The 64,072-nt window shown below is 42.4% G+C and overlaps 1 protein-coding gene across 1 annotated transcript; it reads left to right on the top strand.

Annotated features, from left to right (window-relative positions):
- The first annotated feature begins 16,302 nt into the window (after window positions 1-16,302).
- Window positions 16,303-47,143, top strand: LOC140351014 (rho-related GTP-binding protein RhoQ). The gene is made up of 5 exons (XM_072436648.1): window positions 16,303-16,822; window positions 17,097-17,155; window positions 37,347-37,511; window positions 43,593-43,688; window positions 46,906-47,143. Exons 1-5 carry the CDS (start codon window positions 16,681-16,683, stop codon window positions 47,065-47,067), a joined length of 624 nt encoding a protein of 207 aa, XP_072292749.1. The 5' UTR covers window positions 16,303-16,680; the 3' UTR covers window positions 47,068-47,143.
- The last annotated feature ends 16,929 nt before the right edge of the window (window positions 47,144-64,072 follow it).

Below are 64,072 nucleotides of genomic sequence, written 5' to 3'. Positions count from 1 at the left end.
GTGCGTCTGTCCCTCATGCGTCTGTCCCTCATGCGTCTGTCCCTCGTGCGTCTGTCCCTCGTGCGTCTGTCCCTCGTGCGTCTGTCCCTCGTGCGTCTGTCCCTCGTGCGTCTGTCCCTCGTGCGTCTGTCCCTCGTGCGTCTGTCCCTCATGCGTCTGTCCCTCGTGCGTCTGTCCCTCGTGCGTCTGTCCCTCGTGCGTCTGTCCCTCATGCGTCTGTCCCTCATGCGTCTGTCCCTCGTGCGTCTGTCCCTCGTGCGTCTGTCCCTCATGCGTCTGTCCCTCGTGCGTCTGTCCCTCATGCGTCTGTCCCTCGTGCGTCTGTCCCTCGTGCGTCTGTCCCTCGTGCGTCTGTCCCTCGTGCGTCTGTCCCTCGTGCGTCTGTCCCTCATGCGTCTGTCCCTCGTGCGTCTGTCCCTCATGCGTCTGTCCCTCGTGCGTCTGTCCCTCGTGCGTCTGTCCCTCGTGCGTCTGTCCCTCGTGCGTCTGTCCCTCGTGCGTCTGTCCCTCGTGCGTCTGTCCCTCATGCGTCTGTCCCTCGTGCGTCTGTCCCTCATGCGTCTGTCCCTCGTGCGTCTGTCCCTCATGCGTCTGTCCCTCGTGCGTCTGTCCCTCATGCGTCTGTCCCTCATGCGTCTGTCCCTCATGCGTCTGTCCCTCATGCGTCTGTCCCTCGTGCGTCTGTCCCTCATGCGTCTGTCCCTCATGCGTCTGTCCCTCGTGCGTCTGTCCCTCATGCGTCTGTCCCTCGTGCGTCTGTCCCTCATGCGTCTGTCCCTCGTGCGTCTGTCCCTCGTGCGTCTGTCCCTCGTGCGTCTGTCCCTCATGCGTCTGTCCCTCGTGCGTCTGTCCCTCGTGCGTCTGTCCCTTGTGCGTCTGTCCCTCATGCGTCTGTCCCTCATGCGTCTGTCCCTCGTGCGTCTGTCCCTCATGCGTCTGTCCCTCGTGCGTCTGTCCCTCATGCGTCTGTCCCTCGTGCGTCTGTCCCTCGTGCGTCTGTCCCTCGTGCGTCTGTCCCTCGTGCGTCTGTCCCTCGTGCGTCTGTCCCTCGTGCGTCTGTCCCTCATGCGTCTGTCCCTCGTGCGTCTGTCCCTCATGCGTCTGTCCCTCGTGCGTCTGTCCCTCATGCGTCTGTCCCTCATGCGTCTGTCCCTCATGCGTCTGTCCCTCGTGCGTCTGTCCCTCATGCGTCTGTCCCTCGTGCGTCTGTCCCTCGTGCGTCTGTCCCTCGTGCGTCTGTCCCTCATGCGTCTGTCCCTCGTGCGTCTGTCCCTCGTGCGTCTGTCCCTCGTGCGTCTGTCCCTCATGCGTCTGTCCCTCATGCGTCTGTCCCTCGTGCGTCTGTCCCTCATGCGTCTGTCCCTCGTGCGTCTGTCCCTCATGCGTCTGTCCCTCGTGCGTCTGTCCCTCGTGCGTCTGTCCCTCGTGCGTCTGTCCCTCGTGCGTCTGTCCCTCGTGCGTCTCTCAGCTGCTTCCCCTCAGCACGACTCACTCTCCTGTTTACCGTGACGACCAGAGGAAGGGTGTCGTCCTCCACAAACACAAGGAGAAAGAGAAGTGCTCTGGGCAGGTCACAAAGATGGCCCAGAGAGGATGAAATGACAGTTACTATGACGTATACTGCACGCACCTTACTTTTGTAATACAGCACAGTAATAGTTAAGGCTGTGAATGTTCTCGTCCTCTTATTCCATGTCTGAATAACAGAATATAGTCATAAAGATCATGTCCTCGTCTCTGCAGACTTTATAACTAAAAGCACAGGTCGCACGGAGCAGGAGGAATATGAACGCTGTGTTTAATAATCTGTCTTAATGATCCAAACTGACCAGAGAGTTTCTTTAGTCCTGATCTAAACCATCACATATTAGAGATCGTTTCTAATCATGTTTGTAAGAGATGTATGTGAGGAAGAGCCTGGTTCAGACCATTTGACTCTTTCTTGTGTTAAATGCAAAGACTTAAAACAGCCCAGATAAGTTAGTTTTGTTGTTGAAGTTTAAGAAGAATAAAACATTAACATTAACACGACAGCACACGACCAAATGTTAAGAAAGACTCATTTTCATCACAGTTTCACTCTTCTGTCTTCTTTTATTATCGATGCATCTGCAAATACAACACTTTTTACACCATGTTTTTGATACATTTTAAAACTTATCGCTCATTTGAGGAAGACGGAAAGACAAGCGGACATTAAACATTAAATGATCCTGATAAAACACAAAACCTGTTGTTCTGATATTCAGGAAATTAACACTGATAACCATTGTATCTGTGTTTTGAATGGCAAAATAAAGAAATATAAAAATTAGGGGTGCACAGAAAAAGGGATTGTACATTATTCTCACTTTAAACTAAAGTCACGTTTCGACTGGTTCACTTTGGTTCGGACGTGGTTTGATGACAGTGTGAAATCGCCGTGGATACGACGCTTTCCTGGTGCGACACGTATATAACAAAGACTGAAATTATCTAAGAATCATAACGTCATTTTCCTTGCAAATAACAAAATATCCTTTCAAGTTATGTCAAAAAAACCAACTCACTTGTGTCCTCCAGACCTGTGGCATTTCTGTTGTTTCTCTGATGTTTACAGTCGTGGGCGTGTCTTAACTTTAAAGTGCGCTCTGAAGGCGGGATCGCTCAGTTAAGCCCCTCCCCCTTCAATCCAACTTGATCTCCTTAGAAACAGCGCAAACTTCACGGAACGCGGTGAAAGATTTTAGCTTTTTTTTTGCTTTTTTGACCTGGTTTAACATCGATTGCAGATTAACCGAATGATCTTCACGTCCATAATTGGTGATATTTCTAAAACACAATCTTTCTAAAACAATTGTGTTAAACGTTTGGGAATAACGGCTTCGAACTTCAAAGAAAATAAAACGATCTGTCGCAATCCACGTTGAAGCTCTTTCGATTTACGCTGCGTGGCCGAAGATCAAAAGCGTAAAATGAAAATATGAGGCGTCTTTTTGTTCTTCGGATGAAAAACAGATCCAGGTGAAAAACAAGTCTGAATTTGAGGATGGTTTCCAGTCATCTTCGCCTCACGTTGAACATCTTTGAGTCTTTCCAGAGCGAAACGAGATTGAACGGAGCCAGTCCACAGTTCTACGGCTGGAGTCTGTTCGTCCGCGGCGCGAGCGATGTTCCTCAAACGCTTCCAGATGTGTGAAAATAGAAAACGCCTGTCACAACGTAACTGTGGACGTTTGACGAAGGGGTGGAGTCACTTTCCTGCCGACCATTGGTAAAAGGGAGACTCTGCGTGGGGAATTCTGGAGCTTTCTTCCTATAACCGTTAGCATTAGCATGAAATAATAACGAATCATTGATAGTCGAGAAGGTTTCGGCCGGTCCCAATCAATCGACCACATCTACGTGACGTCTCGATAAACGACATGGTTTAGGGTCTCACGGGGTTTTTTCGATCGCTTTGACGCTTTAATGTCTAAATTTCAGGCACAAATTCCAAAACTTTCCTTGTTTGTTTGTCCCATGGGCTCAGCATGAGAGGGGGATGAGGGATAAAGGAGTGGAGAGTCTTTCCTGGTGTTTAAACCTCTGCAGAACCAACGCTGCAGACTCAGACTCACCCAGCTCTAATTCAGGACCTCACCTCTCTCTCTCTCTCTCTCTCTCTCTCTCTCTCTCGCTCTCTCTCTCACACCCTCTCTCTCTCTCTCTCTCTCTCGCTCACACCCTCTCTCTCTCTCTCTCTCTCTCGCTCTCTCGCTCACACCCTCTCTCTCTCTCTCTCTCTCTCTCTCTCTCTCTCGCTCTCTCGCTCACACCCTCTCTCTCTCTCTCTCTCTCTCTCTCTCTCGCTCACACCCTCTCTCTCTCTCTCTCTCTCTCGCTCACACCCTCTCTCTCTCTCTCTCTCGCTCACACCCTCTCTCTCTCTCTCTCGCTCACACCCTCTCTCTCTCTCTCTCTCTCTCTCTCTCGCTCACACCCTCTCTCTCTCTCTCTCTCTCTCGCTCACACCCTCTCTCTCTCTCTCTCGCTCACACCCTCTCTCTCTCTCTCTCTCTCTCTCGCTCACACCCTCTCTCTCTCTCTCTCGCTCACACCCTCTCTCTCTCTCTCTCTCTCTCTCGCTCACACCCTCTCTCTCTCTCTCTCGCTCACACCCTCTCTCTCTCTCTCTCTCTCTCGCTCACACCCTCTCTCTCTCTCTCTCTCGCTCACACCCTCTCTCTCTCTCTCTCTCTCTCTCTCTCTCTCTCGCTCACACCCTCTCTCTCTCTCTCGCTCACACCCTCTCTCTCTCTCTCTCTCGCTCACACCCTCTCTCTCTCTCTCTCTCTCTCGCTCACACCCTCTCTCTCTCTCTCTCTCGCTCACACCCTCTCTCTCTCTCTCTCTCTCTCTCTCGCTCACACCCTCTCTCTCTCTCTCGCTCACACCCTCTCTCTCTCTCTCTCTCGCTCACACCCTCTCTCTATTATCCTATTATCCCTTCTTGTGATATTGATATATAGGGAATAGAGACTCCTCTTATGCCTTCTCTCTCCCCCCTCTCTTTCTTTCTCTCTCTTTCTCTCTCTGTCTTCTCTTCCTCTCTTTTCTCTCTCTCACACCTCTCTCTCTTCTGTCCTTCTCTCCCCCTCTCTCTCTCTCTCTCTCTCTCTCTCTCTCTTTGTTCCTTCTTCCTTTAACCCTTCCCCTCCCTTCACGTCTCTCCCTCACACGTTCCCTTTGTAATTGACTAAATATGTGAGTGATTAGGATTATTGTCCGTTAGCGTGACGATCTTCTGATGATATTACGAGAAAGACACTGATGTTTGTGAAGCTGTTCCAGATGTTTGAGGGTCAGGTCCAGATGTTTGAGGGTCAGGTCCAGATGTTTGAGGGTCAGGTCCAGATGTTTGAGGGTCAGGTCCAGATGTTTGAGGGTCAGGTCCAGATGTTTGAGGGTCAGGTCCAGATGTTTGAGGGTCAGGTCTAGATGCTGTTTGAGGGTCAGGTCCAGATGTTTGAGGGTCAGGTCCAGATGCTGTTTGAGGGTCAGGTCCAGATGCTCTTTGAGGGTCAGGTCCAGATGTTTGAGGGTCAGGTCCAGATGCTGTTTGAGGGTCAGGTCCAGATGCTGTTTGAGGGTCAGGTCCAGATGTTTGAGGGTCAGGTCCAGATGTTTGAGGGTCAGGTCCAGATGCTGTTTGAGGGTCAGGTCCAGATGCTGTTTGAGGGCCAGGTCCAGATGTTTGTGGGTCAGGTCCAGATGTTTGAGGGTCAGGTCCAGATGTTTGAGGGTCAGGTCCAGATGCCGTTTGAGGGCCAGGTCCAGATGTTTGAGGGTCAGGTCCAGATGTTTGAGGGTCAGGTCCAGATGTTTGAGGGTCAGGTCTAGATGCTGTTTGAGGGTCAGGTCCAGATGTTTGAGGGTCAGGTCCAGATGTTTGAGGGTCAGGTCCAGATGTTTGAGGGTCAGGTCTAGATGCTGTTTGAGGGTCAGGTCCAGATGTTTGAGGGTCAGGTCCAGATGTTTGAGGGTCAGGTCTAGATGCTGTTTGAGGGTCAGGTCCAGATGCAGTTTGAGGGTCAGGTCCAGATGCTGTTTGAGGGTCAGGTCCAGATGTTTGTGGGTCAGGTCCAGATGCTTGAGGGTCAGGTCCAGATGCTGTTTGAGGGTCAGGTCCAGATGCAGTTTGAGGGTCAGGTCCAGATGTTTGAGGGTCAGGTCCAGATGCTGTTTGAGGGTCAGGTCCAGATGTTTGAGGGTCAGGTCCAGATGTTTGAGGGTCAGGTCCAGATGCTGTTTGAGGGTCAGGTCCAGATGTTTGAGGGTCAGGTCCAGATGTTTGAGGGTCAGGTCCAGATGTTTGAGGGTCAGTTCCAGATGCTGTTTGAGGGTCAGGTCCAGATGCTGTTTGAGGGTCAGGTCCAGATGCAGTTTGAAAACATAACAACATGTGGAAACATAATGACTATGGCACTTGAGGGGTCCGAGGGGCTTAGGGTCTGAGGGTCTCAGTCTGAGGGTCTGAGTCTGAGGGGCTGAAAGTCTAAGGGGCTGAAATTCTGAGGGTTTAAGGAGCTGGGGGTCTTAGGGTCTGAGGGTCTGATTCTGGGGGTCTGAGGGTCTTTGGGTCTTCGGGTCTGAGTCCGGGGGTCTGAGGGTCTGAGTCTGAGGGTCAGAGGGGTTGGGGGTCTTAGGGTCTGAGGGTCTGAGGGGTTGGGGGTCAGAGGGGTTGGGGGTCTTAGGGTCTGAGTCTGGGGGTCTTAGGGTCTGAGGGGCCGGGGGACTGGACGTGCTTGTACATTTGTTTGTCTTTCTTGAAATAGTGGGGGTGGACACATGCCGCTCGGACTGTAAATAGACGAGGTAACGCTACACTGTGGATACGTCTCCAACATTTCCACACAGATGAATTTAGAGTCTGAGCCGGAGCTGTGAAGAGCAAGACTCGAGATGTAACACATTAATGTCTAATAGTCTGATAATGACGCTCCTGTCGAAGTGTCGGGAACGTCACCGTGGAAAAGTCATTAGAATGATTTGTCTCCCTGCGTCCAATAGAACAGGCTGGTTTCAGGGACATTTTTGTGTGGATTCCTGGGCACAAAAGTATTGTTGGTGATGAAATGGCAAATAAATTAGTAAAAGACGACCTTCTCCAGAATGAGGTTGTATGCAAAGCTTGATTCCAGCATACAGCCTGCTGGAATGTATTCAAAAAAGAAGAAGAAGCTAAGGGTCTTTATTCTGCAACGTGTAAGAAATACGGATACAGGAAAACACAGAAAGATCGGAATACCTTTATGCAATTGGACACTAACGGCTGTATTTTAGTTTTAGAGTATTCACTACAGCGTATTGGGCCCTCATTGTTGATTGATTTTCGTTTCGGTTTCATTTGGTCTTTCCAAAAATGGCTTTGGGATTGATTTTATGACTGATTCAAAACCCTACACAAATAATTGACTATTTCACGTCGACCATGGCCCAACCTCGTCATTCTAAAACTGAATGTTAGTCAAGTCTCTGTTAAACACAGATCATGGTTCTAGAGCACAGTTTTGTGTTCTAATCACCATCAGCACCCTTTATTTTACAAAAAAAATTACCTGAAATTTGCCGAGAACTATTGACTTTCAAAGCGACATAAAACAGAGGTTCAGAGATTATTCACTATTAAATTGCATAAAATAAATCCCAAAACATCAGTTTGAGATTATATTTCAATCAAATACTCTTTGCAGGCTGAAGAGTGTTGTTTACAGTGATAACACAAGTGTCAGATTGTGTGTTGTTTTGGGCGTCACGTGTTCAGTGTCGTGTTTACTGCGGTGTAATGACCGGAGGCGCCGCCAGACGTATTTCATATTTAGACGTGGTGGCGAATACACAGAGACAGAAGAGACTCCATCGACAGTTTGTTCTGTTGGGGTCGGATCGCTTTACTGGTGAAAATCAGACGCAAAAACACTGTATACTTCCAAGGTCGCGGAGTGGAAAGATTAGAAGTGCCAATCTGCACCATCGGCCAACTTTATTATCCCAATTATGCCTGAAATCCAACGCATCGCTCACCATGGCTTTGATGTTTTACGTTCAGGACGAATACAGAACTTTAGATTAAAAAAATGTGCAGGTTTCAACGACACTGCAGCAGCAACATTACTTTGATAATTAGGACCCTCAGAATCAGCCTGGATCCTCTCCTTCATGATTCCCTGGGTGTGTTGTTAGATATATGTTAGAGTTGACAGTTTTACTTTCTTTGTGCGGCACGTTCAGTCTGATTTACAGCTTGGGTTCATATGTAACGCTTTTAAACACTGGTTTAATCGCTCTCAGGCGACGACTTGCAGCAGGCATTTCACCCCATTTCACTTCTCACTCTCATTACAGTTTGTGGCTAGTCATAGTACTGTAGAAACTTTGATCTATTTGAAGTTACACATTCTCACGAGGCTTATTCTACTCTGTTGTTTTCCTTAATTAATTTTTTTTTTTAATTTAAGACAGTACAAGCACACAGTTCAGTCATAACACCATTAGATCATTATTCTTTACTGTTCCCACGGACTACAGAAATCTATTTCAGTGGCGCCATAATCTAACATATTGCAATTAAGTAATTACACAGCAATTACTATTATTTTAGTTATTTTAAGTGTATCTAATTGTATCTAATTGTATTTATTTGTATTTGATTATATTTATTTAATGTATTTAATGTATTTATTTTATTTATTTCATGTATTTGATTTTATTGATCTATTTCATGTATTGAATTTATTTTTTAATTTCATTTAGTATTTTTTTTAATTTATGTTATCAATTTCGAGCAAGTCAGTAGATACAAAGAAGTACAAATAAGTACACGTCACCCAAAAAATACAAAAAAAACAACAATTCTATAAATGGGGTTTATTATTCAAGCTCGAAAAATACTATCCCTCGTATCTTTTTGTTACTACAACTATCAAATGTGTGTGTACTCCATAGAACTGTGTCCAAAAACACTTGAGAAGTTATAAACAGAAATAGGTTGAATAACAGGAAGTTTCATTGGCGGGACGACTTCCTCTTTTTTATAAGAAGCATGTTTATCTTATTTATTTAGTAACTTATAATCGTAACAATATTTACCTCCTTTTAGAAGGTTTAACGTAGCTTAGCTTGACAGTAAACACACAATCATAAGTCCGGTCGTATCTCCTCCACACAGACACCGCAGAGTCCATTAGCCGGAGCTGACCTTATTTCCCGTGTGCGCGACATTTAATATCAACCGTCTATTTCTGCTGCGGCTAAAGACGGAGGCGCTAATGAAATACACACGTTTGGTCACAGTCTGCGTACGGCCCTGGCAAAACGTAAAATGCAATCGCCGTATATTTTTGACCTCTCCTGTAATCGCAAACGTCCAGTACTTCCAGGGGCCCGACGGTAGCGCTGTGTTTTATTCACAGTCGATTCAAATGCACACAGTTTGATTACCGCTGCTGCACCTTAACGATGTCTTTGACAATAGCGTTTGAATTAGTTTACTCGTGTACTTGTTGTGTTTATTCGATGAGCGGGAAGTCGTGGATGATTTGGGCGCAATTTAGAGTCACTGTTTTGCTTTGAATGTTCATTTTAGGTCTGTGTCACAATGCAATTCTTGTTATTGTTGTTTTGGTGTTAGAATTGTTTGGACAATCCTGCGTTAGAACGGCTGAAAGTAACAAATATGTTTTACAGAGTACAGTAAAGTATGCAGGAGTTCTATTTGGATGTGACAAATGTTGTTAGAAATAATTGTTTGGGAAAAAATGTTAAGAAATGTAGGTTCTTTAAAGGGAATTGAAAAAGCTATTACAGAAAACATATACTGTATTTTCCGGGCTATAAGTCACACCTTTTTTCACAGTTTTGGCCGGGGTGCGACTTATACTCTAGAGCGACTTATATGTGATATTATTTGTCACTTGTTGATTATTTTCACACTGACAACCACAAGAGGGCGCTCTAGGCTCTAAGCGACGCAGAAGAAGAATCGTCACTTCCTCTACCTCTGGAGTTTGTGGAGTTGTTTAGAAGTGACACAGAGGAAGAAGAATTCAATGGATTTAGTGATTTGGGGTAAAACTGATGCTTTGGTAAACTTGTTAGCATGTTCTTTATGCTATAGTTATCTGAATAACTGTTCATATGTTACGTTAACATACCAGACACTTACCACAGTTCTGTCTGTGCCTCATGTAGCTGAAGGTGTTAGCGTTAGCATACGTACAACTATTCACCATGTTCTCTCATCTGTTATTATTTTAAACTGCATTTCAAGAGAAAATGTCTGTTGTTGTTTTGGATTTTATCAAATACATTTCCCCCCAAAATTCCCCCCATATTTTTTTGGGCTAGTGTGACTTATACTCCGGAAAATACGGTAACCTATGAAAGAATTGTTGTTCTGAATTCTTGCATCGTCTCACAATAGCATGAACTTATCTTTAAATAATAATAAATGAACCGTACAGCGCTGCCCGGGTCCTGATGACGGTGCTTCCTGTTCACCTCCGGATCGAATACACCCACCACAGTCTGCACGGTGAGGCCCCCACTGACCTCACAGGACTGCACACACCTCAGCCAGGACTCGGTCAGGCCCCGCCCCGGGCATGGCTCAAGACCATGGGGGCCTCACAGGGCCTTTGAGGCTGTGGACCACCTCAGAGCTCCACAGACAGTTTACAGGAGGAGGATTAAAGACCTTCATTTAGTAAAGCTTACACCTTATTATTTGTTTTTATTTGTTTTTGCTTAGTGGCACTTTGGGATTTGGGATGAAATGTAAAGTGCAAATTTTGTATTATTATTTTAGGCTTAGTATTAAATGTATGCAGCATATACCTTCTTTTTAATTATTTTGTTTAACAGCTTTTTCTTAGCTGCAGAGAGACTAATTAAAATACACCACATTACTAACTAATATCATGTTTCATTGTGCTGCTGCTGCTGCTGCTGCTGTTGCTATATGTATTTATTCATTGCAGCTTTTTTTTCATTACAATACGGTTCATTTGGAAAAGAGTAAACTGGGATTATCCTGCATTGAGGTTATTGCGTCAGAAGCACAGGTGTTATTCATGTTATTGTCAATCATAACATTTTCTGTAGTAATATATTGAACTCAAACTTTGCTATCGTGGCAAAAGTACACATACGTGCACAGGAGGAGCCCCCATACGTGCACAGGAGGAGCCCCCATACGTGCACAGGAGGAGCCCCCATACGTGCACAGGAGCAGCCCCCATACGTGCACAGGAGGAGCCCCCATACGTGCACAGGAGCAGCCCCCATACGTGCACAGGAGGAGCCCCCATACGTGCACAGGAGCAGCCCCCATACGTGCACAGGAGGAGCCCCCATACGTGCACAGGAGCAGCCCCCATACGTGCACAGGAGGAGCCCCAATACGTGCACAGGAGCAGCCCCCTATACGTGCACAGGAGGAGCCCCCATACGTGCACAGGAGGAGCCCCCATACTTGCACAGGAGGAGCCCCCATACGTGCACAGGAGGAGCCCCCATACGTGCACAGGAGGAGCCCCCATACTTGCACAGGAGGAGCCCCCATACGTGCACAGGAGGAGCCCCCATACGTGCACAGGAGGAGCCCCCATACTTGCACAGGAGGAGCCCCCATACTTGCACAGGAGGAGCCCCCATACGTGCACAGGAGGAGCCCCCATACTTGCACAGGAGGAGCCCCCATACTTGCACAGGAGGAGCCCCCCATACGTGCACAGGAGGAGCCCCCATACGTGCACCTCAGGAGTACTACATGTATGAGGTAATTGTTGTTTGGTGACGTGAACCGCTGCAGCAGCTGTCAACTGTGATGAGAGCAGGAGAATCCTCGGCCCGCCCCTCGCAGCCGATTGGACGACGCGCGCAGAAGCAAGGGACCGTCAGCAAAGAGCACGTCCTTTAGGAACCGGAGTGGCATTTGCAGTACAGTATTGCATACCGCTTTAGGAAAACTGCACTTTTGATAGCCTTAATAAAGCATGAAGAACGATTACTACATGAACTACATAATTAATACTCTAAATCTAATTTCTAAACCCCTATTTAAGTATTTCTCAATGCTTTATTAAGGCAAAATAAGGTGTAGGTTCAATAAAGTTGTATCGTAGATGTAATATTTACATTAACATATAGCTAGAGTGGACATATTTTGGATTTTTGTGGCTTTAATTGTCTTTTAAACCTGCTTTTGGTCCACTTGGGATTTCACATTTTCCAACTTTTGACAAACACACTTGCCTCTGGAGCGTACTTTCCTGTCAGCAGTGGGAAAAAACAAAAGCTAATTTAGCCCTTAGGCAACGTGAACGCTGCGCCAAACGAGTCTTTACTTGCAAACTGCACAGGAGAAGTCCGTAGTTTGACACGTGATGCAACAAACCCGGGGGGGAATTGAAACTGAGTGACTTTTGAGGATTAAACACATGAGAACAAAGCAAAATACAACTCCAGAAATGTTTTTGTTGAAGGGACGTGGTTAAAAGTTAAGCATTTTGCATAGTATTGGCCTTTAAAGGTGCACTTTTCTATTATATCTTGCTCTTCTTAAAGGGGATGTTATTGCTTTGCCTTGGATGCTCACACACAAGCCAGACACAAGGGTTAAATGTCTTGCTTAAGGACACAACACAACAACCCAGTGCTTGTTCTGCCAACCGTTCCTGTTACTGCAAATTATTCTACCCACTGAAATTCAAAATGGCAGTTATGTGAATACGTTGAGTGTAAAGAGGAACAAGGGCTGTTTATTCTTTTATCTTTGAACCCTAAACAATATGTGCCCATCTTTAAAGATATATGTGTGATTAAAAGGTCAAATTAGCTCGCTCTGGTGAAAGAAAACATTTCAAATACAGGGAGATATCGACACATGTCACAATTGACTGTAAAATATGTCAGAAGGGGAACGGAAACTCAACACAGTCAATAAACAATGGCATTAACAGCTCTTATTCTTACGTCTTACCGTATTTTCCGGACTATAAGCACCTTTTTTCATAGTTTTGGTCTTATATGCGTCTTATACTTATATTTATACTCATATACTTATACTCCGGAGCGACTTATATGTGATATTATTTGTTATTTTCACACTTGCAACCGCATTTCATACTCCAGTGCGACTTATATATGTTTTTTTCTTCTAATTTTTTTGGCTGGTGCGCCTTATACTCCGGAAAATACAGTATATCTAATCTAGAGGTTTAAATAAAGTGGTCTGGGCCTTGAATGACTGCGGTGTGTGAGTTTTGGAGGACGGGTTAGGGTCTGGGCCTTGAATGACTGCAGTGTGTGAGTTTTGGAGGACGGGTTAGGGTGCGAAAGGCGCCAACTAAAGTCCCTGCACGCTCACCGCTCGTATCAGCCCCTGAAAAAGATGCAACTTAACTCAGGCCCAGTTTAGAAACCTGAAGATGACTCTCGACGGTCTCATGTCGCATACGTTTACACTTTAACTGCTTAATACCAGTTGTTCCCGGTGGCGTCTTTGAATTCCCAGCCCGCTCTTCAAGAAACATTTGTCCAGCGAGAGCCAGGGACAGTAAAGTGATCTGCAGTTGCGGGTCGTACAGTCCATTCCCGTCCAGTCTGCAGTCGATGGTTATAGCTCGGACACTGCGCAGCTGCTCGTCTCGCTGCAGAGGTCAAGAGCGCCGTGTCGTGCTGCGGCGCAAATGTTCATCTATTACTCACAAACTCAGACGGGCTGCGTCCTCTGCTCCGAACACGGATTTAGACTGTGTAATTAGAGCAGAGACATAGTTGTGAGGGTTGGGCAGAACTGAAATGAATATCTCAATATAGTTTGCATTATCTTGATAACAATATTCATATGATGTTTTCTATGTTGATGTTGGGCTCTAGAACAAAAACCCGACTTAGCCACGAGAGTCTTTACATAATGTTCATTAATATGTGTTGTTCCTTTACAAATCAATGAATAAGAAATAAGAAACAAAATGTGAATGTGGACCAGAAAATTCATCACAACAGGGCAGAAATATGACTTGTTTAATACACGCTTGTCTCTTTTTGAGGTCATTTTTAATAGTTTTCATTATGGACAAATATACAAATATGCAGCTAAGCCTTATCTTAAGCCTAAAAATAAAGCACTACTTTTTTACAACTGATTTGAGTCTTCATATTTTTTTGGAACTGACATAAAAGTAACATAGTGCATACTTAATTCATTAATTCATCTTCTACTAGTCTTCATCCTTAACATTTTGTCAATTTAATCATTTTGTTTCAGTCAACATAATGCCGAGACGTTAGTTAATTAAGTGTAAAAATGAATACCAACTTGAAGGCAGGGCGTGTAACTACAATCACATCTGAACCTGTGCTGACTGTAAACTAATCGTTATCTGAAATATTTACAGATGGGTTGTGCTGAGTGAAGCGGTTTTACGGATCACAAAAGCAAGAATCACCTCCGCCGGGTCGAGGAGCTGAACATGTCGCGTTTTGTCTTTGCACAAACTCCACCAGAATCTCCTCAAGCGGCTTCACTTTAGCTTTTTTTTGGGCCAAACCGAGTCAAAATCTCATACACGCAAACCTTTTACGATCTATACAACTAATCCATAATTGCCAGATTAATTGATTCGCAAAGTAGTCGTTAGCTGCAGCCCTGACTCACCGAAGGGCAGAGATTTGGCGCTAGGTCGGGGAAATGTCGAGCTCAGCGACACAACTGCAGTGGCCGGTGTTGGGATTGCACCTCCAAACTAAACAACACAATATATTCCTCGCCTTTCAGCTTTGGGCCTGAACTGAAGAAGAACTGTTGTCATTGTATTCACACGGATGTTCTACAAAGCTGAAGACCTTCCCTCTTCATCAGTCAAAACTTACATAAATCATAAAAACATAAATCATAAAAACATATTCGTGCAGACTTTGAAGTGTGTGAAACCCTCGGCCCCGTTTTGTTTTCTCTTCCGCCGCCACAAACACATCAAACCCGTAGTTTCGACAAGCCACATAAAGGTCGTTGCCCAAGGTTTCGTAGTGAAAGCAGAAGTGCGTTTCGTCAGCTGGCTCTTGTTTCCGGCCCCTCGGTCTCGATATGACACAACTGCACCGTCGATGAACGTGAACCCGCCGACCCGGAGGCTGCACGCTGAGGGTCGCATGCTGAGGGCCGCACCGAGCTGACTGCACCTTTGTCTTGGTTGTGGTTCTCCTTCCTTAGCGCCACAACAAACGATATTGAACTCGTGCTAGTGATGTTTATTTCAAAATGACCTATGTGTGGACTCAAAGAAAGCCGTCCACACTTCAGATGTCCACCCATAAAAGAGTTTGTCTGTTGGTTATTATCTATATGCGATAATGTCGTTGAAACCAATTACAACCTTTACATTCATGACCTGAAACCGAATGTGCTATGCTGATTCATGAAGATTAATGAATATTCAATGGATCATGAGGAAAAAGTGAATATTAATGTGAATAATTACGCCGAAGCGATTGCTTTTATTAGAAACAGTCGTACCGCATTTTCCGCACTACAAGGCACACTTAAAGCCTTTAATTTACTCAAAAAACGACGCGCGCCTTATACTCCAGTGCGCCTTATACACGGATTAAATATGGTTTTGCTTACCGACCTCGAAGCGATTTTAGGTGGTACATGTTTTGTGTGCCTCCTCGTCCGGTGCGCCTTGAAAAATTATCTAAAATAGTGCGCCTTATAGTGTGGAAAATACTGTAGTTGGACATGTCAAAATGCAAAAGTGTTAACTTCAGTCCCACTACCACATCTGAATTATTGCTATTGGATTATTAATGTACTCATAATAATCAATCATAATGTAAAAACAAAGGTTAGTTGTCTAAAAATGAGTATCATCTTCAAAATCATGTGTAATACTGTCATATTCATGTGCAATACGGTCATATTCTTGTGCAATATACTGTCATATTCATGTGCAATACTGTCATATTCATGTGCAATACTGTCATATTATTGTGCAATACTGTCATATTCATGTGCAATACTGTCATATTCATGTGCAATACTGTCATATTCATGTGCAATGCTGTCATATTCTTGTGCAATACTGTCATATTCATGTGCAATACTGTCATATTCATGTGCAATACTGTCATATTCATGTGCAATACTGTCATATTCATGTGCAATACTGTCATATTCATGTGCAATGCTGTCATATTCTTGTGCAATACTGTCATATTCATGTGCAATACTGTCATATTCATGTGCAATACTGTCATATTCATGTGCAATACTGTCATATAAATGTGCAATACTGTCATATTCATGTGCAATACTGTCATATTCATGTGCAATACTGTGACATAATGTAGATCATCCTGGTGCAATATTCTCTGTCCATACAACAGCTGTAAATAAGAGTGTTACTATTGTTATTATTATTTTATTTGAGTTTCTACAAGAGTGTTTTTTAATAAGTTATATGCTTTTTTATTATTTACTTCTGTACATACTCTGTGTTGCATCACTGGAATTTCCCCATCGTGGGACAAATAAAGGCTTATCTTATCTTATCTTCAGAAAAGACCCCTGAGTGCGGTCCTCTCAGCGCGGTCCTCTCAGTGCAGATCCGCGCCTCGCCCCCCCCCCGCCCTCTCCCTTCTGCACACGCAGCGCGGGCGGAGTGCACTTTATCCGGAGCCCCTTGCTCTTCAGACCGTGGCCCCTCCTTCCAGCCTCGCTCGCCGCCTATGTGTGGAGCAGCGGCGGCGGAGTGCGCCAGAGAGAAGCACCGACAGGCGTGGAGCGCACCGGGCGAGGGGGAAACACACAACACGGAGCGCGGACGGACGGACGGACGGACGGACGCACGGGGCTCAAACTAACGAAGAAGAAGAAGAAGAAGAAGAAGAAGAAGAAGAAGAAGAAGTCTCGGGACAACATTTTGAAACTGTAACCGGTGTCAAAGGGAGGAGTACAAATTAAAAAAGGAAAGAAAAATGCGGTCGCTCCAGCCCGACTCCGCGCGCGCCGCTGCCCGCCTCCGACGCCGCTGATGCCCGCTGCGAAGAGGACGAGGAGCCGGCGGGATCACAGCGCGTCCGGGGGCGGGTGATGCGGACGGTAACATCATCCTTCTCATCCTCATCCTCATCCTCAGCATCATCCTCATCACCATGGCAAACGGAGCCGGCACGATCATGTTGAAGTGCGTCGTGGTGGGAGACGGCGCGGTGGGCAAGACGTGTCTGCTCATGAGCTATGCCAACGACGCCTTCCCGGAGGAGTACGTGCCCACGGTGTTTGACCATTACGCAGGTAGGCACGGCACTATGTCCTATTGTTCCTCCTTTTTTTGTTTTAAAGAATCAATAGCGTCTGCAGTTCCAAACGCGCAGTGCTCATAATAAACTTGCGTGCGCTGATCTCTAAGTTGCGCGCAATAGTTGTTCCTCTGCGCGCTGTGCATCTGTTGCCATAATGAAAACCACTTGTTTGCCTGGCTCAGGTTGGGGACCCCTGTGCACCCCTCCCTTCTCCTCCCTTGTTCCTCCACTAAAACAAAACCCCGCTCTTTGTCATGTCGTTGCAGTGAGCGTCAACGTGGAAGGGAAGCAGTATTTATTGGGGCTTTACGACACGGCTGGTCAGGTACGGAGCTGGGTTTTTTTCCTTCTTGATTTTTGGCCTTGGTTCAAGCATGTCAAGGACTCTCTCTGTGTGTCTCTTCCACGGGCCCCTTGCCTTATGGGGCCAATATGTGTCCAGGGGCTAACACACCCACATATAGAATAGGCTGCACATTATCCAGGCTAAGCTGCAACAGGTGATGGTTTCCCCAATAGGGACCAGAAATATGTAGGCGTGGATCGCATCGAAATCTCACTTTGAAATCATGTGCAGTGTTTTAATGGATCTAAAAAATGTCTTGTTTTTATAGAGCACTTTTTAGTTTAAAGAAAAAGTAAAAAAATCACCCCTACACTCTGAATTTGGTAATGAGATTCTTGGAGTTGTCAGTTCATATTTCAGCTCCTGGAGTAGATTACGGTCGCACGTTAAGCAGCAGAATCCTACAGCCGAAGCTTTCAAATTACACATCTCCTCCTACCGTGACGCTCTCCAAGCCGCCAAATCTGCCCACCTCTCCACCCTCATCAACAGCTCCCACCGGAGCCCTCGCACCCTGTTCTCCACCGTCAACAAGCTGCTCCAGCCACCGGACATCACTCCACCCTCCTCCCCTGACCTCTGCAACTCTTTCCTCCTTGCCTTCAATGACAAAATTTCCAAAATCAACAGCTCCATGACTGCCGTCTCCATTAACTCCATCACCACCCCCACCCCTGCCCCCCCTCCTCTCCCTGACCACCCACCCTTCCCTGCCCTCACCACCTTCTCCTCTGTTAACTCCTCTCATATCATAGACCTCATCACCGCTTCCAAAACCACCACCTGCTCTCTCGACCCCCTCCCAACGACTCTAACCAAGGCCTGCCTCCCTGCTCTCATCCCCCATCTCACCACCCTCTTCAACCAGTCTTTATCCCTCGGCCATGTTCCTTCCATCTACAAACTGGCCTCCATCACCCCCATCCTCAAAAAACCCACCCTAGACTCCGCCAACCTCTCCAACTACCGCCCCATCTCCAACCTGCCGTTCCTCTCAAAAACGCTGGAACGCATCGTCGCCGCCCAACTTCACACCCACCTCCAGTCAAACAACCTCTATGAACCCCTCCAATCTGGCTTCCGCCCACTTCACAGCACTGAAACAGCCCTGGTCAAAGTACTCAACGATCTCCTCACCTCTGCAGACTCCGGGGCCCTCAACATCCTGTTACTACTAGACCTCAGCGCAGCCTTTGACACTATAAACCATTCCATCCTCCTACAAAGGCTGCGCCAACTGGGTGTTGAGGGCTCTGCACTTGACTGGCTCACATCCTACCTCACCAACAGGCAAGAGTTCATTTCCCTCTCCAGTCACTCATCCACCCTCTCCCCAGTAACGCAGGGGGTCCCCCAGGGCTCATTCCTCGGCCCCCTCCTCTTCATCTGCTACATCTTCCCCCTTGGTCACATCCTCCGCCAACTCAACCTGGACTTTCACTGCTACGCTGACGACACCCAGATATACCTCACCACCAAATCCACCCAAAACCCTCCCCTCAGCCACATCGAAACCTGCATCTCTACAATAAAATCATGGCTCACTCTCAACTTCCTCAAACTGAACAGTGACAAAACAGAGCTCCTCCTCATTGGCACCAAATCCACTCTCAATAAAACTGGTCCCTTTTCACTCAGCATCGACACCTCAACCATCACCCCCTCTACCCTGGTACGCAATCTCGGTGTCATCATGGACCCCACCCTCTCCTTCACTCCCCATGTCAGCCACATCGTCAAGACCTCATACTTCCACCTCCGCCGCATCGCCAAAATCCGACACTGCCTCACCCTCCCCGCTGCTGAATCCCTCATCCACGCCTTCATCTCCTCCCGCCTCGACTACTGCAACTCCCTCCTCACTGGCATCTCCTCCCATTCCCTCCACAGACTCCAAATGGTCCAAAACTCCGCTGCCCGCCTCCTCACCCACACCCGGTCCCGTGAACACATCACTCCCGTTCTCCGCTCTCTCCATTGGCTCCCCATCAAGCAGCGCATAAACTTTAAAATACTCCTCCTCACCTTCAAAGCTCTTCACCACCTTGCCCCCCCCTACCTGTCTGACCTCCTCATCCCCCATCGCCCCTCCCGAGCTCTCCGATCCTCCTCCTCTCTCACCCTGACTGCACCAACATCCCGACTGAAAACTTTTGGCGACAGAGCATTCTCCCGAACAGCACCCCGACTCTGGAACTCCCTCCCCCAACCTGTCCGCCACTCTCCCTCACTCACAACATTCAAATCCCGCCTAAAAACATACCTCTTCACCCAAGCCTATGACCTCCCCTACCCCTAGCCTCCTCTACCCCATTGCCTACTCTTCTACCCCCTGTTACATCCCCATCTTTTTCTCTCTACTTCTTCTGTCTTGTTCATTTTATCTGTATATTAATGTGTTCTGTACGTGTTGTCCCCCCCTGTCTGTAAATACCCCCCCTTTTTTTTATTATGTTCAGCGTCTTTGGGTCACTGAAAAGCGCTATATAAATAAAAGTTATTATTATTATTATTATTACAGTTTATACCTATAGAAACGTATTCATCCACAATAAAAACAAAAAAAAAATTCCTCAGAAATGTTGTAGCCCGTTATCTACCTTTCTTTCCCTCACACACTTCCTAAATACTGTATACCGGTGTTTGTTAAGTCATTATAAATCACAATAACTAGGATTTCACCCTTTAAAACTATTAAATTTTTTTGTTTGAATGATATTGATCTGGGGCTGGATGATATGGCAAAAATTTAATGACGTTTTCTTCCACGATACAGAACAATTTCCATTTTTGATTCGATTTTTTCCTAAAAAAAATATAACAAAACTGGCTTCCACCATCAATATCATGATATAAACAAGGCAGACATTTAAAACCATTTAGCACAACTGTCTCAAACCACGTGCTTTTACCGACAGATGATTGGCTGTGGACGTCTTTGATTGAAAAAAAAAAAAAGAAACAAGCACATCATTGACAATTAGACATGACTAGATGTCATCTTGATTAAAATCCAATTAATTGCCGAGCCCTGTACTGATCTCCCAAATGATCCCACGGAAAAACTTGGCGAAAAAGAACATTTTATCGTAAAATACTGTTCAATCCCACCTCCTTTTTTGTCCGTAAATGCTTCCCGGGGACGCGGAAGGGAAAGGCGTTCATTGGAGTCGGTCGCAAAGGCTTTTCAATACGTCTATTATGCGGCGAACAGGGCCCACTATGTCCCGCAGTGATGTCAGAGGTTTGTCCGCGGCGCGTTTACAATGTGGCATTCAGCGAGCGGGAGTCCAACTGTGGGCGACGCGTGCACGATACTGTTTTCAACTCAGCAAAAGCTCGCCGCGGGTCGAAGGGAAAGCCCGACCGGTTTCTGGGAGAAGCTGAAGCGGGAATGCCGTGGTTTTTAACCGGTTAAAACTGCCTGAGAGGAGAAGAGCAAAGACTGGGCTCGTCAAACGCATTGAAAGTCAGATACTAATCGATACCAGAACGGCGTCGGTGTAAAATTGTTTAGGACAAAATCTGACCTTTCATGAGCTGTTTTAGAATGATCTATATCTGAACTACAGTATTTTCCGGACTATAAGTTGCACTTTTTTTACATAGTTTTGGCCGGGGTGCGACTTATACTCCAGAGCGACTTATATGTGATAGTATTCTTTATTTTAACACTGACAACCACAAGAGGGCGCTCTAGGCTCTAAGCGACGCAGAAGAAGAATCTGCACTTCCTCTACCTCTGGAGTTTGTGGAGTTGTTTAGAAGTGACACAGACTTCCGTTTAGTATCACGTGTCCAATACTTTTGAGAATCCTTCCGCAAACGCAACGTGGGTGAAGTGTCTTGCTAAAGGGCACAACAACAGAACAGGCTGGTCAGACATCTCTGGTATGAGACGCCCACATGTTCTAGGTACAGCTGAAGTCTACAGCACAGAGTCAGTCCCACATTGTGTCAGTCCCAAACTTGGATAACTGGCAAAGAATGATTCAGGAAGGGCATCTGGTGAAAGACGCTGCAGCACAAATCACTACAGACTGAAAGAAGAGAGTAGAAAGAGTGTTTGAGGGTTTCCTAAATGTGAGTCAGATTCTGAAATGGACAGATAATCTCTAAATGTCAGCACTTTCCTTTGTGATAATAAAGCCACAGAAACCACTTATGATTTACACCTTTAAAGGTTATGTCCGCATCTTAACATTTTAAACACATTAGAATAAAGGTACGTTCATTTGTTACCCTGGTACAGTCACTTTGTCTTATTTTTTCACAATCGTTCCAGGGTTTTAAAAAGATCAATACCGTATTTTTTCATAGTTTTGGCCGGGGTGCGACTTATACTTATATTTATACTTATATACTTATACTCCGGAGCGAGTTATATGTGATATTATTTGTTATTTTCACACTTGCAACTGCATTTCATCCTCCAGTGTGAGTTATGTATGTTTTTTTCTTCTCTATTATGCACTTTTTGGCTGGTGCGACTTATACTCCGGAAAATACGGTACATATATTGCTATAAAGAGAGGACAACATTTGACCTTCTCAGAATGAATTAAGAATATTTTTTAACATTGTGGCATATAATTACATTTCGAAATAGAGTTTGAAATGTTAATATCATGACGTCCGTAAATGTAAGTTATCGTATTTTCCGGACTATAAGTTGCACCAGCCAAAAAAGGAATAATAGAAAAAGAAAAAAGAAAAAACAAACATATAAGTTGCACTGGAGTATAGGTCACACCTCAACCAAAACTATGAAAAAAAGTGCAACTTATAGTCCGGAAAATACCGTAATAGCTAACTGTCCTTTTACCGTCAATTATTATAGTACGTTTTATTTGATTTTTAGGATAATTATGAAGTATTAAGTACTTAAAACTGTCCATAGTTTTAGTGGTGTTATGAGTTTATTTCTGTGTGGTACTGTCTGATTTAAATTGTGTAAGAGTTTGAGGTAGAAACGCACGACTCAGTTTCAAAAAGTCCATGGTCAATACAGTGGTTACTGCAGGGAAAAAACACGTTCAATTACTGTAATCCAGCGGCCGAGCAGAAACCCCCTGCACAATTACACAATATCGTCTACAAACAGAAAGTAATGTCTGATAAAAGCGTGTTTTTAAGACTCGCACACGCTTCATTTAGGTGACAAAAGCAGAAGTGTATAATGTAACGGCCGGTTCAACGTTAGAAGAGGTCGAATGTGATGGCTGCGCGACATATTAATGAACACGGTGATTATAACTGACACAAACATTTTTCAGCTCTAAATTTGACAAATACCATGGAAAAGTGACGTGAGTGATGGACAGATCAATACTACATAATGAGCTGTCTACATAATCAAGCAAAAATATCAATACTAAAAATTTTGATCGTTGTCATTAAGTTTTAAGTAGGGATGTGACGATATCAAATTTGAGTGTTACGATTATTGTGAGAAAAAACACCAGGATTTAACAATTATGAACAAACAACAGTGAAATCTGTAATTTTCTTTTGTTCCCATTGTCTAACTCGTTACTTTTCCTCACGTTTGTGACCAACTTTATGAAATCAAACTGTCTGAATGACAAAATAAAGTAAATGTGACACAAACAGCCAGCTAAAAAGTATTTTACATTAGATGTTTTTTTTAACTATGGATTGAATTAAAAATACTTATCTTTTCTTCTAAAATAGTCAAACATTTTTTTAAAAAACAAATCACTACTGCACTTTCTGTTGTTGTTTTTTAAATGTATTTGTTATTACAATGTATTTATATAGCATTTTTCCACTTTATCCACTGAGTCTATATTTAAAATCTTTCATCTTTCAATTGTGTGAATATCACGATTCAAAGCCTCACTGTGTGACCAGCCAAATACTTATTTATTTTCCTTTTAAAATATTTTTATTGCACTAAAAATGTATAAAACCTGTGTCTTTGCTGTGAGCGGGCTTGCATCTCCACAAACCTAACTCGTACCTGGCCTGGAGGACAATCTTCTGCTTGTTTCCGTAGATATGTTGTTCCTTTAGCCATAATATTCCACAGTATGGAGAATGTTCCAAAGAATTGTTGGTGATTAATGATGATCATTGATGATTGTTGATGATTGTTGATGATTATTCATGATTATTCATGATTATTGACACCTTGACCCAACAACAGTGAAATAAATCATTTTCTTTCGCTCTCCTCGTGTAATACATTGTCATTCCTAAAGTGACCTGAACTGTGAGCCTCTCAGGCCACCATCCATCACTAACTCACACTTTATTACTGTCAATCTTTCAGAAATGTCATTACAGGCAAGATGTGCCTGCAGTAAACCTTTTCAAAATTTAAGAAAGAAAGGGAAGTTTAGATATTGTCCTATAGTTTGTAAAAAACATTAGGATCCAAATTGTGCTTTTTAATAAGGGGCATGTTTAAAAATATCAGGCATTAAACAACTGTTGTCCGAAAGTACTTTATTCACTCATTTGCGTTTCAAGTGTCCTGAAAACCAGCATCTCACAGCAGCACAGCCATCCAATAAAGCAGCCCCAGCCTTTATTTCCCAGAGGTCCCGCGGTGTCCTTTTAACTTGACCTGTGGACGAGTAAACACCAGGAGCGGCCTCGGTCTCCGTCGGAAACACGAGACGTTCAAAGACACAAAGTTGGAAAGGTCAGACTTCTGTTCATTTATGAAAAACCAAATCTGCCCACGGCCTCGCTCACCTGCCACGCCCATTATCGCCTCACGAACGCCGCACGAGCTCCCCAAACAGATGCTAACGTTACATCGATAGTGTTAATAATGTAGTATTGTTATTAAACGTGTATTCTGCTCTCCATATGATAAGTCTGGAAGTGCGGTTTTGCTTTAAGTATTGCTAATTTAATTGACTTAATATTACCGTATTTTCCGGAGTATACGTCGCACCAGCCAAAAAAGAAGAAGAAAAAACATATATAAGTCGCACTGGAGTATAAGCATAAGTATATAAGTATAAATATAAGTATAAGTCGCACCCCGGCCAAAACTATGAAAAAAGGTGCAACTTATAGTTCGGAAAATACGGTTATATTTTTTAAGTGGCCTTTCATTTGCCTGACTATCCGCGACCACGCCCTTTTACAACACTTAATGTCCGGAACCCGTCCTTGTGCTTGATTTCTGACTGGGCGTGATTGACACGTCGGTTTAACCAATCAGAGAAACGTGTGGATCTGTTCGCGTCACAACAAACACGAGTGAAAGTGAAACTGTGACACGAACCGAGAAACAACATGTGATGGATGTTGTTCTGAATGTTACGGGATATTTGAGAGGAGATTCTGCATTTGAGAGACAAATTAGCAGAAAAGAAAGAAAATATACTGGTTTTATGTTAGATTTTAACTCCTATTTCACGGCTTACGATGCAACTGTTCTGGTTGAGCCTAGAATGTTCCACAGTATGGCATTAAACTTTCCTAGCTCCATGAAGCGATGTGGGTGACGCCGCCGGCTTTTTCCAGTTTTTCAGTTTTCCTGGTCAGCTCTGTGGTGAGGCGACTGCATTCACAGCAAGAACACATGTTTTTTCAAGTTTTGTTTTGAAGCAGAAAGAAAAAAATCACTTGTTAGAAGTATTAACATCTCCATGGCGACAAACCATACACCAAAAATGTTATGCAATGCAACTTTTACGCAAAAGAAAAGAAGGTGGTCAGAGGGAGACTTCTGTTATTGTGGTTGATTTTACACAATTATTTGACATTTAATCCCATTGTTGGGCCAAAAACAGCTGCTCAGTTCAACGTTAAGAGGTCAGTAAACGCTAAACAACTGCCCTGAACCCCCGAACGTCTTTGCGGTTCATTCATAAAGCGTTTACCGTATTTTCTGGACTATAAGTCGCACCGGAATATAAGTCGCACCAGCCAAAAAATGCATAATAGCGAAGAAAAAAACGATATAAGTCGCACTGGAGTATGAAATGTGGTTGCAAGTGTGAAAATAACAAATCATATCACATATAAGTTGCTCTGGAGTATAAGTATATAAGTATATATATAAGTCGCATCCAGGCCAAAACTATGAAACTATAGTCCGGAAAATACGGTACTCATTCACATTTGACCACATTCGGCACCTGATGCACTTAGTTTGGACTCTTCCTGTTTAAACTGCAGCTCTGACAAACGACTTACGGACGACGACAAATCATATGAAAAGTGCACAATCTTTTAATGTCGAACCGCAATCAAGTAACATTCGGAGGGGAGAAACCGGACGGGGCCGAAGCGCGTAAAAAGAGGAAGCGCACCATTGTCCGTCGAGCCGCTTTTTGAACGGCGGCGGTTTGTTTTAGCTGACGCCGAGCCCCGCTGAAATGGAGAAGTGGAGCAGCCGGGGCGCAGAGAGAAAGAGAGGGAAGAGTTATGCGGCCCCCGGCTCCGGTGACCTCTTTATGTCCCGCACGAGGCCAGCTGCAAATGTTTAGAGCGGCACAATCTGATCAAAGAGCTGCAGAGGGGGAGCGCGCATGCGAGAGGGAGGGAACTGTCAAGTTATTTCTGCTTTTATTTTCCTCCGTGGAACTTTTAACCGACGTTTTGTCCAATGTATTATCGCAAAGTCTGTCCACTTTCACCAGAGTACGAAAAGAGTACCGTAGTTCCCGCACTATAAGGCGCACCGGAGTATAATAATGCGAAACAAAACGTGTAGCACACAAAATCGCTTCGAGGTCAGTAAACACAAGCAGAATTAATCCATTTATAAGGCGCATTGTCGTTTTTTGAGAAAATTACCGTGTTTTCCGGACTATAAGTTGCACCTTTTTTCATAGTTTTGGCCGGGGTGGGACTTATACTTACATTTATACTTATATACTTTTATATTTATTCTCCGGAGCAACTTATATGTGATATTATTTGTTATTTTCACACTATTTTCACACTCCAGTGCGACTTATGTATGTTTTTTTCTTCTCTATTACGCATTTTTTGGCTGGTGCGACTTATACTCGACGCGACTTATAGTCCGGAAAATACGGTAAAGGCTTTTAAGTGCGCCTTATAGTGCGGAAAATACAGTACTAAAAGGTGCTCTCCAGTAAGAGTAACGCTACTTCAAAACTAGAAGTTGTGGTCCAAGAAATGACTCAACTGAGAGTGAAAAAGTATTGGGGAAAACTACAACTCAAGTGAGAGTAAATGTTTGGACTTAACATCTGATTTATGGTTTGAAGTTGATGTAATTTGAAGGAAAAAAATAATGCGCAAAATCCGGTGTTTTCAAAGGAAAGACACAAAAATGAGAAGAACTCATAAAACACATATTGTCAACATAAAGCGTTTGTCACTTTTAGAGTTTCAGTGGGAAGAGAAAACAGAGATTTTACCGTTACACTCTCGGATATATTACGGTACTCAAACAGGAGTAAAAGTATGGTGTCTGAAAACTACTATGAGTACCATGCAAAATCACTGTAATTCAGAATATTTAGTTTTATTTCATTATATTGATGAGGTATTTTCCGGACTATAAGTCGCACTGGAGTATAAGTTGCACCAGCCAAAAAATGCATAATAGAGAAGAAAAAAACATATATAAATCGCACTGGAGTATGACATGCGGTTGCAAGTGTGAAAATAACAAATAATATCACATATAATTCACTCCGGAGTGTAAGTATAAGTATAAATATAAATTTGGTGTAGTTATTATAAATTGGTATCAAAATGTTCCTTTCTGTGCTCGCATGGAGACGTATTTAGTGAAAATGTCTTGCTCCATCAATAGTTTTCTTGAAAATTTGCCAACAAAGCTGAACCTAATCATAAAAAGACGATTAGCATTCTGAATTGTGTACATTTATTGTATAGTTTGCGTGGTATGGCGTGCTCTGCTGCTGCTGCTGGTGTTTACTCCACATGGAAGTCCGTTTGGCTCCACACACAGGAACACAGTCTTATTCATTCACCCTCCTCCTCCTCATCTGGACTGAACAGGAAACCGGAAACAGGAAGTAGATCCTGCGCGCTACGGTCGTCACGGTTGAAGCGCGGTGGGAGGAGCTCTGAAGCTTTAACGCCGACCAGCAGCCGTCCAATCAAAACTTCGATTGCTTAAACCAGATACGAGAGACGACAAAAGGCTAATTTCAGGATTTTGGCAGATTTTTGGTTAAAAATAAATGGAATTGTTATTTATTTGCAGTGTAAAGTCGTTTTAGCTCCGGCTTCAGATTTCACTGCACATTTGGAGAAGATTAAAGGATGAGCTGCTAAACTAATACAATAATCTGATGCAGAACATGTTTGTAGAGGTTTAAACACAATTATTTCAGTTTTAAACAGCCTTATGAGTCAAACAGACTGAATCGAGACTGAACGGGGGGAAATGTTGATTAATTGTCATCGGCGTTATTCCAAAAGTACAGGAAAGTTGCAGCTGATGGAAAAAGCAGTGTAGTCAGTCGCCTTTGGCCCAGTTTTCTGTTTTCTGTTCAGACCTGGTGAGGTTAAGTCACACTCCTGCTGTTACTACCAGGGAGAGGGAGGGAGAGGGAGAGAGGGAGGGGGAGAGGGACGGGGAGGGAGAGGGGGAGAGAGGGAGAGGAGAGAGGGGGAGGGAGAGAGGAGAGGGAGAGAGGAGGGGGAGAGGAGGGGGAGAGAGGGAGAGAGAGAGGAGATAGGGGGGGAGAGAGGGGGGAGGGGAAGAGAGGGAGGGGGAGAGAGAGAGGAGAGAGGGGGAGGAGGGCGAGAGAGGGAAGAGATGAGGGGGAGAAAGAGGAGCGGGGGAGAGAGAAGAGAGGGGGAGGAATAGAAAAAGAAGAGAAAGGACAGAGCTGGACTAAAGAAGCTACGAAACATATTCACTCTGAAAAAAACTCAACAATTTTCTTTTATGCTGGTTTTTCATAGTTTGCGATGTTTGGAGACTAGCGCTAATGCTAATGCTAACATCTAAAATTAATGTTTAGGGTCTACGGTGTCACAGTTTGGGGTCTATATCGTCACAGTTAAGGGTCTACAGCGTCACAGTTTGAGGTCTACAGCGTCGCCGTTTAGGGTCTACAGCGTCACCGTTTAGGGTCTACAGCGTCACCGTTTAGGGTCTACAGAGTCACAGTTTGAGGTCTACAGCGTCACAGTTTGAGGTCTACAGCGTCGCCGTATAGGGTCTACAGCGTCACCGTTTAGGGTCTACAGAATCACAGTTTAGGGTCTACAGAGTCACCGTTTAGGGTCTACAGAGTCACAGTTTAGGGTCTACAGCATCACGGTTTAGGGTCTGCAGTGTCACGGTTTGGGGGTCAACAGTGTCACGGTTTAGGGTCTACAGCGTAACGGTTTAGGGTCTACAGCGTCACGGTTTAGGGTCTGCAGCGTCACGGTTTAGGGTCTGCAGCGTCACGGTTTAGGGTCTACAGCGTCACAGTTTAGGGTCTACACCGTCACAGTTTAGGGTCTACAGCGTCACGGTTTAGGGTCTGCAGCTTCACAGTTTGGGGTCTACAGTGTCACAGTTTAGGGTCTACAGCGTCACGGTTTGGGGTCTGCAGCTTCACAGTTTGGGGTCTACAGTGTCACAGTTTAGGGTCTGCAGCTTCACAGTTTGGGGTCTACAGTGTCACAGTTTAGGGTCTACAGCGTCACGGTTTGGGGTCTGCAGCTTCACAGTTTGGGGTCTACAGTGTCACAGTTTAGGGTCTGCAGCTTCACAGTTTGGGGTCTACAGTGTCACAGTTTAGGGTCTACAGCGTCACGGTTTGGGGTCTGCAGCTTCATAGTTTGGGGTCTACAGTGTCACAGTTTAGGGTCTGCAGCTTCACAGTTTGGGGTCTACAGTGTCACAGTTTAGGGTCTACAGCGTCACGGTTTGGGGTCTGCAGCTTCACAGTTTGGGGTCTACAGTGTCACAGTTTAGGGTCTGCAGCTTCACAGTTTGGGGTCTACAGTGTCACGGTTTGGGGTCTACAGCATCACAGTTTGGGGTCTACAGCGTCACAGTTTGGGGTCTATTATACTGCCGCCTGTGTGTGTGAGCGCTGCTTAGTTTCCCCTGCTGACATGTGGATATAAAGGTTTGCAGTGTGGAGCGTTCACAGTAAACAGGCTCCAGACCGAGTCGCGTCACTGAGAGTTTGGCGTGTTTGTGAAAGGTGAAATAAGGGCGGAGCCTGTTGCGTTCGCAGATTGCACAACAGTCATTTCTCAAGTCAACAGTTTGCTGTAAATATTTTGATCGGTTGGTTTTGTCTCGTTGCCAGGAAAACTCTTAACATGGGAAAATAGTGTCGGGTTTAAATCACGGCAGTTTGTGTAGCAACAAACGATATACAGTGCTACATCCTCAATAATAAAATAATAAAATCTATATCCATTCAGTCTGTGGTCCTGGTTTAGTCAAGTTGATTTGGAAGATTTTAGATTTTTTAAATCTATAAACTTTTTTCTAGAGTGTGAAAAGTATAAAAATCACGTTTTACGGCTAATATCATACAGTATTTGCATTTTTGTATTGCATTTGTCAAACTCTTTCTCATCTTGTGCTGTTCTTAGAAATACACACGTCTAGTAAAGTATTTCCGACACTTTTATCATAAAGTCAAGAGGAGGTTTGAACTCTTTCAGATTTACACTTTAGATTTTGTTACTTGAAATAAGAAACATAATTTTGACACTGACCAGAAACTAAAGTGATTTAAAAACAAGATAAACATTATGAATTTAAGACATAAGAAAAAATAAGGAAATATTACATTTAGAGATACAAATTATAAACCTCTTCTGTAGCGTTTTAAACGGCCAAAATGTAGCATATTTGGGACATATAAATCTGAAATATGAACAGCCAGATATTTACTGTAACTTATTCTTATTTGCATTAACTAGATTTGAAAGAAAATTGGTGTAAAATAACTTTTGGCATTTATGAACGAATGAGATGTATCAACAAATCCTTCAGTAAAATCTGTCGAAATCTGTCAAAAGTACAAGATAGGAAAGTGTACCATATTTTCCGGAGTGTAAGTCACACTGGATTATAAGTCGCACCAGCCCAAAAATGCATAATAGAGAAGAAAAAAACATATAAGTCGCACTGGAGTATGAAATGCAGTTGCAAGTGTGAAAATAACAAATAATATCACATATAAGTCGCTCCAGAGTATAAGTATATAAGTATAAATAAAAGTATAAGTCGCACGCCGGCCAAACTTATAGTGTGGAAAATACGGTATTTACGCTTCTTTATGGAGGAAACAGCCTTTAAAGTACAATGTCTGATATAAATGTACGGATTTGCTTAAATGACATAATGAAACATGTTTAGCTGCAGATTGTTGTTTCCAGATGAAAGCTTCAAAGTTGCGAAAGAGCAAACTGAACAAAAAAAAAGAATAAATACGTTTAGCTCGTCTCGCCCGAAGCCAAACGACCTCAGACGTCTCCGTTATCGCCGCGGCGCCGTTCCACAGCAGCGACTCGGCCTCGCGTCTCCTCGAGGTTGAATCTACTCTTCCCACTGTCACGGATCCAAAATGGCCGCCAGCGAGCGCACACAAGCCCGGGCGAAGACGGTTTCCCACCGTTTAGTTTCTGAAAGACGAGTTTTACCGCGACGTTATCTGGGATCAGTTTCAGATTTGTGAAGTCAACAGTCAACGGGGCAATTAAAGGAGTTTGAGAACGCTCCGGGGGATTGAAACCTGCTCTTCAGACCCTAAAAGAGAAGTGGTTTATTTGTGTTTACTTAAAGCTGCAACATGTAACTTTTCTGGTGATTTGTAGGTTTTTTTATTGCTCGTCTCTTTGGCGATGGAACAAATACACTTAAAGAATACAGTCTAAAATATAAAGTCTAATGTACAACAGTAGGTGGCGGTAATGTAAATACTTGAATACCAACAGAAGAAGAAGAAGAATACAGTTAATGCCATACTGTGGAACATTCCAGGCAAAGCGATAACATCTCCATGGAGACGAGCCGCTGGCGGAGACCCCAACAAGAGAAGGAACGAGGAAGTTTGAACAGTTCAAATGTTCAAATGTTCGGACGTTTGCCTTTGTCTAAATCAGGAGTGTCCAAACATTTTTAACTGAGGGCCGCATTTTGAAACTTATACAGAGCAGAGGGCCACAAACAACCCGACAATGAAGTGAACCAATCGAAATGTTGCATTTGACATTGTTTTATTGCCTCCACACCTTTAATAAGACTTGGAACATTAATAGGTTGGTATAACATCAAAATGGTTGATTTTTTCCAATTTTACAGTAAAAATAACTTTTTGTTGTTTGGGCCAAATTAGCAGGAAACCAGGGGGCCAACAAAAATTGGTCTGAGGGCCGCATTTGGCCCCCGGGCCACAGTTTGGACACCCCTGGTCTAAAGCATCAACAACACAAACATAAGATATTTACGTTTATTGATCTCAGGGATTCTTTGGAAAGTGAGGAAGAATCGCTGTGACCAGTTAAAATGAGCTTTAAAATATACAGTTTATTGTAGGTAGTAAATATTCGGGCTCTAACTAAGGATTATGTTGCTAATCAATTAATCTAGCAATTTTTCCTTTGCTTAATCGATTCCTTGTTTGGATCTCAAAAGCCAAGTGAAAATGAAATATTCTCACAAAATTTGACCCATATAAACCTTTCAATGTCCGGATAGTGTGTAATTACAAACTAAAGATATATATTTTAAATTTAAAAAACTTAATTTACATGTTTCTTGTGTGATTATTCGATTACTAAATTATTTCAATAATTGATATGATATATTGATATTGATCTTTTAATCGGCTCTAAACCTTTTGGTCACAGTTCAATCTCTTTTATGATGACAAACGCTCAGCCAAAGTGCCGCTTGTCGTAGCAGCGCTTTGTTGAACTGAAGAGCAGAATAAGAACGTCAGTGTTTGTGGAAAAGAGCAAAGCAGTGAACACTCCAGTCTCCAAGGTCAAACAGACGAGGACCAAACAATTCATACTTCAAATGTGCTGCACAAAATGATAGAAACAGAATCAAAATAAAAATGTAGTTACGTCTGGGGGCGATAAATCAAATCATAGTTTGAGCACGATTCATGCACATCAAGCATTATTACTGGATTTAAATAAAGTGATCAGCTTCAGAGTTAGTGGGAAAAATAGAGCTGGTTTAAGATCACTTTTCTAATTGTTTTCAACCAATAATCACTCCCCAATAATGAACATGCGTAAAATAATCTGATAAGAAAACCGATATTTGTCCTTTAATGGGAAAATCGCAAAAAAACAAGAACTTTCCGAACAAAACAGTGTCAAAACATACTAAACAAACCATGAAAGTCGCTCAAAATGTAAAAAAATGAACCTTTCAAAAGCAGGAAGTGATGTGATAATGAGTCGAGAACAGATGTGTCACGTGTGAGTAACTCTCCCAGTGACATTGTGTGAAATCATGTGTGAGTTTGTGTTAATGTCATGAGTAGCCACACTAAAACAATGACCTTTCTCACACTGATGATGAACCATAACAGAGGAACAACTGCATGGTCGGGACACCGTAGTTCTACTTCAATAATGCTGCCACGTCTTTAACTTTGAGCTCTGTTTTTGTGGAAAGTTGCAGTTTTTTGTGTTGTGTTTGGGGCTCTTGAGTGGCATTTCACGTTATAAAACAGGTCATTGTTATCCTTTCTCAGTTCTCTCGACTCAGTAATGATGAAATACAGTCTATGGCAACGACTGAAGTATAAGCTGTTTTTTTAAAGCCGTTTGTGATGTCACGTGCTGATGAGAATATGCATATTTCTCTTGTGTCTCTTTGGGGATCGCTTTCAGTTGCTTGTTGCGCCCTGAAAATCTGGCAACGGTGAATGGGCGCATTAAAGTGTGTATATGGTTTTCTAATTCTGACTTTATGCTGTATCTATACCTAAAGGGTAGTTTTACACCAATCAAGAAGCTGTATGTGTTGAAAAGTTGAAAAATCTGTAGAAAATCACACCAGGGACAGTCATTCTAGCCAAAGTTTATGCCGAATTTACACAAAAGAAACAAAATTTTTGATAATCCATCAAAATAATTTAACAAATAAAATAAAGACGCTGTCATATATTTGTATTTGTCAAATTAAAAAGATTTTATGAGTGGTCCAACCTCTCATAGGCTCTTTAATGTCCATATAATTAAGTAGATTTATACCGTATTTTACGCACATTTGTCCTTGTTTGGCCGGAGTGCGACTTATATGTGATATTATTAGTGATTTTCACACTGGTAACCACAAGAGGGCGCTCTAGGCTCTCAGCGACGCAGAAGAAGAATCTGCACTTCCTCTTCCTCTGGAGTTTGTGGAGTTGTTTAGAAGTGACACAGAGGAAGAAGAATTGAATGGATTTAGTGATTTGGGGTAAAACTGATGTTTTGATAAACTTGTTAGCATGTTCTTTATGCTATAGTTATCTGAATAACTGTTCATATGTTACGTTAACATACCAGACACTTACCACAGTTCTGTCTGTGCCTCATGTAGCTGAAGGTGTTAGCGTTAGCATACGTACACCTATTCACCATGTTCTCTCATCTGTTATTGTTTTAAACTGCATTTCCCTAAAAACTTATACTCCAGAGCGACTTATACTCTGGAAAATACGGTATATTAAATCTGATATTTTTCACAAACACGCTGCATGGAGTAAAGAGCTACTTCCTGGAATAAAAAGTCAGGCACAACACGTCAAAACAACGAAGAACTCCAGTGGTTCGAGCCGTAAACATCGCCCTAAAACACAGCGTCCTCTTTGGTTGTCACAAAGGATCATCGCACGTCTTTTCCTCGCGCACACACTCGGTCGGGACGGCTCTATTTTGGCTCTCGACACGGCTCGGTCTCGGCCACATGTAAACCTTAAGGACGGCTCGTGTCAAAACACTGTCGCTGAGAATCTGCAGCGTCCTCGTCCAGCTCCAACTCACGAAACCCGATCCACACTCAGTTAGATCAAATATACTTTTACTTTTGCTTGTGCTCTCTGTGTAAACGTTACCTCTTTGTCTCTGTTTGCAAAGAATAAGAAGCATAAGTAATTAATAAATGTCCAGTTACATCATACAATTACATGTGAATTGATGATAAATTGTGCTTTCCCTTTGGTTGAGTTCATTTCTGAATTCAAGCTTCATTATCTTGAAACCAGACGCTAAATGCCATAAAATAGGAAATAGAAAAATTGTGTTTTGTGACTATTGTGTCGTGACTAATATAGAATGAATATCTATATTTTTGTTGATTACCCCGATTATATCATTGCAATTCCAGCAGAAATGTGCCCGTAAATGTCACGGTCGAACTATCGTGCAGAACGTAAAATCGAACACAGTATTTTCTAGATTATAGACAATATGGCCTACGAGATATTATAATTGCATATCTATACAATCCAATACTATAAATTTCCACTAAATTCCCGAAACATGAAAGTATTCAAATTCATGTAAAATTCAAAAGGTCCATTTGGCTGCTGGTTATTGCTCATATTCACGCATTCTTCTAATTTACAATCCAGTCACAAGAAGTTTATCATAAAGCTTTTGTCGTTTTGGGGAAAAAGTTTCATGTGTTTCCCGCTCTCCTCCATGACCTTCGCCTTCGTGTCCCGTCTCGCTTCATCGTCCCCTTGTACGCCACCTTGTTCCCGCGCTCGTCGTCACTCCGATCCAATTTGTTTTGTCAGGAACGAGCTGAGGGCGTCACGAATCCGTCCCGCGGCGCTCCACGGGCCCCTCTCTCCGTCTTCTCTGCTCCCCGGACAGTTCACTCTTATTTTAATTCCTTTTGAGGGCACGTTTACAAGCTCATTTCCTCGCGCGGGACAGGGACGGCTGATTGATCAGCCTGGTTTTTAGATCCGCAGTCGTTCCTCATTACGGGAGACGCATCGATCCGCCCCGGGATGTGTCGGGATGTTCACTGGCCGCGCTCCAAGCTAAATGCGCCGTGGATATTCAGAGACTCTTGTCAAAGGCTTTCACCTTCAGCCGGGCGTTTGAGATGGATCACGATGGACGGCGATGTTCAAACAGTTTAGGGCTCGAGGTGGATAAAGACGGACTCTGTGCATCGATTGACGGACTAAAAGTGGCGACACGCGCAGGCCAAAGCGCTCAAAACTAAGCGTAATCACCCGTATGTGTCCCGACCTGCACCGACACGACCACGAGCTCACAGGAGGTCACCCAATGCCAAATATTCATACTGAAAAATACTAGTAAACGTGTATTCATCAGTAAAAACGCACATGAACTCAGTCCATGCTTGCTTCTTTCTGTTTGTGGACAAAAGGTTTCTTTATGTCATAAGCAGTTTATCAAATGGCAATAGCACCCTTGATCTTTCCATACATACATTTAATGCTTTCATTCAACCCTGCTCACAAACATATGTATAGATAAAATGTACAGATAAAACCTACAATCATCTCATATACATCTACTTTAATGCACTTAATACACACATCAATAATGCATAAGTGGATGCATGAACTAACTTGCCTGTATCCTGTGTGAACACGCCCGTATGTCCGGGACTAAATGCACACATTCTATACATACATGCATAAACACATACACATACATGCACATACATGTACAGACACATCCACATACTCTCATGTGTACCTCCTGTACGGTGTGGCCTGCTGGAGCAGCAGCATCACAGAGAGGGAGAGGAAGAGACTGGACAAAGTCATCAAGAAGTCCAGCTCCGTCCTGGGCTGTGCTCTGGACTCGGTGCAGGAGGTGGGGGACAGGAGGGTCCTGGCTAGATTCACATCTATGCTGGACCATGAGTGTCACCCCCTGCAGGACACTCTCTCCGCTCTGGAGAGCAGCTTCAGTGAGAGACTGATCCACCCTCGATGTGTGAAGGAAAGGTTCCGTAGGTCTTTCCTTCTGCTGCTGTCAGACTTTATAACAAACACTGTTAGTACTGAACACTCGCAATACTGACCTAACCTAATACTGATGTGCAATTCTGTCATATGTGCAATTGCTGTTGGAATTCATGTGCAATTCATGTGCTGTCGTGACACATATTCATGTGCAATTACTGTCGTGATCACATGCAATGGTATTTATTTATTCATTTTTATCTTTATTATTTTTCCCCTCCATCCCTTGTTGGGAAATGGGAGGTTTTGTCTATGGGAGTTTTTATTTATAGGAGATCTTCTACTGAGAGTGTTTTTCAGACTTCCTATAAGTGATCTGTTCTTCTGTATCTACCTCTGTATCTACCTGCGTTGCACCAATGAAATTTCCCCATGTGGGACAATAAAGGAATATCTTATCTTATATGCACATACATGTCATAAAAATAGTCTTTCTATATACACAAATATGATTTGGAAGTACAGACAGGCATTTAATCTAAATCTAATTGAGATCGAGATTCAGTCATTTCTATTTATGAATGAAATTCTTGGAACTTTTGAATCACGAGGTCAACAGCAAATCTTGTGTCTGTGAAAGCGTGCGGTTTGGAGCAGAATTAAGAGAAAGTTTGATTTTGATGAGGAAAAAAAAATCACACAAATTAAAATTGTGAGGGATAAATACATGGATTCTTATTCTTATTTTTTTTGGGTCATATTGCTCAGCTTTATTCTGCCGTAACATTACTTTTAATTTCTGTTCTCTATGTCTCAAATTAGTGGTACAACTATGTAATTCAGAGTTGATTTTATCCACTTTTTGGTCTTCCTTTGGATCGTTTCTCGGTTTAAACTGTTGTAGCCATGACATGGTGCAAATTTAGACCCGGTTTAGCCTCAGTTTAGACCGGAAAATAGTCCCGGTATAGACTTGGCTGCACGCGGAAAGCCAAATGTTGATCTGCTCTGAAAAGTTTGAAAAAGAACCGCTAATATACTGTATTTTCTGGACTATAAGTCGCACCGGAGTATAAGTCGAACCCCGACCAAAACTATGAAAAAAGGTGCGGCTTATAGTCCAGAAATTACGGTAACGGCTTTTAGAACAAAAACACCGTCCAGATAAACGACCTTTGAAACCTTTCCCACCGCTACCTCTGACCGCACTCAGGCCGCGGTGATCACATGACTGATTGTGTCGCTGTTGGACAGTTGTCTTTGTTTTCTGTCACCGTGCCGACTCTCACTGTCGCCGTCGGTTTTCGCAGGAGGACTACGACCGCCTCCGCCCGCTCTCGTATCCCATGACCGACGTCTTCCTCATCTGCTTCTCAGTGGTGAATCCGGCCAGTTTCCAGAACGTCCGAGAGGAGTGGGTCCCGGAGCTGCAGGAGTACGCCCCCAGCGTCCCCTACCTGCTCATCGGGACACAGGTCAGTCCAAGCAAGACGACTGTTACTTAAAGTGCCCCCTACAGGTCGGACGACGCATTGAACTAAAATGCAATTAACCATTATATATTTAAAATGTTGCTAAAAGATATTAAAATGTTATCCCGGAATTGCTATTTTTTTTAGGTTTATAATGTCACTTCCTGTTTGGAATTGATGACATGACATGAGGAAATTACCCAGAAAACACTGCAAAAACTCATCTAATGTTTTTTTTTTTTTTTTTGACAAACAAAATCAATCAGAGCGACTTTATTTTAAAAAGTTGTTTCTTTGTGTAATTTATGCACAAACTTTGACTGGAATGAGTGTCCCTGGTGTGATGTCACTTCCTGTCATTTTCTACTGATTTTTCGACTTTTCTCCACAAACACCTGCTCGATCGGTGTAAAACTATAATGTATATGTACAACAGGTATAAATACACCAAATAAATCGTATCAAGGAATCAAATCGTGGTTGCTATGAGTCAATACTTATTTTTATCCAAACAAACCCGGAGATTCTTCACTCCTAAATGAGTCCTTGATGGTTTTGTCCTGTTTAAAATGCTGACCATTAGCGTTTATTGACAGGACAGAGTAGAAATAGTGCAGGACTGAGTGGAAATGTGTGAGGGAGACAGAGTAGAACCATTTGAGTGTTGGAGCTCAGGCTGAAACAAGTTAATCAATGCATTGCAACTAATCAATTATTAAAATGGTCAACTACTGATGTAATTAAATGCGGTAATTGTTAACTGGACTATACACAAACTTCAGCAGATGTCATGTGCAAAGAGATGCGATTCTATGACTCAGACAATGCAATAAATACGTAAAAAAGACACAGAATGTTTGTAAAATGTTATGTTTTGATGAAAAACCTTTGTCTGTCAGTGTACTCGATCAGGTGTCCTCAGGCAGCATGACTTTAGCATTATCTGTGTCAAATGCAGTTTAAAACATGGCTTTTTGCAGTCGAAACCACTAAAAACAAACTCTGATCTAATCGATTATCACAATAAGTGTTAGTCACGGCCTGTAAATGAACTTCCCTTCCTTCCTTTTCGTAAATGCTCATCCAAATATAAAAATACTACGCTCGAACACTCTGCTACGGGTTTGATTTACGTCCCCCCAACGAGCCGTTACTTTAAAAGGCAAAGTGTGGACGTCTGCTGCTTTATGTGCCTGCGATAACATCAACCACGCGGCTTAAACCTGCCGAGACCTTGAAGCGTGTCCTCGTGCGGTAAATGTGACGGCGTTTCGCGAGGAGCAGAGACCACCGCTCGACCCCGCCCCCGGGTCCAGCCCTGTCAGACTGTCCTTGGACCAGGCCCTGACCAGACCCTGACCCGAGCCTGTCGTGAAGCAGAAGCAGGACAAACATGTCTGTGGTAGAAGAGAGCGGCTGTGCATGTTAATGTCAGTGGATTTCAGAGTTGACTGTGCTCTAAAGTGATGAACTAAATCTGCAGGAATATGGATTTTATGGAGTACAAGAAAAAAATCTAATCATCAAAACCAGTCAACTACAACTACAGAAAATAATCATAGTCATATTTCCGTTAAAAGTAAAGTGTACGCGAGTAAAAGGTATTCAAGTAAAAGGTATTCAAGTAAAAGGTACTTAAATAAAAGGTACTCAAGTAGAAGGTATTCAAGTAAAATGTACTCAAGTAAAGTGTACGCAAGTAAAAGGTACTCAAGTAAAGTGTACGCAAGTAAAAGGTACTCAAGTAAAAGGTACTCAAGTAAAAAGTACTCAAGTAAAGTGTACGCAAGTAAAAGGTACTCAAGTAAAAGGTACTCAAGTAAAAGGTACTCAAGTAAAGTGTAAGCAAGTAAAAGGTACTCAAGTGAAAGGTACTCAAGTAAAAAGTACTCAAGTAAAGTGTACGCAAGTAAAAGGTACTCAAGTAAAAGGTACTCAAGTAAAGTGTACGCAAGTAAAAGGTACTCAATAAAAGGTACGCAAGTAAAAGGTACTCAAGTAAAAGGTACTCAAGTAAAAGGTACTCAAGTTAAGTGTAAGCAAGTAAAAGGTACTCAAGTGAAAGGTACTCAAGTAAAAGGTACTCAAGTAAAGTGTATGCAAGTAAAAGGTACTCAAGTAAAAGGTACTCAAGTAAAGTGTATGCAAGTAAAAGGTACTCAAGTAAAGTTTACGCAAGTAAAAGGTACTCAAGTAAAAGGTACGCAAGTAAAAGGTACTCAAGTAAAAGGTACTCAAGTAAAAGGTACTCAAGTAAAGTGTATGCAAGTAAAAGGTACTCAAGTAAAAGGTACTCAAGTAAAGTGTACGCAAGTAAAAGGTACTCAAGTGAAAGGTACTCAAGTAAAAGGTATTCAAGTAAAAGGTACTCAAGTAAAGTTTACGCAAGTAAAAGGTACTCAAGTAAAAGGTACGCAAGTAAAAGGTACTCAAGTAAAAGGTACTCAAGTAAAAGGTACTCAAGTAAAGTGTATGCAAGTAAAAGGTACTCAAGTGAAAGGTACTCAAGTAAAAGGTATTCAAGTAAAAGGTACTCAAGTAAAGTGTATGCAAGTAAAAGGTACTCAAGTAAAAGGTACTCAAGTAAAGTGTACGCAAGTAAAAGGTACTCAATAAAAGGTACGCAAGTAAAAGGTACTCAAGTAAAAGGTACTCAAGTAAAAGGTACTCAAGTAAAGTGTAAGCAAGTAAAAGGTACTCAAGTGAAAGGTACTCAAGTAAAAGGTACTCAAGTAAAGTGTATGCAAGTAAAAGGTACCAAGTAAAAGGTACTCAAGTAAAGTGTATGCAAGTAAAAGGTACTCAAGTAAAGTTTACGCAAGTAAAAGGTACTCAAGTAAAAGGTACGCAAGTAAAAGGTACTCAAGTAAAAGGTACTCAAGTAAAGTGTATGCAAGTAAAAGGTACTCAAGTAAAAGGTACTCAAGTAAAGTGTACGCAAGTAAAAGGTACTCAAGTGAAAGGTACTCAAGTAAAAGGTATTCAAGTAAAAGGTACTCAAGTAAAGTTTACGCAAGTAAAAGGTACTCAAGTAAAAGGTACGCAAGTAAAAGGTACTCAAGTAAAAGGTACTCAAGTAAAAGGTACTCAAGTAAAGTGTATGCAAGTAAAAGGTACTCAAGTGAAAGGTACTCAAGTAAAAGGTATTCAAGTAAAAGGTACTCAAGTAAAGTGTATGCAAGTAAAAGGTACTCAAGTAAAAGGTACTCAAGTAAAAGGTACTCAAGTAAAAGGTACTCAAGTAAAAGGTACTCAAGTAAAAGGTACTCAAATAAAAGGTACGCAAGTAAAAGGTACTTAAAGGTACTCGATGCAGCCTAGAAGCAGAAGTATTTTAAATCCCTCTGAATCTGGGCTTGATGCGTCAGTCACGTTGCCTCCAGCCTCAGAGCCGGCGCCTCCAGCACATGTGCCGCTCCCAAAACATGAAAATCCAAAGTCTAGTTTTTCGGTCTGTTTCCTGGCAACTGAAGCGCCGCGGCTCCGGCTCACGCACAGATCCACGTACAACCACCATGTATCCACTCTCCTCAAATAACACGTCGCTCTGACCGCCGGGTGTGAACGAGCTGGAGATGTCCTCATGGTTATTACTGTTCACATGTGAGTGGAAGACGCATTTACCGTATTTTCCGGACTATAAGTCGCACTGGAGAATAAGTCGCACCAGCCAAAAAATGCATAATAGAGAAGAAAAAAACATATATAAATCGCACTGGAGTATGAAATGCGGTTGCAAGTGTGAAAATAACAAATAATATCACATATAAGTCGCTCCGGAGTATAAGTATATAAGTATAAATATAAGTATAAGTATAAGCATATAAGTATAAATATAAGTATAAGTCGCACCCCGGCCAAAACTATGAAAAAAGGTGCAACTTATAGTCCGGAAAATAGTACACTAAAGAAATAAACAAAAGCAATTATTTTCTTTTCTTTAATTTTTATTCGTTTTTAATGAGACAAAATAGAATAAAATTATGATCAATTGATATGTCAAATTGCCCAAAAAATTAAGCTGAATGTACACATTTGGAATGTGTACTAGTTATTTTCTTGTCTTGTCAGTGAATTTGGGTCAAATGCATGGTTATTGTTTACTATATATATAATTACAACTTGAAATACGGTTGTTAGTATTTCATTCTTTGCAAATGTATTCAATCTAAAACAGCAGTTGTTTACACCCGGTTGGACCTCGAATCTCCCTCCTCTGGCTGCATTATCATCTCAAACGTGTAAACTGTCTGTGTGCAGTGTGTCCAGTGGTAAAAGCCGTGGCTGGTGAGAACTGTTTTGCAGGAAGTGTGTCGGGCCAACAAGTCTGACGCGCCGCAAACACTGGGACACATCGCTACAGTTAATCCGCTTACGTGAGCCGGCAGCTGCGCCTCCGCAATAAAACATTAAACATAGAGCTCCATGTGAAACCGAGGAGCGTCGCCACCTGTTCCCCCCCTAACAAGCCCCAAATCTGCAGCTAACAAGATGCTAACGGTTCCTCAAACGCCGGTGGGAAAGAAGGATCTGTTAATGAGAGACGCTCTGGAATGAGGATTTAACCTGGTCAAAGTTGCTCGTGAGGCTGAATTATTTGGGAAAACGGGCTTCATGGCGGTTAATTCACTTTTTGTTGCGTTACTGCTTTGCCGGGAACGTTCCACCGCATGAAAATAAACCGTCGACCTTGTATTTATTCAGTTATAGCTGTTTTTATTGCCAGAATGTGAAGGCGGACAATATTGGCGTTGATACTGGAACATGTCATGTATCGGGTATCGATTCACTATCTTTCGATTAGGGGTGTGCCAAAATATCAAACTATTGATATGTCGTGATACTTAATTTGGTAATACAGTATTGATATCGTGGGATCATGTATCGATATATTGCCATGAGTCATTTTTGGTATAATATCCCAAATTATTTTGTGATTACACCATAATTTTGTTGCTTTTTTAAAGAAAGGAAACTTGTTTAAGCAAAAACATGTGACGTTTTGACAGTTTTGATGATTAAAATGGGTGTATTTTATTTTGAGATTGAGCAGGTCGAGGTTTAACGAAGACAAATATTGTTTAAATGTGTTGGGTTCTTAAAGACATTGTGATGTATCGTCGAATATCATGAGCACTATATGGATTATGGGATGTATCGCAAAATTGTGATATTATCGTATTTCGAGCCGTGTATCATATCGAATTGTGAGGGATCTAGTGATTCCCAGCCCTACTTCCGATACTGATCCGATACTCCAATTAGCCATATTCAGAACACAAACGTATTTTAACCAACTTTTACACATAAATATGAACAAAATGCAAACAGTTTTAAGCTCAGAACCGACAGAATTCCACCCATTTTAATGTTGTAAAGTTACAGTTAATGATTAGCATGTTATTATGGTATTAACCAGTCTTACTCTTTTAGAAAGTTTTGACAACACGTTGAAGTAGTTTTGAGGAATATAATCTGGTATCGGTTGATGATATCGGTATCGGAAGTGTAAAAGTGGTACAAACGTCACACAGGGCACTTCCAGTATGATGTATAAGTATTATTTGTAGTAAATTCATCAGTATTCGAGATAGATATCATGAAAACAAGAAAATATAAAAAGTAACATGAAGCTACTGTAGAAAACTGTTGGGTGCTCTGAGTTTGAAACAGTTCAAAACATTCGTTTTTAATCCCGGGCTGTTATAAATGCAGTTTGTGCCGAATCGGAAGGGACGAGCTCAAAGGAACAAAGGTCAACAACAATCAGCGCCGGGTCTTGGCTATGGACGAGTACTCAAAAGTATAATACTGCCTCTGTATCCAAACGTAGGATAATTACCACACTTAATTATCGATATATCGTTCAGCATGTGATCGCTGGGACTATTTTTATGTGCATTTTCTTGAAACGTATGTTATTTATTTGAGCTGTAAAGTGTCGCACACGTAACTGCGGTGTGTAACATCTCGTTATGGATACTCACCACATTTTAATGCAGCTTTATTGTTCCACTGTCAATAGCACAAAGTAGTTTGGACTTAATCGTGATCATTTAAGTGTTTTTTCTCGTCCAATTCCAGATCGACCTCCGCGACGACCCCAAGACGATCGCCAAACTGAACGATCTGAAGGAGAAGCCGCTGACCACGGAGCAGGGGCAGAAGCTGGCCAAGGAGGTGTGTGTGTGTGTGTCTGTGTGTGTCTGTGTGTGTGTGTGTGCGTGTGCGTGTGTGTGTGTGCGCGCGTGTGCGTGTGTGTCCTAAACGTGCTCACTCTCAGTTGGAGCTGTCGGGCCTGTTGGAGCTGAGCGTGGAGCAGAGCTCTGTGGGGAGTAAAGACATCTGTGCATTACACCAGCCCAAATGAATGCAGTCATTCTGTGCAAAGTGGTCTCAAAGTGGAGGAGGAACACCAGCAGTAGCTGCACAGTTAATACTGCGGTAAAGCAGTTGGATAGACACTTGCACGCGTCAAAACTGGGTTGAAACGGGACTGGACGGGGACTAAACTGGACAAACTCTGGATTTCAAGTGACGTCAAAAGAGGCGCTGTCATTTTTCATTCTTTCATTTTGATAAAATGACTAAATACAAACAAAAAACATGAATAACAAAAACAAAGGTGTCGCTAAATCTTCTAGATCCTTGATTTTTAACCCGTGTCTAATGTCCAATTTGAATTACCGTATTTTCTGCACTATAAGGCTCACTTAAAAGTATTGAATTTTCTCCAAAAACTACAGTGCGCCTTATAATCCAGTGCGCCTTAAATATGGATTGATTCTGGTTGTTCTTACTGAGCTCGCAGCGATTTTGTGTGGTACACGTTTTGTTTTGCTCAATGCGCCTTGTAGTGTATTTTCTGGACTATACTCCGGTGCGACTATAAGTCGCACCACCAAATGCATAATAGAGACAAAAAAAAACATATATAAGTCGCACTGGAGTATAAAATGCGGTTGCAAGTGTCAAAATAACAAATAATATCACATATAAGTTGCTCCGGAGTATAAGTATATAAGTATAAATATAAGTATAAGTTGCACCCCGGCCAAAACTATGAAAAGAGGTACGACTTATAGTCCGGAAAATACAGTATATGAAAACTGATCGAAAATAAACCATTCATTGACAGTGCGCCTTGTAGTGCGGAAAATACGGTAACAGATTTACATATGGATTTAACTAAATAATCAATCATTTTGGAGTGTCCTGAACTTACTTCTGCACCAAAAAACTCCACCCAGAGAGATCACGTGCACCCTATCAAAATCACACCCTGTCAAAAATACATTTCAGATGAATAAATCCGCCAGCTTGACTCGATGTTTGTGATGAGCAGATGATTTCAAGTGGTTGTTTTCCTTTTGTTTTGTGCAATAAACACGTCTTTAATTGAATAATGGGTGTCGTTTAAGGCCACGGGACGATGACATCTCAGAAAAGCGACATAGTGCACCTTTAAGTTTGCAGTTTGAGACTTCACAGAGCCCAGGACTTGCACTGTAAATGTGAAAACTATACAAACATTAGAGTGTTTAGAGAGACTTTTATTGCACGTTCCGACCCTGAACGTTCAATCTGAGGCTGAAAATGTCTCAAGGCTAAAATCTAAAACCAGAAGGCCTTGACTACAGTCTCGTGTTGCTGATGATGATTGTGCAAAATTGTTTGTCAGCCTTTTTTTTAAATTTAACAGCCTATTTTTGATGGTAAACGCTTCAAAATCATTGTTCAGCGTGAAAGTATTTCCTCTATTGCACGTATTTTAGTAATGTAAAATATTCAACGTCACGATTTAGTCACGCTCAGTAAAACACTTTAGGCTGCAATGTATAAGAGAGTTAAAACATGTATAAGTTCTGCATTTAAAATTCCTTTTTTTGCTCCTGGATGTGTTGAAATTGACACTGTGCATTCACTCTTGATAATAATTACTATATTTATCATTAATATATAAATAGATAACTTTGCTAACACTTTTAAGTCAGGTTACACTCTTTAGCTGCTAATTTCTACATTTGATTTCAATTTGTATTTTTTCAGCCCTTATTTATATCTTACTCTGCTGCTAATTCAATTTTCCGATAAATAAACTCCTTATTACTGACGTTAAGACGAGAAAGAAAATATGTTTTTCCATGAATAAACAATAAAAACTACATTTATAGAGATTTTAGCTCTTAATAACCAACTATTATTGCCGAAATCCTATTAGAATCATATTTCACGTACCAATAGACCCCACATCTTACTAATAAGCAGTGGTAAGGGCTTTATTAGTGTTAAATGTCTAATTAACAGCAGAATATGGGGCTATAATTATGAATGTGCATCAAACTAACCACTTACAATATGCAAATTAGCAGCGAGTTATATGTTAGTGTGAGTGTTTGTACAAAATCCGCCGGCCCGTAAACGCGGTGTCACCCTGGTTGTGTTTCTGGGCCATAACGAGGCGGAACAAAACGTGATCAAAACGTGATCAAAACGGGATCAAAACGGGATCAACGACAATCACTGGCTCTGGGTGATTGCGTCGAAATTTTTGGCTTCTTGCAAAATGAACGCCGTCAAATACCGCATCGTTTCACCCTCGACAAGAACAAACAGGCCGACGCCCCTTCACCGTGGATCAGACGGCGTGTTTATAATGGTGGCGGTTTAAATGAGGTTTAGCGCAGCGCTGACGAGGCCCTTGTGTTCACTATTGCCTCACACATTATTTGTTTAAGTGTCTGGAGATCGCAGCGAGTTTCACAGACAAAGGAACTTGCTTTGGTGATTCGGTGCGACATACAACAACGAACAGTGATAAAAAAAGATACCGTATTTCCCGCACTATAAGGCGCACTGGATTATAAGGCGCATTAAGCGAAACAAAACGTATAGCACACAAAATCTCTGTCGTTTTTTAGGAAAAGTGCGCCTTATAATGCGGAAAATACGGTATATAGAATCAAAATGGGCATGCATTAAAGAAAAACTATTTAATTGACTGTAAAATTAGGCTTACTATGTACAGAAAACAGTGGATGCATTTTAAGATGAACTAGTATTGAAACTAGAAACGCATTTGAACTGAAGTACTGTAAATAGTGAATGGGAATTCCCAGTGTCACTTCTAAACAACTCCACAAACTCCAGAGGAAGAGGAAGTGCAAGCGCTTCTGCGTCGCTCAGAGCCTAGAGCGCCCTTTTGTGAAATGGGTTTGCCAGTGTGAAAATAACAAATATCATATATAAGTCGCACCCTGGGCAAAACTATAAAAAAGGGTGCGACTTATAGACCGGAAAATACGGTAGTTTAATTTGGCCAGTTTTGACAGTATATTTAAGGTTTAAGCAGCAGTTGCAGTAGCTCTGTCCTGACAGTCTCTCGTGTGGTTTCCAGATCGGGGCGTGTTGCTACGTGGAGTGCTCGGCTCTGACACAGAAAGGCCTGAAGACGGTTTTCGACGAGGCCATTCTTGCCATCTTAACCCCCAAGAGGAAGAAGGGGGCGCTAAAGAGACGCCTGGGCCCGCGATGCATCAACTGCTGCCTCATCACGTGATACGAGACCACCAGAGCGCCCCCAAAACCTGGACTAAAGCCCGTCTGAATCTGGACTATACCCGGTCTGAACCTGGACTAAAGCCGGTCTGAACCTGGACTAAACCCGGTCTGAACCTGGACTAAACCCGGCCTGAACCTGGACTAAACCCGGCCTGCACCTGGACAAAACCCGGCCTGAACCTGAACTAAACTCGGCCTGAACCTGGACTAAACCCGGTCTGAACCTGGACTAAACCCGGCCTGAACATGGACTAAACCCGGCCTGCACCCGGCCTGCACCTGGACAAAACCCGGCCTGAACCTGGACTAAACCCGGCCTGAACCTGGACTAAACCCGGCCTGAACCTGAACTAAACTCGGCCTGAACCTGGACTAAACCCGGTCTGAACCTGGACTAAAGCCGGTCTGAACCTGGACTAAACCCGGTCTGAACCTGGACTAAACCCGGCCTGAACCTGGACTAAACCCGGCCTGCACCTGGACAAAACCCGGCCTGAACCTGGACTAAACCCGGCCTGAACCTGAACTAAACTCGGCCTGAACCTGGACTAAACCCGGCCTGAACCTGAACTAAACTCGGCCTGAACCTGGACTAAACCCGGTCTGAACCTGGACTAAACCCGGCCTGAACATGGACCAAACCCGGCCTGCACCTGGACAAAACCCGGCCTGAACCTGGACTAAACCCGGCCTGAACCTGGACTAAACCCGGCCTGAACCTGAACTAAACTCGGCCTGAACCTGGACTAAACCCGGTCTGAACCTGGACTAAACCCGGCCTGAACATGGACTAAACCCGGCCTGCACCTGGACAAAACCCGGCCTGAACCTGGACTAAACCCGGCCTGAACCTGGACTAAACCCGGCCTGAACCTGAACTAAACTCGGCCTGAACCTGGACTAAACCCGGTCTGAACCTGGACTAAACCCGGCCTGCACCTGGACTAAACCCGGCCTGAACCTGGACTAAACCCGGCCTGAACCTTGATTAAACCAGGCCTGAACCTGGACTAAACCCGGCCTGACCATGGACTAAACCCGGTCTGAACCTGGACTAAACCCGGCCTGCACCTGGACTAAACCCGGCCTGAACCTGGACTAAACCCGGCCTGAACCTTGATTAAACCAGGCCTGAACCTGGACTAAACCCGGCCTGAACCTGAACTAAACTCGGCCTGAACCTGGACTAAACCCGGTCTGAACCTGGACTAAACCCGGTCTGAACCTGGACTAAACCCGGTCTGAACCTGGACTAAACCCGGCCTGAACCTGGACTAAACCCGGCCTGCACCTGGACTAAACCCGGCCTGAACCTGGACTAAACCCGGCCTGAACCTTGATTAAACCAGGCCTGAACCTGGACTAAACCCGGCCTGAATCATACGCGGACTCAAAGATGCAGTTTACACCAAAGGAGCACAAAACCCAAGTCTCTTCATATCAAAGACTTCGATGCCTCTTTTATAACCATTTAACCCTTTTGTTCCCGGTTAACGCTGCCATATTGATAGATATATGTCATTTAAAGGGTTCCAGGTGCACAAAATGAAAGAGGAATCGCATATTCAATAACTGGGATTTGTGTTGACGTTTTAACGGCAGAAAAGATTTAGTCGAATGTAGAACTTAAAAGGGGAAATTCTGAATCAAATCTGCCTTATTTTACTTTGAAAAACACCTGTAAAACTTCAGTGTCGTCGCGATATATTTATTTTGATTATTGCGTCAGCCAAAACTGCAATATTGACTATTTTTCTTCTCTCTTTGTGTGATATATTGTGCAACCGTTGTTCAAAGTGTGGGGGTTTTGAAGTCTTTTCTAAGTCATTCTGGAGAGTTTAACAACATTTAGCAGTTATATGTGTATTTTGTACCAACGCTTTACTTGTGCTGAGGTTTCATTTCCTTGTGTGAAACTGAAATCTAAACTCATGCTAAATCCTCCCGCACAAATGATCCGCCGTACGTATAAATCCAACCGTCGCATTGTATTAATTATGCAAATCATCTGCTTTACTGTGAGGCAACGTTTAAAATCCAGATGCAGTTTGTTACTAAGCAGGCCATTATTTAAAGTCCATGGCATTTCATTTGCAAGAGTTAATTACGCTTATCCTCCTGTGGTAAGCGTCCGTGGCCGTGTTATACAGTAAATAGATGTTTACTCACTCTATTCAATTTGGTCTTGTAGTTTTGATAATGCATTTCAGTTTAAAAAGTACTTTATTCTCGTACATTTGACCGTGGATTCTGTGGCTATTCAAAGGTATCTGCACTTTCTTCCCCTTCTTTTTACCGGACTGAGAAGTAAAAAGTACTTTTCGTGTTGTTTAAGGGGTTCGTTTTAGCACATTCATGGTTCAAATTCAAATATACAGATGAAAATGAGTAGGGAAAAGTGCCAAATCAATTCAGTTCACTTTATTAGCTCTCAAAATCCGTGTGAAATGCTTTTAAATATTGTTTTTTACTCCAAATTTAGCCTATATTTAGATTGAGGACTTACTTTTTCTTTTTTTTTGGCTTCTGTATCTGTCATTTTACCTCAAAAAAAAATTCCACCTTCTTCTACCTTCTGCCTATTCACAATCACTGTAGTAGGACTAGTTTTCATCCTCCAAAGTCTGAACTCTGCTCCAAATAACGAGCATTCAGAGGATAAAACGGCGCAATTAGAAAAGACCGAATTAAACAAATGCTTCAAAAACCCAGACGCTTCTGAAAACGCGCGGAAAACGAGACGGACCCAACACTCGGCTTCACTCGGCTTCACTCGGCTTCAGAAAAAGACCAGATTCACGGCCATTAAATTGTCCATTTTTTCCCCACAGCTTTTTCTTGGTTAAAATTGCCCGGTAACGTGAACCACCGGTAACCATAGCAACTACAATCAAGTCGGGGTGATCCCTCATTGGTCCGGGAGAAGAAAAAATCCAGTCGTTGTATCATCTGCACTTTTTTAAACCATAGAAACTACAGACAACAAATGATTCATATTATTGCCATTACAGCAAGTCAAAGGGACGCTGTGTACTGTACGCCTGGCGATCTCCATGGCGACGAGCACGTGAATGTGGGTACACTAGTGGGACGGTTGAATTGATTGTTTTTCTAGCTTTAACCAAATGAAAAATCTGTTTGTGTTTTTAGTATTTTCAAAAAGTGTCCCGCTTTTTCAATCCGTGGGTTTCAGAGCGAGGGGGGGAAACATGTGCGTTGTTGCCATAGAAACGGACCCTTTAAAACACAATATTCTATCGTTTTAATGGTCAAAAGTTCTCCAAACGTCGCCTACGAACAGGAATCTGACACCTGTGGATACGATGGACGGTCCCAATGAAAAAGCAACTGTTCGAGAAGGAAAAACGACTCCTGTGCACAATATTTTCCATATTTTAAGTCGACATTTGGAAGTTTTCAAAAGTGTTTTACATTCAGGACTTTGGCATTGAAATCACAAAAAAAGAATGTAATCGTTCAAAAATAGCGACACACTTTTACCAATACATCCACTTCGTTCTTTTGTACGTTGTGTCCAAACTCGGGCTGTCGTCGAGGAAACTGTTGCTGGAGTAAAAGGAACGCTGGGAAAAGCTCCAAAAAACCGTTACGTTTCTCTGTGATTTGAAAAAGCATCTGCGCCGAGAGCACGAGGCGACAGAAAAAACACTCGAAAACTGTGTCGTTTCAGTATAAATCCTGCCAAAGGAATCGCTCGACCGATCAATCGACTGAACGACTGAAGGTTCCGGGCACGTTTGGTTCGAAAATGTGCAGATTTTCCCATTTTTTAAGGAAGCAAACAGCACACAAATGACGTAAACTACGATCTAAACGTCGACAAAGAGACAACGAATCTCTACAAACGAGTATAAACGATCGGAAGCGCGTTTGTGAAGTCGAGTCGCGACGTGTAAAGACCGAGTCGCGACGTGTAAAGCCTCGGTGTAAAGCCCGAGTCGCGACGTGTAAAGCCCGAGTCGCGACGTGTAAAGCCCGAGTCGCGACGTGTAAAGCCTCGGTGTAAAGCCCGAGTCGCGACGTGTAAAGCCCGAGTCGCGACGTGTAAAGCCCGAGTTGCGACGTATAAAGCCCGAGTCGCGACGTGTAAAGCCCGAGTCGCGACGTGTAAAGCCCGAGTCGAGACGTGTAAAGCCCGATCCCAAAGCCTTACGTGGAATGTGAACACTTAACTGCAACTAAAGGGTGCTGAACATGAGTTATGTGAGTTTATTTTCTAAGATGAGCCAATACATTTTTACATTATGCTTTATTTAGTGTGTTTTTTCTTTCTGTTTGTATCGATTCTGTTGTTTCTTAAAGAGACAGCGCGGTTTGTCCAGGTCGTCGTGAATCAAACGCGCGTAAACGAACGTTACGGAGACTTTACTCGGCGAGATGAGCGAAAATGAAATGTGACAAATGTCTAGAAAACGACCGCGTAATAAGCTGCGAAGAACCAAATTGTGCCTGAATTGAAAGACAAAGCAAGGTTTTAACAAGCTAAAAGCTGCACTGTCTCTTTAAGACGTCGTTCATGTCCAAAGACTTAAAGGCACATGTCCATTTTAACTATTTTAACCGTTTTAACTGTTTTAAAAGATACTGTAAACCAAATCAAGGCACAAACCTGAAGCACAGTCCACAAAGCACCTCCTCTTTCCAACCGCAACTCCAAATAACTATTAATAGTACAAAACATATCTCATTTTCTACGTAAAACAGTCAGGAAATAGCACAATATTCGACTTGTTTCGGTTGATTTTGCCTCGCGGTTTTGCTCGACGCTGCCCTCTAAAGGCCAAGTGCAGTTTACAAAAGAAACATTGTGAATTTTGAGGAAGAAATATAAAAAATTACACCGATAAATGTGTTTTGTAACGATCAGCAATACACGAAAAGGCTTTTAGGAGATGAATTAGAACGTAAAATGTGGTATGTACTCATCGACCTATAGTGAATACTACAATATCTACAAATGTGTGTGTTATTTTACGGCACAAATTTTAGAAACTAAGCAAAAACATAAGAAGAGGTGTTGCACAATTATTATCTTTATAGTTTTAACGTAGATTTAAGACATTTGCGCACATGTTTCTGACAAATTGCAAATCTCTTGTCGCGTTATCGTCGTCGGGGATGAAAAATATATGCATTTTTTTGTGAATTGCCGTAGTAAACTGCACTTTGTCCCGCTCCAAATGTGTGAAAATGATTAAAATAAATTCTACGATTGTCAAATTGTTCTTTCTGAGCCAAAAAAAAGACAAGAAAAGAAAGAAAATATACTGTATAAATGACATACTTTATAATTTGGGCTCTGTCTTAAGATAGAGTTTAGATGTCGTGTATGTATACTGTTGTAAACATTTTATATTTGCTTTAGTGTATAATAGTTTGGGTTTTTAAATGAGAGTTGCACTTTCTATGGAGTAGTAGTAGTAGTAGTAGTAGTAGTAGTAGTAGGCGTAGTAGTAGGAGTAGCAATAGTAGTAGGAGTAGGAGTAGTAATAGTAGTAGTAGTAGTAATAGGAGTAGGAGTAATAGGAGTAGGAGTAGTAATAGTAGTAGGAGTAGTAGTAGTAGTAATAGTAGTAGTAGTAGGAGTAGCAATAGTAGTAGTAGTAGTAATAGTAGTGGGAGTAATAATAGTAGTAGGAGTAGGAGTAGTAGTAGTAGTAATAGTAGTAGTTGTACAGTTTACTTGCGCTGGTGTATGTTTGGCACAGAAACCCGTGGCAGAGGCATAATCCGCATTTAGACAGTTTTAGTCCTCAAAACCAGAACAATTTAAACAATTACACGGAAACAAAGAAGTCGACCTTTTAAAATGTGTGGAAAAGCAGACCATGACTTTAGGTGATGGTTTTAACACAGATCATCTATTGAGTAAGTGACTGTGATCTGATGAGACTAAATAGTTTTAAATGTAAAGGTTTTTATGTTGAAAAACTGGTTCAAAGCGTCTTTAAAAGTTCAGCTCTTTCCTGTTTGCAGTGAATGTCTCTCAGAGATTTTTAGTCCAGGTTTAGAGTCGTTCTTGTTGGTATTTTTGCTTTAGACCTGGTTTAGTGGAACTCTTGTTGGGTGTTTCCATTCTGCAGTGTAGTTTGACCTCTAGACTGGTTTAGTTCTGGTTTAGTCCTGGTTTAGTTCTGGTTTAGTTCTGGTTTAGTTCTGGTTTAGTCCTGGTTTAGTTCTGGTTTAGTCCTGGTTTAGTTCTTGATTTATTTCTGGTTTAGTTCTGGTTTAGTCCTGGTTTAGTTCTGGTTTAGTCCTGGTTTAGTTCTGGTTTAATCCTGGTTTAGTTCTTGGTTTAGTTCTGGTTTAGTTCTGGTTTAGTCCTGGTTTAGTTCTTGGTATAGTTCTGGTTTAGTTCTGGTTTAGTCCTGGTTTAGTTCTTGGTTTAGTTCTGGTTTAGTCCTGGTTTAGTTCTTGGTTTAGTTCTGGTTTAGTCCTGGTTTAGTCCTGCTTTAGTTATGGTTTAGTTCTGGTTTAGTCCTGGTTTAGTCCTGGTTTAGTTCTGGTTTAGTCCTGGTTTAGTCCTGGTTTAGTTCTTGGTTTAGTCCTGGTTTAGTTCTGGTTTAATCCTGGTTTAGTTCTTGGTTTAGTCCTGGTTTAGTTCTGGTTTAATCCTGGTTTAGTTCTTGGTTTAGTTCTTGGTTTAGTCCTGGTTTAGTTCTGGTTTAGTCCTGGTTTAGTTCTGGTTTAGTCCTGGTTTAGTTCTGGTTTAGTCCTGGTTTAGTTCTTGGTTTAGTTCTGGTTTAGTTCTGGTTTAGTTCTGGTTTAGTTCTTGGTTTAGTTCTGGTTTAGTCCTGGTTTAGTTCTTGGTTTAGTTCTGGTTTAGTCCTGGTTTAGTTCTTGGTTTAGTCCTGGTTTAGTTCTTGGTTTAATTCTGGTTTAGTTCTGGTTTAGTCCTGGTTTAGTTCTTGGTTTAGTTCTGGTTTAGTCCTGGTTTAGTTCTTGGTTTAGTTCTGGTTTAGTCCTGGTTTAGTTATTGGTTTAGTCCTGGTTTAGTCCTGGTTTAGTCCTGCTTTAGTTCTGGTTTAGTTCTGGTTTAGTCCTGGTTTAGTCCTGGTTTAGTCATGCTTTAGTTCTTGGTTTAGTCCTGGTTTAGTCCTGGTTTAGTCCTGGTTTAGTCCTGGTTTAGTTCTGGTTTAGTCCTGGTTTAGTCCTGGTTTAGTCCTGGTTTAGTTCTGGTTTAGTCCTGGTTTAGTCCTGGTTTAGTTCTGGTTTAGTTCTGGTTTAGTCCTGGTTTAGTCCTGGTTTAGTTCTGGTTTAGTCCTGGTTTAGTCCTGCTTTAGTTCTGGTTTAGTTCTTGGTTTAGTCCTGGTTTAGTCCTGGTTTAGTTCTGGTTTAGTTCTGGTTTAGTCCTGGTTTAGTCCTGGTTTAGTTCTGGTTTAGTCCTGGTTTAGTCCTGCTTTAGTTCTTGGTTTAGTCCTGGTTTAGTCCTGGTTTAGTCCTGATTTAGTTCTGGTTTAGTCCTGGTTTAGTCCTGCTTTAGTTCTTGGTTTAGTCCTGGTTTAGTCCTGGTTTAGTCCTGGTTTAGTCCTTGGTTTAGTTCTGGTTTAGTCCTGGTTTAGTTCTTGGTTTAGTCCTGGTTTAGTTCTTGGTTTAGTTCTGGTTTAGTTCTGGTTTAGTCCTGGTTTAGTTCTTGGTTTAGTTCTGGTTTAGTCCTGGTTTAGTTCTTGGTTTAGTTCTGGTTTAGTCCTGGTTTAGTTCTTGGTTTAGTCCTGGTTTAGTCCTGGTTTAGTCCTGCTTTAGTTCTGGTTTAGTTCTGGTTTAGTCCTGGTTTAGTCCTGGTTTAGTTCTGGTTTAGTCCTGGTTTAGTCCTGGTTTAGTTTTGGTTTAGTCCTGCTTTAGTTCTTGGTTTAGTCCTGGTTTAGTCCTGGTTTAGTCCTGGTTTAGTTATGGTTTAGTTCTGGTTTAGTCCTGGTTTAGTCCTGGTTTAGTTCTGGTTTAGTTCTGGTTTAGTCCTGGTTTAGTCCTGGTTTAGTTCTGGTTTAGTCCTGGTTTAGTCCTGGTTTAGTTCTGGTTTAGTTCTGGTTTAGTCCTGGTTTAGTCCTGGTTTAGTCCTGGTCTAGTCCTGGTTTGGTCCTGGTTTAGTTCTGGTTTAGTCCTGGTTTAGTCCTGCTTTAGTTCTGGTTTAGTTCTTGGTTTAGTCCTGGTTTAGTCCTGGTTTAGTTCTGGTTTAGTTCTGGTTTAGTCCTGGTTTAGTCCTGGTTTAGTCCTGGTTTAGTCCTGGTTTAGTCCTGGTTTAGACCTGGTTTAGTCCTGGTTTAGTTCTGGTTTAGTCCTGGTTTAGTTCTGGTTTAGTCCTGGTTTAGTCCTGCTTTAGTTCTTGGTTTAGTCCTGGTTTAGTCCTGCTTTAGTTCTTGGTTTAGTCCTGGTTTAGTCCTGGTTTAGTCCTTGGTTTAGTTCTGGTTTAGTCCTGGTTTAGTTCTTGGTTTAGTCCTGGTTTAGTTCTTGGTTTAGTTCTGGTTTAGTTCTGGTTTAGTCCTGGTTTAGTTCTTGGTTTAGTTCTGGTTTAGTCCTGGTTTAGTTCTTGGTTTAGTTCTGGTTTAGTCCTGGTTTAGTTCTTGGTTTAGTCCTGGTTTAGTCCTGGTTTAGTCCTGCTTTAGTTCTGGTTTAGTTCTGGTTTAGTCCTGGTTTAGTCCTGGTTTAGTTCTGGTTTAGTCCTGGTTTAGTCCTGCTTTAGTTCTTGGTTTAGTCCTGGTTTAGTCCTGGTTTAGTCCTGGTTTAGTTCTGGTTTAGTTCTGGTTTAGTTCTGGTTTAGTTCTTGGTTTAGTTCTGGTTTAGTCCTGGTTTAGTTCTTGGTTTAGTTCTGGTTTAGTCCTGGTTTAGTTCTTGGTTTAGTCCTGGTTTAGTCCTGGTTTAGTCCTGCTTTAGTTCTGGTTTAGTCCTGGTTTAGTCCTGGTTTAGTTCTGGTTTAGTCCTGGTTTAGTCCTGGTTTAGTCCTGGTTTAGTTCTGGTTTAGTCCTGGTTTAGTCCTGGTTTAGTTCTGGTTTAGTTCTGGTTTAGTCCTGGTTTAGTCCTGGTTTAGTTCTGGTTTAATCCTGGTTTAGTTCTTGGTTTAGTTCTGGTTTAGTTCTGGTTTAGTCCTGGTTTAGTTCTTGGTATAGTTCTGGTTTAGTTCTGGTTTAGTCCTGGTTTAGTTCTTGGTTTAGTTCTGGTTTAGTCCTGGTTTAGTTCTTGGTTTAGTTCTGGTTTAGTCCTGGTTTAGTCCTGCTTTAGTTATGGTTTAGTTCTGGTTTAGTCCTGGTTTAGTCCTGGTTTAGTTCTGGTTTAGTCCTGGTTTAGTCCTGGTTTAGTTCTTGGTTTAGTCCTGGTTTAGTTCTGGTTTAATCCTGGTTTAGTTCTTGGTTTAGTCCTGGTTTAGTTCTGGTTTAATCCTGGTTTAGTTCTTGGTTTAGTTCTTGGTTTAGTCCTGGTTTAGTTCTGGTTTAGTCCTGGTTTAGTTCTGGTTTAGTCCTGGTTTAGTTCTGGTTTAGTCCTGGTTTAGTTCTTGGTTTAGTTCTGGTTTAGTTCTGGTTTAGTTCTGGTTTAGTTCTTGGTTTAGTTCTGGTTTAGTCCTGGTTTAGTTCTTGGTTTAGTTCTGGTTTAGTCCTGGTTTAGTTCTTGGTTTAGTCCTGGTTTAGTTCTTGGTTTAATTCTGGTTTAGTTCTGGTTTAGTCCTGGTTTAGTTCTTGGTTTAGTTCTGGTTTAGTCCTGGTTTAGTTATTGGTTTAGTTCTGGTTTAGTCCTGGTTTAGTTATTGGTTTAGTCCTGGTTTAGTCCTGGTTTAGTCCTGCTTTAGTTCTGGTTTAGTTCTGGTTTAGTCCTGGTTTAGTCCTGGTTTAGTCATGCTTTAGTTCTTGGTTTAGTCCTGGTTTAGTCCTGGTTTAGTCCTGGTTTAGTCCTGGTTTAGTTCTGGTTTAGTCCTGGTTTAGTCCTGGTTTAGTCCTGGTTTAGTTCTGGTTTAGTCCTGGTTTAGTCCTGGTTTAGTTCTGGTTTAGTTCTGGTTTAGTCCTGGTTTAGTCCTGGTTTAGTTCTGGTTTAGTCCTGGTTTAGTCCTGCTTTAGTTCTGGTTTAGTTCTTGGTTTAGTCCTGGTTTAGTCCTGGTTTAGTTCTGGTTTAGTTCTGGTTTAGTCCTGGTTTAGTCCTGGTTTAGTTCTGGTTTAGTCCTGGTTTAGTCCTGCTTTAGTTCTTGGTTTAGTCCTGGTTTAGTCCTGGTTTAGTCCTGATTTAGTTCTGGTTTAGTCCTGGTTTAGTCCTGCTTTAGTTCTTGGTTTAGTCCTGGTTTAGTCCTGGTTTAGTCCTGGTTTAGTCCTTGGTTTAGTTCTGGTTTAGTCCTGGTTTAGTTCTTGGTTTAGTCCTGGTTTAGTTCTTGGTTTAGTTCTGGTTTAGTTCTGGTTTAGTCCTGGTTTAGTTCTTGGTTTAGTTCTGGTTTAGTCCTGGTTTAGTTCTTGGTTTAGTTCTGGTTTAGTCCTGGTTTAGTTCTTGGTTTAGTCCTGGTTTAGTCCTGGTTTAGTCCTGCTTTAGTTCTGGTTTAGTTCTGGTTTAGTCCTGGTTTAGTCCTGGTTTAGTTCTGGTTTAGTCCTGGTTTAGTCCTGGTTTAGTTTTGGTTTAGTCCTGCTTTAGTTCTTGGTTTAGTCCTGGTTTAGTCCTGGTTTAGTCCTGGTTTAGTTATGGTTTAGTTCTGGTTTAGTCCTGGTTTAGTCCTGGTTTAGTTCTGGTTTAGTTCTGGTTTAGTCCTGGTTTAGTCCTGGTTTAGTTCTGGTTTAGTCCTGGTTTAGTCCTGGTTTAGTTCTGGTTTAGTTCTGGTTTAGTCCTGGTTTAGTCCTGGTTTAGTCCTGGTCTAGTCCTGGTTTGGTCCTGGTTTAGTTCTGGTTTAGTCCTGGTTTAGTCCTGCTTTAGTTCTGGTTTAGTTCTTGGTTTAGTCCTGGTTTAGTCCTGGTTTAGTTCTGGTTTAGTTCTGGTTTAGTCCTGGTTTAGTCCTGGTTTAGTCCTGGTTTAGTCCTGGTTTAGTCCTGGTTTAGACCTGGTTTAGTCCTGGTTTAGTTCTGGTTTAGTCCTGGTTTAGTTCTGGTTTAGTCCTGGTTTAGTCCTGCTTTAGTTCTTGGTTTAGTCCTGGTTTAGTCCTGCTTTAGTTCTTGGTTTAGTCCTGGTTTAGTCCTGGTTTAGTCCTTGGTTTAGTTCTGGTTTAGTCCTGGTTTAGTTCTTGGTTTAGTCCTGGTTTAGTTCTTGGTTTAGTTCTGGTTTAGTTCTGGTTTAGTCCTGGTTTAGTTCTTGGTTTAGTTCTGGTTTAGTCCTGGTTTAGTTCTTGGTTTAGTTCTGGTTTAGTCCTGGTTTAGTTCTTGGTTTAGTCCTGGTTTAGTCCTGGTTTAGTCCTGCTTTAGTTCTGGTTTAGTTCTGGTTTAGTCCTGGTTTAGTCCTGGTTTAGTTCTGGTTTAGTCCTGGTTTAGTCCTGCTTTAGTTCTTGGTTTAGTCCTGGTTTAGTCCTGGTTTAGTCCTGGTTTAGTTCTGGTTTAGTTCTGGTTTAGTTCTGGTTTAGTTCTTGGTTTAGTTCTGGTTTAGTCCTGGTTTAGTTCTTGGTTTAGTTCTGGTTTAGTCCTGGTTTAGTTCTTGGTTTAGTCCTGGTTTAGTCCTGGTTTAGTCCTGCTTTAGTTCTGGTTTAGTCCTGGTTTAGTCCTGGTTTAGTTCTGGTTTAGTCCTGGTTTAGTCCTGGTTTAGTCCTGGTTTAGTTCTGGTTTAGTCCTGGTTTAGTCCTGGTTTAGTTCTGGTTTAGTTCTGGTTTAGTCCTGGTTTAGTCCTGGTTTAGTTCTGGTTTAATCCTGGTTTAGTTCTTGGTTTAGTTCTGGTTTAGTTCTGGTTTAGTCCTGGTTTAGTTCTTGGTATAGTTCTGGTTTAGTTCTGGTTTAGTCCTGGTTTAGTTCTTGGTTTAGTTCTGGTTTAGTCCTGGTTTAGTTCTTGGTTTAGTTCTGGTTTAGTCCTGGTTTAGTCCTGCTTTAGTTATGGTTTAGTTCTGGTTTAGTCCTGGTTTAGTCCTGGTTTAGTTCTGGTTTAGTCCTGGTTTAGTCCTGGTTTAGTTCTTGGTTTAGTCCTGGTTTAGTTCTGGTTTAATCCTGGTTTAGTTCTTGGTTTAGTCCTGGTTTAGTTCTGGTTTAATCCTGGTTTAGTTCTTGGTTTAGTTCTTGGTTTAGTCCTGGTTTAGTTCTGGTTTAGTCCTGGTTTAGTTCTGGTTTAGTCCTGGTTTAGTTCTGGTTTAGTCCTGGTTTAGTTCTTGGTTTAGTTCTGGTTTAGTTCTGGTTTAGTTCTGGTTTAGTTCTTGGTTTAGTTCTGGTTTAGTCCTGGTTTAGTTCTTGGTTTAGTTCTGGTTTAGTCCTGGTTTAGTTCTTGGTTTAGTCCTGGTTTAGTTCTTGGTTTAATTCTGGTTTAGTTCTGGTTTAGTCCTGGTTTAGTTCTTGGTTTAGTTCTGGTTTAGTCCTGGTTTAGTTCTTGGTTTAGTTCTGGTTTAGTCCTGGTTTAGTTATTGGTTTAGTCCTGGTTTAGTCCTGGTTTAGTCCTGCTTTAGTTCTGGTTTAGTTCTGGTTTAGTCCTGGTTTAGTCCTGGTTTAGTCATGCTTTAGTTCTTGGTTTAGTCCTGGTTTAGTCCTGGTTTAGTCCTGGTTTAGTCCTGGTTTAGTTCTGGTTTAGTCCTGGTTTAGTCCTGGTTTAGTCCTGGTTTAGTTCTGGTTTAGTCCTGGTTTAGTCCTGGTTTAGTTCTGGTTTAGTTCTGGTTTAGTCCTGGTTTAGTCCTGGTTTAGTTCTGGTTTAGTCCTGGTTTAGTCCTGCTTTAGTTCTGGTTTAGTTCTTGGTTTAGTCCTGGTTTAGTCCTGGTTTAGTTCTGGTTTAGTTCTGGTTTAGTCCTGGTTTAGTCCTGGTTTAGTTCTGGTTTAGTCCTGGTTTAGTCCTGCTTTAGTTCTTGGTTTAGTCCTGGTTTAGTCCTGGTTTAGTCCTGATTTAGTTCTGGTTTAGTCCTGGTTTAGTCCTGCTTTAGTTCTTGGTTTAGTCCTGGTTTAGTCCTGGTTTAGTCCTGGTTTAGTCCTTGGTTTAGTTCTGGTTTAGTCCTGGTTTAGTTCTTGGTTTAGTCCTGGTTTAGTTCTTGGTTTAGTTCTGGTTTAGTTCTGGTTTAGTCCTGGTTTAGTTCTTGGTTTAGTTCTGGTTTAGTCCTGGTTTAGTTCTTGGTTTAGTTCTGGTTTAGTCCTGGTTTAGTTCTTGGTTTAGTCCTGGTTTAGTCCTGGTTTAGTCCTGCTTTAGTTCTGGTTTAGTTCTGGTTTAGTCCTGGTTTAGTCCTGGTTTAGTTCTGGTTTAGTCCTGGTTTAGTCCTGGTTTAGTTTTGGTTTAGTCCTGCTTTAGTTCTTGGTTTAGTCCTGGTTTAGTCCTGGTTTAGTCCTGGTTTAGTTATGGTTTAGTTCTGGTTTAGTCCTGGTTTAGTCCTGGTTTAGTTCTGGTTTAGTTCTGGTTTAGTCCTGGTTTAGTCCTGGTTTAGTTCTGGTTTAGTCCTGGTTTAGTCCTGGTTTAGTTCTGGTTTAGTTCTGGTTTAGTCCTGGTTTAGTCCTGGTTTAGTCCTGGTCTAGTCCTGGTTTGGTCCTGGTTTAGTTCTGGTTTAGTCCTGGTTTAGTCCTGCTTTAGTTCTGGTTTAGTTCTTGGTTTAGTCCTGGTTTAGTCCTGGTTTAGTTCTGGTTTAGTTCTGGTTTAGTCCTGGTTTAGTCCTGGTTTAGTCCTGGTTTAGTCCTGGTTTAGTCCTGGTTTAGACCTGGTTTAGTCCTGGTTTAGTTCTGGTTTAGTCCTGGTTTAGTTCTGGTTTAGTCCTGGTTTAGTCCTGCTTTAGTTCTTGGTTTAGTCCTGGTTTAGTCCTGCTTTAGTTCTTGGTTTAGTCCTGGTTTAGTCCTGGTTTAGTCCTTGGTTTAGTTCTGGTTTAGTCCTGGTTTAGTTCTTGGTTTAGTCCTGGTTTAGTTCTTGGTTTAGTTCTGGTTTAGTTCTGGTTTAGTCCTGGTTTAGTTCTTGGTTTAGTTCTGGTTTAGTCCTGGTTTAGTTCTTGGTTTAGTCCTGGTTTAGTCCTGGTTTAGTCCTGCTTTAGTTCTGGTTTAGTTCTGGTTTAGTCCTGGTTTAGTCCTGGTTTAGTTCTGGTTTAGTCCTGGTTTAGTCCTGCTTTAGTTCTTGGTTTAGTCCTGGTTTAGTCCTGGTTTAGTCCTGGTTTAGTTCTGGTTTAGTTCTGGTTTAGTTCTGGTTTAGTTCTTGGTTTAGTTCTGGTTTAGTCCTGGTTTAGTTCTTGGTTTAGTTCTGGTTTAGTCCTGGTTTAGTTCTTGGTTTAGTCCTGGTTTAGTCCTGGTTTAGTCCTGCTTTAGTTCTGGTTTAGTCCTGGTTTAGTCCTGGTTTAGTTCTGGTTTAGTCCTGGTTTAGTCCTGGTTTAGTTTTGGTTTAGTCCTGCTTTAGTTCTTGGTTTAGTCCTGGTTTAGTCCTGGTTTAGTCCTGGTTTAGTTATGGTTTAGTTCTGGTTTAGTCCTGGTTTAGTCCTGGTTTAGTTCTGGTTTAGTTCTGGTTTAGTCCTTGTTTAGTCCTGGTTTAGTCCTGGTTTAGTCCTGGTTTAGTTCTGGTTTAGTCCTGGTTTAGTCCTGGTTTAGTTCTGGTTTAGTTCTGGTTTAGTCCTGGTTTAGTCCTGGTTTAGTCCTGGTCTAGTCCTGGTTTAGTCCTGGTTTAGTTCTGGTTTAGTCCTGGTTTAGTCCTGCTTTAGTTCTGGTTTAGTTCTTGGTTTAGTCCTGGTTTAGTCCTGGTTTAGTTCTGGTTTAGTTCTGGTTTAGTCCTGGTTTAGTCCTGGTTTAGTCCTGGTTTAGTTCTTGGTTTAGTCCTGGTTTAGACCTGGTTTAGTCCTGGTTTAGTTCTGGTTTAGTCCTGGTTTAGTTCTGGTTTAGTCCTGGTTTAGTCCTGCTTTAGTTCTTGGTTTAGTCCTGGTTTAGTCCTGCTTTAGTTCTTGGTTTAGTCCTGGTTTAGTCCTGGTTTAGTCCTTGGTTTAGTTCTGGTTTAGTCCTGGTTTAGTTCTTGGTTTAGTCCTGGTTTAGTTCTTGGTTTAGTTCTGGTTTAGTTCTGGTTTAGTCCTGGTTTAGTTCTTGGTTTAGTTCTGGTTTAGTCCTGGTTTAGTTCTTGGTTTAGTTCTGGTTTAGTCCTGGTTTAGTTCTTGGTTTAGTCCTGGTTTAGTCCTGGTTTAGTCCTGCTTTAGTTCTGGTTTAGTTCTGGTTTAGTCCTGGTTTATTCCTGGTTTAGTTCTGGTTTAGTCCTGGTTTAGTCCTGCTTTAGTTCTTGGTTTAGTCCTGGTTTAGTCCTGGTTTAGTCCTGGTTTAGTTCTGGTTTAGTCCTGGTTTAGTTCTGGTTTAGTCCTGGTTTAGTCCTGGTTTAGTCCTGGTTTAGTTCTGGTTTAGTCCTGATTTAGTCCTGGTTTAGTTCTGGTTTAGTCCTGGTTTAGTCCTGGTTTAGTCCTGGTTTAGTCCTGGTTTAGTCCTGCTTTAGTTCTTGGTTTAGTCCTGGTTTAGTCCTGGTTTAGTCCTGGTTTAGTTCTGGTTTAGTCCTGGTTTAGTTCTGGTTTAGTCCTGGTTTAGTCCTGCTTTAGTTCTTGGTTTAGTCCTGGTTTAGTCCTGGTTTAGTTCTGGTTTAGTCCTGGTTTAGTTCTGGTTTAGTCCTGGTTTAGTCCTGCTTTAGTTCTTGGTTTAGTCCTGGTTTAGTCCTGCTTTAGTTCTTGGTTTAGTCCTGGTTTAGTCCTGGTTTAGTCCTGGTTTAGTTCTTGGTTTAGTCCTGGTTTAGACCTGGTTTAGTCCTGGTTTAGTTCTGGTTTAGTCCTGGTTTAGTTCTGGTTTAGTCCTGGTTTAGTCCTGCTTTAGTTCTTGGTTTAGTCCTGGTTTAGTCCTGCTTTAGTTCTTGGTTTAGTCCTGGTTTAGTCCTGGTTTAGTTCTGGTTTAGTTCTGGTTTAGTCCTGGTTTAGTCCTGGTTTAGTTCTGGTTTAGTCCTGGTTTAGTCCTGGTTTAGTTCTGGTTTAGTTCTGGTTTAGTCCTGGTTTAGTCCTGGTTTAGTCCTGGTCTAGTCCTGGTTTGGTCCTGGTTTAGTTCTGGTTTAGTCCTGGTTTAGTCCTGCTTTAGTTCTGGTTTAGTTCTTGGTTTAGTCCTGGTTTAGTCCTGGTTTAGTTCTGGTTTAGTTCTGGTTTAGTCCTGGTTTAGTCCTGGTTTAGTCCTGGTTTAGTCCTGGTTTAGTCCTGGTTTAGACCTGGTTTAGTCCTGGTTTAGTTCTGGTTTAGTCCTGGTTTAGTTCTGGTTTAGTCCTGGTTTAGTCCTGCTTTAGTTCTTGGTTTAGTCCTGGTTTAGTCCTGCTTTAGTTCTTGGTTTAGTCCTGGTTTAGTCCTGGTTTAGTCCTTGGTTTAGTTCTGGTTTAGTCCTGGTTTAGTTCTTGGTTTAGTCCTGGTTTAGTTCTTGGTTTAGTTCTGGTTTAGTTCTGGTTTAGTCCTGGTTTAGTTCTTGGTTTAGTTCTGGTTTAGTCCTGGTTTAGTTCTTGGTTTAGTTCTGGTTTAGTCCTGGTTTAGTTCTTGGTTTAGTCCTGGTTTAGTCCTGGTTTAGTCCTGCTTTAGTTCTGGTTTAGTTCTGGTTTAGTCCTGGTTTAGTCCTGGTTTAGTTCTGGTTTAGTCCTGGTTTAGTCCTGCTTTAGTTCTTGGTTTAGTCCTGGTTTAGTCCTGGTTTAGTCCTGGTTTAGTTCTGGTTTAGTTCTGGTTTAGTTCTGGTTTAGTTCTTGGTTTAGTTCTGGTTTAGTCCTGGTTTAGTTCTTGGTTTAGTTCTGGTTTAGTCCTGGTTTAGTTCTTGGTTTAGTCCTGGTTTAGTCCTGGTTTAGTCCTGCTTTAGTTCTGGTTTAGTCCTGGTTTAGTCCTGGTTTAGTTCTGGTTTAGTCCTGGTTTAGTCCTGGTTTAGTCCTGGTTTAGTTCTGGTTTAGTCCTGGTTTAGTCCTGG

This window comes from Eucyclogobius newberryi, unplaced genomic scaffold (assembly GCF_026437365.1).
Source record: "Eucyclogobius newberryi isolate DKJ021-1_F unplaced genomic scaffold, fEucNew1.0.hap1 SCAF_8, whole genome shotgun sequence".
NCBI classification, from domain to species: Eukaryota; Metazoa; Chordata; class Actinopteri; order Gobiiformes; family Gobiidae; genus Eucyclogobius; species Eucyclogobius newberryi.
Note: the sequence above shows the minus strand (reverse complement) of the source record. Positions and strands in the feature narration are given on the sequence as shown.

Excerpts from the sequence above, each read along its gene's own strand:
- LOC140351014 (XM_072436648.1), top strand. The coding sequence starts at position 16,681 with ATGGCAAACGGAGCCGGCACGATCATGTTGAAGTGCGTCGTGGTGGGA. Across the intron at positions 37,512-43,592 it reads ACCTGCTCATCGGGACACAG|ATCGACCTCCGCGACGACCC; the intron begins GTCAGTCCAAGC and ends GTCCAATTCCAG. Across the intron at positions 43,689-46,905 it reads GGCAGAAGCTGGCCAAGGAG|ATCGGGGCGTGTTGCTACGT; the intron begins GTGTGTGTGTGT and ends TGTGGTTTCCAG.